At 42.2% G+C, this 68,092-nt stretch overlaps 3 protein-coding genes across 11 annotated transcripts in view; 2 read left to right on the plus strand and 1 right to left on the minus strand.

Annotated features, from left to right (window-relative positions):
* The window catches only part of KDM2B (lysine demethylase 2B), a 170,058-nt gene extending 150,809 nt beyond the window's left edge, over positions 1-19,249 (plus strand). For 2 of the 6 annotated variants that reach the window (XM_034790649.1, XM_034790650.1), the window contains exons 9-17: positions 1,592-1,735; positions 8,558-8,644; positions 9,283-9,552; positions 10,808-10,846; positions 12,794-13,467; positions 15,140-15,303; positions 15,863-16,024; positions 17,175-17,393; positions 17,984-19,234. In XM_034790649.1, the coding sequence (XP_034646540.1) occupies positions 1,592-1,735; positions 8,558-8,644; positions 9,283-9,552; positions 10,808-10,846; positions 12,794-13,467; positions 15,140-15,303; positions 15,863-16,024; positions 17,175-17,393; positions 17,984-18,165 (1,941 nt within the window). In that variant the 3' untranslated portion in view covers positions 18,166-19,234. Of the gene's footprint in view, positions 1-1,591; positions 1,736-8,557; positions 8,645-9,282; positions 9,553-10,807; positions 10,847-12,793; positions 13,468-15,139; positions 15,304-15,862; positions 16,025-17,174; positions 17,394-17,983 lie in introns of all 6 variants that reach the window. The other 4 variants (XM_034790646.1, XM_034790644.1, XM_034790648.1 and 1 more) reach the window with 4 other exon arrangements.
* A 5,156-nt stretch (positions 19,250-24,405) lies between these two features.
* RNF34 (ring finger protein 34) lies at positions 24,406-39,197 on the minus strand. 4 transcript variants are annotated; one of them, XM_034790653.1, is made up of 6 exons: positions 39,077-39,197; positions 32,302-32,511; positions 27,645-28,031; positions 27,305-27,370; positions 26,847-27,048; positions 24,406-25,568 (listed from the first exon to the last, which is right to left on the minus strand). In XM_034790653.1, the coding sequence occupies exons 1-6, from the start codon at positions 39,080-39,082 to the stop codon at positions 25,381-25,383; spliced, it is 1,059 nt and encodes a 352-aa protein (XP_034646544.1). In that variant the 5' UTR covers positions 39,083-39,197; the 3' UTR covers positions 24,406-25,380. The 4 variants fall into 4 exon arrangements, with proteins under 4 accessions (XP_034646544.1, XP_034646542.1, XP_034646545.1 ...); XM_034790651.1 differs by lacking the exon at positions 39,077-39,197 and adding an exon at positions 36,274-36,384; XM_034790654.1 differs by lacking the exon at positions 32,302-32,511 and having other exon boundaries at positions 39,077-39,174.
* Positions 39,198-63,396: 24,199 nt separating this feature from the next.
* ANAPC5 (anaphase promoting complex subunit 5) overlaps positions 63,397-68,092 on the plus strand; it is a gene marked incomplete in the record, with an annotated part of 20,630 nt that continues 15,934 nt past the window's right edge. The window contains 4 exon segments of the mRNA XM_034791380.1: positions 63,397-63,727; positions 64,482-64,561; positions 65,814-65,923; positions 66,382-66,577. Coding sequence (XP_034647271.1) covers positions 63,524-63,727; positions 64,482-64,561; positions 65,814-65,923; positions 66,382-66,577 — 590 coding nt within the window.

Here is a 68,092-nt window from a genome sequence, read left to right on the forward strand (position 1 = left end):
TAATCCTAACAATGTCTATGTGCTTTTGCAAGCACTTTTGTGCATAGACCTAGTGTGTTACAAGCATGGCAGCTGCTTGCAATACAAACAATTTCTAGGAGGCAGAACTTCTCTGGCTTTGAACTTAACTTCTGTCAGTTTTCCCCAACTGCAGAATGGAGATAATCTCTCCGTGTGTGTGTGTGAGGATTAATTAGTTAATATTTTTAAAGTTCTCTAAAGATGAAGTGCTAAGTATTTATTGACCATGGTAAGGTTTAGAAGTGTTGCCAAAGCTAATACATCAAGTGTCAATGTATAGGGCAGGCTAAACAGTAGTATCTTCAATGTCAATCATTTTTTATCCTGCCTGAGATTTCAATCAATGTAGTTATCCAATGATGGTTTGTTAGGATTTGTATATACTTCTAAAATGAAGCCTTTGCCATGAAAGGCAGTTCTCTGCTCTTGAGGGTTAATATAATCTAGCTGAATGCATTTCAAATTATAGCCAGCTTCTTTTGAGTGTCTTTGTTCCCCTCCTTGTCACAGTACTTGCAGCAAACCAAGTACTTGTGTAACCCCCCACCTGCTCGGTGTGGCACTCTGTTCTCCTCCTAGTGGTGGCTGGGCCAGCTGTAGAGATTGAGCCTGCTACAGTCTGGGCTAAGAGAGCGGTATCTTTTAGCTCATGCAGTAGAAGCTCATGCATTTAACTCAAGAGGTCCCAGGTTTGATGCTTATTTATGACGTCCGAGGTGGTCAGCTTACACTTGTTTGTGTCATTAGTGCAAAGACAGTTTCTTAATTAGACTGACGTTCCGGCACTTTGACACCAAGGTTACAGAAATAACTAAAGTAGGTGGAGAATTGTAGCATCTTAACTGAGATCTGGCCTGGAAGGAGGAATCTCTCCATTGCTAGAAATTCACCCCATTGCCTCCTAACTTCCTGTGTTCTTATACAGTGCCTACAAAATGGTATCCTAATCCTGATAGTGGCCTGTAGGTGATACTATGATATAGGTATTAATCTTGGTTAGGTCTAGGAGTTGAGAGATTTGGGTTCTGTTCCTGGTTTTGCTGTGGACTTACTTTGTGACTTTGGTTGATTCCCATAACCTTCCTCTGCTCTTTCTGTAAAATGGGGTTGCTGCCTATCTGCTAAGGGAGGTTATGCGGTATAATAGACGAATGTTTTTGATGATCTAATTTCTCTTCTTTCTTCTATGTCACTCTGTTACAGTAAACTAACTCACAAGCAGGGGTCTGTATCTGTCTACTGTAAATTTCTAAGACCAAAGTCAATGTGCTGATGTACTTAGTGGGCAGGATTCATCCCTCGGGTTGTCCATTAACTTTAGTGGTGTTACAGGGGGCCAGGATCATCCCTAATGTATATCATTCACTATTTGTTGCTCTAGAACTCTCATCTTGCTGTTGACGTTCTGTGCTTGTTACATTCATTAGAGTTGGTGGCTCTCAGCACTTTACAGAATCAAGGTCTCTGTACCACAAACTGTTTGAGATTAGCCAAATGTAAATTAAATATCTTGATCGTCTGCTCCATTATGTTACCTATGCCCTAATCTCTCTCTCATCTGTGCAAACAGCCAGTGCTGCCTCACACTGCTGTGTGTCTCGTGTGCGGAGAAGCTGGGAAGGAGGACACTGTGGAAGAGGAGGAGAGCAAGTTTAATCTCATGCTAATGGAATGTTCCATTTGTAATGAAATAATACACCCAGGATGCCTTAAGGTGAGTCCAGAGAAATGACACTGATGGTAGTAATAAACAGAGTCAGTCACTTCCTTCAGTTAAAAACAATGAACTAAAACTAACTGCTTGAAAGCTTTTTTTGTGAAAACTGTATGAGACTGTAGAGTTGGCGCAAGGTGCAGGTTGGCAGTCCGGGAGCCCAAAACCCTTTCTGAGTAGGGAGCATTACTCAAGAGGATTCTCTTTGACATTTAAAAAGCAACAGAGGGTCCTGTGGCACCTTTAAGACTAACAGAAGTATTGGGAGCATAAGCTTTCGTGGGTAAGAACCTCTCTTCTTCAGATGCTTGCATCTTACCCACGAAAGCTTATGCTCCCAATACTTCTGTTAGTCTTAAAGGTGCCACAGGACCCTCTGTTGCTTTTTACAGATTCAGACAAACATGGCTACCGCTCTGATCTTTGACATTTAGTAGCTAGTAACCCCAAAAAGCAGGGAAACCCCTGCTTTCCAAAAGAGCTTTCAGATTTCTTCAACCTCCTTAGTATTTGACATAAGTAAAGGTTCATCTCCTTAGATATTTCCAGGTAAATAATTCTGAGGTGAGGAGATGAACCTGTGAACTGCAGAGTTTCTTAGAGCTTTGGTGTTGTTTAAACAAAACAAGTTGGAAGTTAAGAGATTAGAACTTTGTGATTCAAATAAACCTAAATGTCATTCTGGAAAGACTCTGTGAAAATTCCAATGTTGACCCAACATCTAGCTCTTCCTCCCTTTACAAATGGTAGTAAATGTGTGCTTCCCACCCACCCATCCCAGCTGCTATAGGAAAGAAACTGAATTTGTCTGTTTAGATGGATTACAATAACATGGTCTGGTTGTAAAATAGTACAGCCTGCATGCTGTTCCTGCCTGGCCCTTATTGGGTGTAGGGTGGTCTTAGGCCCAACTTGTGAGGGTGAGTAGGGTGAAGGGTTAATTGTCTATCTGTATGTTGCGGGTAAATGTGGGCAATGTTGATCTCTGGCCTAGAGTTGAACATGGGGACTCTGGGCAAACTACGCATGTCTACACTGTGATTAAAAACATCTCATGGCACCAAGTCTCAGAGCCTGGGTCAGCTGACTCAGGCTCATGGGGCTCAGGCTGCAAGGCTAAAAATCGTAATGTAGATGTTTGGGCCTGGGCTGGAGCCTAGGCTCTGAGATCTCTCCCCTTGCGGGGTCTCAGAGCCCAGGCTCCAGGCTGAGCCCAAACATCTAAACTGCAATTTTATAGCTTAAGCCCCATTGTTCTGAGCCAACTGACCTGGGCCAGCCTTGATTGTGCCACAGGTCTTTTATTGCAGTGTAGACATACCCACTATGACTGCGGTAGAGGCAGGATCTTCCACTTGTATTAAATCAGGAGACTGTATGAGAGATGTTGTGGTCCTTTGCCTGTACAGAGAAGGTTTGTCTCCCACCTTTAACTAGAGAGTGGTCTTGCAGTATGTGAGAGTGTATGTGCGTGAGAAGGAGAGAGATGGCTTCTTTAGGACAGCGGAGGGTGTATGGCTGGAGTGCTCAGTGATTCAAGAGCAGAGTTAAAGCTGGTAATGAAATCTCAGCTAAGTATTTCTAGGCTCTGACATTTGTAAATTAAAAAGTCTGGTTTAGATGAGTTAAGACCACAATTCCCACACTGCTCAGAGAGGACAAATGGGTAGCTCAGTTCATGTGTTTGTCCAGACATAAACCTTGTGTTCAGCAGAGGCTGGCTTTGAGCTCATTGAGCTTTCCCAGCAGTGCCTGTGTGCCGGTAATCTCTAGGGAACACAGCAGGTATGTTTTAGACTTCAAAAGTACTCAGCATTAGCCTAACTCTGCTCCCATTGATGTCAATGGCCATACCCTTCAATGGGAGCAGAGTTAGGTCAATGCTGAGCACATCTGAAAATCCCACCCTCTCTGTGGGCTTTTGCAGCCACTTGACTGGGAGATTTCTGAGCCACTCCGTTCCAGAACTGATCCTGGGAGCGATTTGTCCAGCTTGAGTCACTCAACCATTCTCTCCTTCATCGTCATCCCAATTTATGGTTAAAATGGTTTTGCTATTTCCACAGTAAAATGTATTCCAACATCCCCTACTCCCAGAAGGCCACAGTTGGTGCCTGCGGAACCCACTGTGATGGAAAAATACTTTTGTTCCAAAATGCAGGAACCACATGCTCTGGATAATGCTGTCTGTACTAGCTCTCAGCTCCCTAATCTCTGGGTGAGGAATGGCGCAATTTTCAGAGGTGCTCAGCACCCACAGCTCCTGTTGGAGTCAGGAGGGTGGGGAAGGGCAGGCTGCAGTTGCTCAGCACTTCTGAAAATGTTAGCGAAAGAGTGACTGATAGCACTGGCTGGAGCTAGCAGTTAGCAGGGGAAGGAGCTGTGTAGTCTGTCCTGCAGGGCACGTCAGTCCTGACTTGCAGCACCGCTTTACAATTGCAGTGTACCAAACTCACATGCCCAAACTACTCCACATTTTCCTCTGTCCTTCCCTGCAGCATCACAGAGTAACATTATTCAGGATTTGGCCTGCGGGACAGAATCACTGTTTAGCAGCAGCTGAAACATTGACTTCTCCAAACCAAATTTGGGGCTTGCTGACATGCGAGCTAGCTATGCAGGATGTGGGTCAGACCTGTGAAATTCAAGCAAGTACTACTACTGTCCTGCATATTCATGACCAGAGACTAACCAGCCAAGTGCTGGTTTGGTAACATAGAAAAATCACTTCCAGTGTCTATGAAAATGGAAAAGTTCGAGATATTTGCAGTTCTGCTGTGGGCAAACAGGTGTAGGGGTTTTTTTTGTAGCAAGTAAAAACAGCTGGCAGATAACACCCCCTAGGATTCCTTTCCCTGTCCCTGGCCAGAAACACCATGTCAAACTGAGCCCTTGCACCTTGTCCTCCGAAAGTGTTGTGTGGGCTGGGAGCCTTGTGTATCTCCTCAGCTTCTCTGGAGCTCCCAGAATCCCTGGTGACCTGTAGCAGTGGGGTATCCTCCAATGCCTTTTCTGTAGGTAATCTGCTCAGGGTGGCTGCCGAAGTGACGTTTATTTACATGACGAAAAGGACACCATCCCACCAGGGATTTGGGAGCTTCTGGAAAGGCAAGGCAGTGTGAACATTGAAGGAGAATGGCAGAGGGAAGATGATGCAATGGGAGCCTCTCTCTGCATTCCTTCTTTGTTCCTGTTGGGCTCCACAATGTTTCATGAGGCTGAAGAAACTCCGTCTCTCTTATTGTTTGCACTCTATTCTAATCCTTAAAGTAGGCTTAAGTGCAGAATTTGGAACCAACTGGGTCTGTATGAGTCCCCTGCCTACTGGAGCAGCTGCTGCCCCCACAATATAAATACCTGATAGTGTGAAGCCCCCTTTATTATGGGGATGATCTCTCATGCCAGCACCTCCTGCTTTCACCATAAGAGAAGGTCCTTTCCGCCCATCCCCCAATCATGCTTGAAAATGTATCCGTAAATAGGCAGCAGTGTATGTTGGCTCTTGGGTGCCATCTTTGAATAAAATCCATAGACTGGAAAATGAACTCCCTGTGGGAGAATAAATGAACAGGAAGGGTTGGGATCAGTTAGAGAGTGAACATCCTTGGACTCTAAGTGCAGAGGTGACTCCACAGCTCCTGCAGTGCTCTTCTGGTGGGAACGGTTCAGCATGTGCTAGTGTAATTTCTGCTCCCTTTCAGGCTGTTCCAGGTTATAGAGCCCACACTTTTCAAAGTTCCTAGCTTGGTTGCATAAGGATGGGTTGGGTTTCTCCACTATCTAAAACCTACTTTCAGTGTGTGATCTTTTATAACCATCTCAGGCTTCTCCCATTGAGAGAAGGGAGGGAGTCCCCACAACTGATCGCATTGGCAAGCCAGTTGGACTGCCACATAGGGTGACCAGACAGCAAGTGTGAAAAATCGGGACGGGGGTGGGAGGTAATAGGTGCCTATATAAGAAAAAGCCCCAAAAATCGGGACTGTCCCTATAAAATCAGGACATCTGGTCACCCTACTGCCACAGTCAGATCTCAATTCCATATATGAAGGAGTATGTTATGGGCTCAGGGATTTATTGCCATGCTCTCATTTTTCTGCAAATTTGATCTCAGCAGCGAAGTATCCAAGCTGAGTCTGTCTGTGCGAATATCACCCAGTTGTGTCCTCTACAGAGACAGCCATTTCTGCATTGTTCCTCCCCACAATGAATGTATGGATTTTAAAAGGAATCTAAATAGCAGCCTTTCATCACATATCCTTTACTGTTTCTTAAAGAGAGTTTAATCCATGCTGGTTAATCCAGTTAATGATCGAGCGTGTTCCAAATCTCACTGTTAATGTAGGTGACTTACTGTGTTTTCAGATTTCTAAGGAACCAAATTTAGTTTTTTCTCAGTAAAAGAATGTTCCCTCTTTCCTTTTAGTCTCTTAGTCATAAAAATATATTCTTGGGGGGGGGGGGGGTTATTTTTTCCAAACCTTGTGAATGAATTTAGTGCTAATGAGTGCAAGAGGATGAATAGCATTAGGTGCACTGGTAGAGAAGCATGCGTGGAGTCTGACCTTCTCTACACAAACACTGCTGTGCCGGTACACTTCATTCCTCACTTGTGTCACCCCCTTCTTATTCCAGCACTGCCATGGCACATGGCTTTTGCCTAATGTTGTCAAATAAACACTGTGATTCCCACAACCTTTAATAGGACAACTGCATAGTTGTATAGTCCCACATTTAGATCCCTAGAATTGCTGTCCTCCTGCTGGATATTCAGTGCTGAAAGAGCTACAAGCTGTGGTTTAGACATCCACCTGCTGCTTGGTTTGTGACAGATTCAGTGGCAGGTTTTTGTGTGTCTCATTAGTTTGTCTACAATTACCCACATCTGTTCAGTGCTTTAAACTTCACACAAAGGGGCCTAATGGTCTTTGTCTCCCCTTTAGGTAGAATTTCATCTATTCAGCACAAGAAGTAACTTGTTTCTGACTTGGGACTGCCCCAGGGGCTATTACCTAAAGATGGAGGATCTACATAACTTATTGTGGCACAGTCCCACACCTGTGAAGGGGGAAGGGAGGTTTAAGTGATACAGTCAAGATAAACGTTTAAAATTCCTCCCCTGTTTGCTTACAATGCTTGAGATTATTAAAACTGAAAGGGCTCTTCAAAAACAAAACTGACTTATCACTCTCACTGGATAGTAAAACTAGAGCAGTCACTGTCTGGTTCAGAGGCTGCAGACTGTAGCCCTCTTATTACTTCAGGAGAATATTCAAATACAAATGAGCTGTTTCACGGAATTAAAACAAAAATTTTTTGAAGCTTTTCTTTAACAAAACCTGCATGAGTCCCCCAGGCCCTTCATAGTACTGCCCTGGCCTCTATTTCAGACTTAGTCCCTTCATGTCCTTTACCCTACTGGTAATTCTAGCCTTGATGTCTTATTGGCCTTACTTCCAACCTGCCCCTATGTATTCAATGTCCACTTTACAAGCTACTTTGCTTTCCATATAAATATAAATCTTCAAATGCATTTCTTCCACAATGCCAAGAAGTGAATCTAATTTTTAATAGGTTTTTTTTAAGTTTGTAATTGATTCAAGATATGAACATGCCATAAATGAGTAGCCATGTACTCTTACCACCATAACCCTTGTCGTTCCTCACCCCATCCCGACCCTACTGTTTAATTCCACTGTGCCATATCTAAAATAAGACAAAAGGTGCAATTTTCAAAAGCACCTAAGTCCCACTTTCAAAAATGAATTAAGGGCTTATGAAAATGTATCCTATTAGCTCTTTGGGGCACGACCATGTTGCTAATTATAACATATAGCCCTTAATGCAGTTTTGGAGACTGTCTTTTAAAAAACCAAACACAATACTAATAAACTGGACAGAATGAGCTTTTCTTCTCTGTATACTACCTATTGAATTGATGCTGAAGGAATGGATAACTTTGAAGGCAAGGGGGCTATAAAATAAAATTGCCGGGCACACTGTATCTTTGAATGAAAGTTTCAGCCTGTCCCCTGGAACTGACCTGGCAAGTTCCATTTTGTTGGCATTTGGGCTGCAGCCTGGCATGGGGTTATTTTCCTGCATGGGTCCTTGATTAACATTTTAAGGAGCACTTTTAAGTACATTACAAAAATCCTCACTTTTAAAAACACTTTTCCGTGTTAATGGGGATGAGAAGGAGACCTTTTTGTATCTGTAAAATGAGGATAATGATATTGACTTCCTTTGTGAAGTGCTTTGGGATCTACTAATGAAAAGCGCTGTATAAAAGCTGGGTGATATTTATTTATTTTATTATTAAAAGGCTGATCTTCTTGCCAGGCCACTGGAGGGAAATGAGTGAAAGAGTGTGTTGTAAACTGGAGATGAAGGAGGGGACAGTCTTAGATTAGGCGATTGAACGGCCCATTTCACTACAGGTACAGGATATGGTATCTTAATAGAGAATGTGTCAACTATTAAACAGGGACTACTCCTGATCTTAGCCAAAAAGCCAAGACTTAAAATCCATCTCAAATACCAAACTGGCCAGTCTGTTTTTGATTTTGTTGGTGGTGTTTGGTGAGTAAACTTACAGGGTTGGGAGTATGCGTGTCATAGTGCAAACAAGGTAGTGCTGTTCCTTTAGTGCATCTAGTCTAGAGCCATTGGAAGAGAAACAACTGATCTGAGAAACAGGGTAGCAGTGCAAAAAGTCTGTCCCCCTGCTATTGTAATGACCACTTTTAGATGACGATAATCTGTATGTGGACTTGCACTGCCACTTAACACTATTAATGGGTTATGCCTCTTTCCCTCTAGGTGAAGGAATCGGATGGTGTGGTTAACGATGAACTGCCGAATTGCTGGGAATGTCCAAAGTGCAACCATGCAGGGAAAACTGGGAAAGTGAGTTTCACTGGAATATATGACATAAGCATGAGACACTAAATCTGGTGTATTCTCTCTAACATCCAGATCTATTTTTGCTGTCTGCTTTTGGCTATGGAACAAAAGCACTATTAGTCTAAAAATCCATGTAGTAAACAGAGACACATTGTCAAATAACTTGAGACTATTTAAAAATCTTCTCTGCTTTTCTTTATTGTATGTCATTCAGCTGAGACAAAGAAAATAAATTAGTCAGCACCCCTCTTGTTTGCAGTCATTTTCACTTTTGGATTCTATGCACTGACAGACTGTAACCAAAACATTGTAGGAAATCCTGCAGAGGAGGGATGTTTAAATCCAAACTAAAAGCTGTTTGGTTTTTAGATTTTGTAAAGCTGTATTCAACAAAATCTGAAGTGTCCCTTACAACTAGTGAAATATTAGATTCTTTATTATCTGAGATGGAGGTAGAAGGTATGTTACAAATAGGAAAAACGCCTTGGAGGTTAAAATCCTTTACCACACTGACTGCTTGTGAATAGCCATTTAGTGGTTTAATCAACTGCTTGTAACCAGACAAGCTTCAGGTGAAATGCATTGTAAACAGCAAAAAAAGACATAAGATATAAAGTTTGTTTGTGTTTTCTCTCTCTTTGGCGTACAAGCAAAAGCGTGGACCAGGATTCAAATATGCGTCGAATCTCCCAGGCTCACTGCTTAAGGAACAGAAGATGAACAGAGATAATAAGGAAGTAACAGATGTAGCAAAACGGAAAGGGGAATGTGAAGAAACCCCCAGGCGGAAATCTGATGAACATTCCAAAAAAACCCCTGTTGATTCTATTTTGAGGAGAAAGTCAGATGATGCGCATATGCGAAGGAAAAGAAAATTTGAGAAACCCCAAGAACCTGCTATGAGAAAACGGGTATGAGAGGATAGAACCACATTTCCTTAATGCATGCGCGTACACAGGCACTTGTTGTAGGTCAGGGGCTGATGTCTCTTGCACTTCTGCTTTAAGCTTTCCTTTGAGTCTCTTGAATTCCAGCAAGTGATAGTTACAAATGAAATTGCATAGCACTTTACATTTCTCTTTGAAAAGTATCCATCAAGCAGAACAGTAAAGTTTATCCACCTGAACTTTACTTTACCTTTTTATTAAGGGACAGAAAATACTGGGCAAAGAACTGGCTATTTACTTAAAAAAAGCAACTCTGAACGAGGAGAACCCCACTGTAGGGTTTTCTTTTTTTTTTTTTTTAATGGGGAGGTGGGGTGGTCAAAAGTAGCTTCAATCAACCCTTTTCATCTCTAGCCGCTGGGTGGCACTTGATAGCTTTCTCTAGCCCTAACTACATACAGCAGTAGTAATACTTCACTAAGTAACTGATCCTTACAGCATCTCTGAGATAATATTCTCCCCAACTTACAGAGAGAAGGAGGAATCTATCCATTGCTTTCAGCTGCAATTTAGGCAACTTTTTAAAATCTGACTGGCACAGTTTATTTGGGCCAGAAAGCATTCAAATGCATTAGTTTTATTTAACATCTAGGGATTGCAGAGTAGCTTGTCTATGGAAGTGAAAAGGGGGACTTTGGTCATGAGTAAATGTGTGGTGATTTCAGTTGTGTTTAATGGGAGTTTTTGTGCTAGTTTTGACACATACATTCACGATGGTAAACAGCCCAAGATTTGAAATCGGTGATACAGGTAGGGATTGAAGTTGCAGAGGCAGAGTAGGGGGGCTGCATGCACAATGCCAGTCCACATGTGTTTGGTCTCTAGTCAGTGCTGTTATCTGCTTGCCTTCATGGCCACTAAAAACTATTTGACTTAAAGGATGCTGGTACGCATTTCCTACACGCCTCCAGAATGTGGGACACTTTGATGGTTCCATAGAGTGACACCACAGTGCACTGGGGAGGAGATTATGGGGGGATGTTAAATGTTCATTAATGGACTTCAGCTATTGAAAACAACAAACCATTAATATTCAGAAAGGAAAGAAACACAGTGTAGCTTGATTATTATATAGTGGGTTAACCTGTCCACTTCATTATGCTTTGCTGTAACCACTCACCAAACCAGCTATTAATTGAAGAAAATTGGTATAGTAGGAATTTTTACTAGATACCTACACAAAAATAAAACATTTGTTTTCTTTTCTTTCCTGAAACAGCTAAAACTTGGTAAAGAAGAGAAACTCTTCAGGAAAAAGGTACTTTGACACCTCTTTAATTTGTGTGCTTCTACTTTTTTCCCTCTTGTGTTCTCTGAGCTGTGTGGTGGTTCAGTTTCTTTAGCAATCCCATTGCTGTGTCTTTGCTGCCATTTTTACTGCATATTTGCATCTCAAAATCAGAAAACACCCTCTTTCTGAATGCACATAGAGGTTTCCACCTGAGTTTAGTTGATCTCAGTTTTTTTTTAAATATTTCCTATTCTACAATCCTCTACTAAAATGTTGTCAAAACATAGGCTATGTCATTTTCAAAGACCAGTGAGTAAAATTCTCTTCTCTGTACTGATGTTCTGCTCTCCCTACATGCACCAATCTTGCCAGACCCAATAACACCACCTGGCTATTTGTGTAATGGTGCAAGAGGTAAAATCTATCCCGACCTTGATAGTGATCCACTGATGGCTCGAAGGATGATCTGTTTACCTTTTATACACTAGCATATGATTAGAAATGTTAGTGTAGGTCATTAAATTATCCAGCTCCTAGTTTCTGATTCTGATATCCTAGGATGGAGAATGCCATAAGGTGACTGAAGACGTTTCCATTTAATTAATCTAAATTACCTGTCACTAACTTTCAGTAACTTCTCTTTCTCCTGTAATTGATGTAAAAAAGGAGGGATTGATCATCATTCGTGAATCCCTCTGTAATCTTAAATACCTTAGTTCAGTCCCCTGTAACTTTGGTTAAAGCTCCAAAAAAGAAAAGCTGTGAAGTCTGTGCATTAATGATACATCCCCATTTAAAAGCTAGGAGCATGTCCTTTATTAGAGCCATATAGTTTATTGCAGCAGCATAGAAATTCTGGCATAATAATCAGTGTGTTGATAATGTCACACCTCCTTTTGCCAACCTCATCCCTGTTTACTACAGTGTTGTTTCATTTTAGTTTTAACAACGGTCAACTTCTCTCTTGCTAGTAGTGATCAGATTAGACCTGAAATCTTCCCCTTTTTTGGCATGGTATTGCACATCTTTTGCAACTGTGTCCAACGTACGTCAGTGTGGGATTTGATTAAAGTAGACAAGTGATGTGTGATTCCTGCTTACGAAAAGTGACTGGAGCAGGGAGGAAGGCGCCAGCTAACCCCTCCACAGCCCCACTTTCAATCAGAATTTCTGTGAACTTCAGGTCTCATCAGACTAGCAGTGTATCAAGGCTGTCAGTTGGATCACCCATTTGTATATATACATACAATGCTGGAGAGAGACTGAGACAATGCAGTGCACACCTTGGGACATAAAGGGGTAGCTACCACTCAAGGATCCAGCAGTAAGTGGCAGAAGAGCAGTATGCCAAGAATGTGGTTTAGTAATTGCAATACAGAATGTTCCAAAACTTGCTAAATCAAATGAACCCAGTGCTCTTAGTCCGCATTGCTGCTTGGGTGAGTAAAACCACTGGTCTTGACTGTATATCAGGAAATACAGTGGCCATCTTTTAAAATGGGAAATTTACTTTCTGAATGACAGTGTCCTGAGCCAGTTTTCTCCTACCCAACAGAGATCTCCTTGGGAAGAGAGCATTTGTTTACAATGTGTCGTTACTTGGTGCATATATTAATTGTTTAGCTGGTGCTCACTTGCTGTGCTGCCAGCAGATCCTTAAAAATTAGATTGTCCTGATGTTTCAGGAATATCCATGTTAAATATAAAACAGTCCCCTGGAGTCCTCAGGGTTGCTCCTGAAGTTACGGTTTTTAATATACAATGCCACTTTAAAATACCATCTTGGGCATGGTGCCACCAGTTATTAACGTTGCACTGTAGTCAGGAGAATGTTTGGATGTGGTCCTTTATTCTATTGCCCTCTATGCAGGCTGCCGGGAAGCATGTCCTCTTGCACAAGGTGCTGTTTGCAGGCCCTGTGGCACTAACTTATTAATTATCAGCTCTACTAAGCCTCAAAGTCTTCCTTTTCAGAGGCGATCATGGAAAGCTACAGATGACCGACCTGCCATGGCCAAACCCCTGCGGCGTTTTAAACAGGAACCCGAGGAGGATCTGCCAGAAGCACCTCCAAAGTCCAAGGAGAGTGACCAGTCACGGTCGAGCTCTCCCACTGCGGGCCCCAGCACCGAAAGTGCTGAGCCCAGGGACAAGAAGAAGATAAAGATGAGGCGGAAAAGGCGGCTTCCAAATAAGGAACTGAGCAAAGAGCTCAGCAAGGAGCTCAATCAGGAGATCCAAAAAACCGAGAACAGCCTTGCCAATGAGAACCACCAGCCCATCAAATCTGAGCCAGAGAGCGAGAATGAGGAGCCCAAGCGTGCTCTGAGCAATAGCGAGAGACTCCACAGGTTCAGCAAAGGGTTAAATGGGACTCCTCGGGAGCTGAGGCACCAACTTGTGCCAAGCCTGCGAAGCACACCTAGGGTGATTACCCGGCCACCACCTTCGCTCTCTCCTCCCAAATGCATTCAGATGGAACGCCATGTAATCAGGCCACCCCCCATCAGCCCTCCTCCGGACTCACTCCCCCTAGATGACGGGGCAGCCCATGTGATGCAAAGGGAAGTCTGGATGGCTGTCTTTAGCTACCTCAGTCATAGCGACTTGTGCATCTGTATGAGAGTTTGTAAGACCTGGAACAGATGGTAAGGAGCTGAGGGGGACGATACTGGTTGTATCTTACTTCATGATGTGATTCCTGGAGGTATAGAATAATCAGCATTTACTAATTTCTCTTCTTCCTGAAGGGGATTTAAGCATGTGTGAAGTCTTAGGGGAAGACAATGCTCTCCTCAGTTCCCATGGAGTGTGGGTATGACCACAAATGCTGGCCTTTAACAAAACCACCGCAGATATCTCTCTCTCAATGCAGTTCAATCAAAAATAGTTTAAATATTTCTAGGTGAGGTATGTATGTGCAGGAGCTGGCCTGCTTTTTTGAGAACTCTAGATCACCTACAAGGCTGGTATGTTATGTGGTTATATGTCTCTCTCATGCCAATTGTATTCCAAAATCCTCTAGTTAGACAACAGCAGATAGAGCAGTGTACTAGTATAGGAAGTAGAAATTCCTGAATCTGGACATCATTAGATGCCTGCCTGCCATTAACTTGAGTCTTTCCTCCATCCAGTTATTAAACGTCTCCTGAGATTCAGACAAGATATCCCATTGCCCCCTGTTCACTGATTTCAGAGGTGCTTCAAGCTGTTCTAAGATTATTTTTGCATATATAGGGCACATGGTGGAAAGAACTTGTTTGTTGTATTCCCAACCCTCTGCTTTTTAACAGCAGTTTCATTGGTAGAGAATCTTGGAGTATATTTTCCACGCTAATTATTATATTGCCATTTATTGTGTCTCTCTCTGGGGCTCTTACATAAATTGACTCAATAGGTCAATGACCATAACCCAACAATAAGCTGTAATGTATATTATGAATCTCAAAGCCATGTTTATACACTTGGCTGAACTTCCAATAAAGCATCCTCTTGGCTGGCTGCTCAGATGTATCAAAACTCTAATATTTACCCAGACAGGCAGATAACAGACTCTTTCATGGCACTCCCCAGTAATGAATAGGATAATTGACAAGCTGATAACTCTGGGGAGAATAAGGTCCATGGAATTGCTTCCTCTGTGGATTCCTTGGTGATTTTACAAGATGCTTGTGAACAGATTTTCTCCAGCTAAGTACAATGTTTCCGAATGCTAGGTAAATCTTGCAAGTTCGTTAGGATTTTTGCATGGCTCTGTTGCCCATAGCAAACTGTAGCAACATGGAAGGGACAGAGACACAGAAGCTGTGTGTGTAGGATTGAAATAGAGATGCAGAGCAAGAGATGGAGATTTCAATCTTATGAGACTCACCAGTTTAACTAAAAGGAAAACTGGAGAAATCAGAACAGTCAGTAAGCACCTCCTTGGTCAAAACTGACCTTCAAATCCAAAGGCTAAGAAAAATAAGAAATTATTCTGGTTCATTGAGGCTATATGATGGGATTTTCAAAAGCTCATCAGTGACTTAAGAGCACAGGCCCCACTGAAAGTCAGTGGGACTGTACCTTTGAAAATCCCTCCCATAACAGGGTTTCATCTATTGGGAAGAAATCCTTACTTTTTGGCTTTGATGAAAACACTTGAAGCAGCTTTCAACTTGTGTAATAGTCTCTGCTTGAATGCATGCATGACTCTCCCTAGCCTCTTCAAACAGATCTCTCAGCTGCTGCCATTACATTGGTTTCTCAGCTATTTTTCACTCTTAAGGCATTACAAAATTCAAAGCAAATCCCAAATTAACAATTGTCTTGTTATTGTAGGTGCTGTGATAAAAGATTGTGGACCAAAATAGATCTAAACCATTGTAAATCCATCACTCCACTTATGCTCAGTGGCATTATCAGGAGACAACCTGTAACCCTTGATCTTAGCTGGACAAACATATCTAAAAAACAGCTGAGCTGGCTCATCAACAGACTCCCAGGTAAGTGACATTATGACTGGTGTATTGATCCCAAGTTAGATCTAAAGGAGGTCTCTAGGGAGACATCTCTGTGAAATGTGTAATGAAACAAAATTTAAAATGATACAAAAGGGATCTAAGTGTCTCAGAGAGAAGTATTAGGACACAGAATCTTACAGCAACAGTATGACTGGAAATTATGTGATGATTGCTGAGTCCTATATGAAATGAGTGGGATAGGTCCTAATGGAAAAATGTCCAAATCATTATTATAAGCACCCTTGTTAACCAGCCTCTTAAGAGAAGTTTAGGATCAAATGGGTGATGGAGAACTCTGTCTTCAGGGAGATAGTCACACATAGTGGTGGATATTCCAGATCAGGGGTGCAGTACAGTGACAGGGCATTGTGGGAACTCTTGCCCCGTCGCTGCCTGTGTTAGCTCTGTTCTGTGGTCAGAAGATTGCAGACTCTTGGGAGTGTTAGGATCTGTCATCAGTGCTACATTTATCCTTAAAATTAACCTAAATTGGACTCTACACTAGGATCAACTATGGCATTTCCTTTGTTTATCTCTCCAGGTCTACGAGACCTGCTGTTATCAGGATGTTCATGGATAGCCGTCTCAGCACTTTGTAGTTCCAGTTGTCCTTTACTCCGAACCCTGGATGTTCAGTGGGTGGAAGGATTAAAAGATGCACAAATGAGAGACCTCTTATCACCACCAACAGATAACAGGCCAGGTAGCTGATTGATTTATTAATTAATGTAGCTTGGCAAGTATCTTTCATGTGCCAATAGGTAGTAGCTGGTTTGTGGGACACTGCACTTCTTGGGGCCAGATCCTCAGCTGTAATAAATCAGCAAAGCTCCTTGAAGTCAGTGGTGCTACTACAATTTACATTAGCTGACCATCTGGGCCCTATTCTGTAGAATGCTGATATATATGAGATGTGTGGGCCAGTACTGCTACAGTCCTTCTGTGGTAAATTCCTAGGCAACAGGCTATGGCCTCTGGCCACTCACTTCATCTGCTGTGCCAGCTTTCCCAGCAAATGACTTTCCTCCATTCAGGCTGCAAACATGTATACTTGAAAAGTGTGGAGATCTTGTCTTTCAATTCAGAGGAGCACTAGCTTTTTTGGCCTTATCAAGGCCTCAGATCAGCTCAGAGCAATATTGTGTGATCTACCAAACATGCTGGATCTGAACCTGCAAATACATAGTGCTTGTTCCTATGAATAATTCCATTCAAGTCTTTGGACCCTTAATTATGTTACTGGGACCACACTTTTCCCCCATCAGGGTTTGGATTTGTCCATATGCCTGTGCAAACAGGAAATTATTCTGGACTCTTGCATGCTGATGGTTAAAAATAGCTCTATCAAAATCATTAACAAAGCTGTCATCAAAAATATTGAGCCAAAATGCATTTCGCATTTCACATCTCACAGACTGCACTACTGGAGCTGAAATAAGTCCCAGTCTTCCATTTTGACTCACTGTTGAGTTGGGCTTGGGTTTGTCAGACCTCAGTTTTTGTTCTTTTGTTCCCATTGCTGTGTGGAACCCATGCAAAAAGGGGAAAGTGATTGACTGCCAGGGGAAACAGTGAAAAGGACTTTAGGTAAAGTGCTGTCAAATGTACAAGCTAAAAGTGAAAAAACAGAGGAGGAAAATGTACTCTCACTGATGGTCACCTTGAGGGCTCCTTGAAACAGTAGGTAACTTAAATCACTTCTGTGTATGTTTAACTGTCCATTTAAATAAACTGGGGGCATTGGCACCATAAGTTACAGTGCATTTTGTATGGGGTTGGTTTTAATCTGCTGCTGATTGCAAAACTGGAGTGTAGTTTAAAAAAACAAACAAACAAAACCTTTTGTCTTACAGGTCAAATTGACAACCGAAGTAAACTACGGAACATAGTTGAGCTGCGTTTGGCTGGTCTGGATATTACAGATGCTTCTTTACGATTGATCATTAGGCACATGCCTCTGCTTTCCAAACTCAATCTTAGTTACTGTAACCATGTGTCAGATCAGTCTATTAACCTGCTGACTGCAGTAGGAACCACCACGCGTGATTCCTTAACTGAAATTAATTTATCAGGTAGGTGGTGGGAGGTCTGAATGAGGCTTTGCCTAATTGTACCAGAGCTTCTAGTGGCATGAGAAATGCTGGATTTGTATGAAATATAAGAGTACAAATTGCAGGGGGGAGAGAGAGTTTACTCAACTATCTCCCTCCTTCCCCCTGAAAGAGCTTCATACACTCTATTAGCCATAGACCCTCCCCCCCCCGCCACCAGTTCATGTGATCCTTCCTGGGGAAAAACACAACCAGCAGTTCTCCTGTTGTCCACTTTGAATTCTCCAGCATAAAAGAAAGCTCTCTCCCTTGTCTTCGGGCTAGAACCCCCCACACTTTACTTTATCCATCCTCCCCATGTGACGCTAAGCCCCCTCTGCCACCACTCATGAAACTGGCTTGTTTTGCATTTTTATCCAGTATGTTACACAACTGACTGCAAAGATCAGAGAATTGTCATCAAGCTGGTGGCTTTAACCCATTGATTTTATTGACCAGTGCAACGATACAAGAGCAAATGGGGGCATGTCACAGTCTGTATAAATTGTCCTGATATTGACAAATTAAGACAAACTGATTAATTTCTCTCCCCTTTTTTGTTTTCCTAACAGATTGCAATAAGGTTACTGACCAGTGCCTGTCCTACTTTAAACGTTGTGGAAACATCTGTCAGATTGACTTGAGGTACTGCAAGCAAGTGACAAAGGAAGGCTGTGAGCAGTTCATAGCAGAGATGTCCGTGAGTGTTCAGTTTGGTCAGATGGAAGAGAAACTTCTTCAAAAACTGAGTTAGTTAAAGGACAAGTGTGTAAATATTGGGGCAAGGGATGGGGAAGGGACTAAGAACATGTAGGGATTTTATTTTCAATTGGGAAACCAGAAAATATCAAAGATTGGATTTTACAGTCCTGTCAAGGAGAGAACATCATTAAAACTACCCATATTAAGAATTTCAACCTGTGCTACTTAATTCAGTCTACCTGGGATGTCCTGCACTGACTCTTATGCAAATTCATAAGGCGACTGTTATTGATGATAAATGTTCACACCTGGAAGAAGACTGATCTGTTGTTTAAAGTACCACCGCATGTGCTTGGGTAGTGTAAATTTAATTTCTGCTCTTCATTTCTTAAAACAAAAAAAAGTTGGTGTCATTAAAGTGGACCACACACTGCATTTCTGCCTTCTTAACACGTTTTGTTTTGTTACATCTTACATTATGCAGAAATATTTTTGTACAAAATTGTTTAAAAGTTATTTATGCAATGTTTTGAATGCATTACCAGTGTTTTGGTTTTGGATTGCCAATTTTTATCTTTACAGTAGGCGAGAACTTAACCTATACTTCGTAGACACAATATCCATCTGCAAACGTGCCCAGGTCAGGAAAAGTAGGTTAATACTTTCAATTTAAAGCATGTTTTAATGGAAGTTTATATCCTGCTTTGTATACTTCAGAAGTGACATAAGCATGTTGTGGAAATAAGGTGTAAATGATAGTTGAAGTAAGACACTATGCCAAGTTTTATCTGTATAGAAATCACCTTTTTCTCAAAATTTTAAAAATTCCAATTTCAGCTTTTGCACATAGGAGGGTTTCACTCTGTAGCATGAGCTCTTGTACTCAATATGAAATTAATTTATACAGTGAGTCAAACAGTAGAATAAATGGTCAAGCATAGTCTTTTTTTCCCCTTTCTTTGAAGTGTGAGTTGAGTTCTCATTTAAGGTTTATAACATGGTTATTTCCTGATTGTAAAATTCTGCATTGATAAGTGCCATTGTTGTAAGGTGTTGTTTTCGTAGAATTTCCTGATGCAGTTTTACCTTTGTTGAATTTGTATAAACAATTGTACAAAAACAGATAAAGCCTAAGAGGGTTTCTATTCAAATTTGAATTGATAAAAATTGTTCTGTTTGATGCAGAATCAAAAGTATTTACCGTGCAGTTCTCATCTGAAGAGTAACTTTATTAAAAACAAAACAAAACTGCTTACCACTTTCTTACTTAATAGCTCTGTTCCCTGTGTGTACTCAGTCATGACTTTCTGCCTTTAGGAACAAAACCAGGTGGTTTACTGTGTTTTGCTCTTAGCCCTGCAAAGCCACCATCTAAGACTGAGGTGAGCTGGATTTTATTTCTTTTTGTTTATGATCAGTCGTGAGGTTTCAGTTATGCTTAAGCAAAACCATTGAGCAGAAAATGGCACAGTGAACACGGAACACTCTAGGATTGCAAGTGTAAAGTGACCTACTCTGGCCTGAAGTATCTTTCACTAGTTATGATACATACATGACTTTATCTCTCAGATATCAGAATTCTTTAAGCATGCTGATAAAGGAGAGAGAGTTGATGATTTTATTTCCAAAAAGTCTGACAAGTTCTGGTCCAGAACCTTGGAGCTTTGTGGTGTTTAATACAGATATCACCTGAGAAAATAGTAAACAGTAAAATGGCATAAATTCCAGGTAACACTTATTTAGATGAGACAAGACGAAAGCTCATGAGCAATTTTGGAAGGACCCAACGTCTCACTAGATGAAATTCTTTGACAAGTGAAAGGTAATGAATGTTGGAAGGATGAGTACACAACTACCTGTATATGGATGTACTCCTGTGGGCAGTTCAATGAAACCGTGTGCACTGGCAGTCAAAAATGAAAATGGTAGGATGGATAAGACCTGGAAAATGTCAACAGATTGAAGCACCTTCACTGTTGGACTTGTGAGATGTGGTCCATCTAGGCTTGCATTCTCAACCCAGCATGACACTCTCTCTTGTTGTGTTTGCAGTGTTGGTAGTTAGAAAAAACATCTTTACCTATAAAGTGAATACATCTTGATGTGGAACCCCCTACTACCATTCTTAATTGCTTTTATTTGAAATGATTTGATTCTGAAGAATGATTAATTCTGCTACTTCAAAATTCATCTTTAATGGAATATCTTTCCTGTGATATGAACATTTTGAAAACCAACAGTGTGCTTGACCATTACAGAATGTACAAGGCATAATCTCAGCTCTAAGAACCTTCAGGTGAGTAAACAGTACAACTTGGTGTAATGCAACAAGTGACCAAATGATGGAGGTAGCCAAGCAGCATGGATTCTGTAACTGCTACATTAGTTGCTGGATTAATGATGAGCTTTAGAGAAGTGTTTTGTTTTCAAACAACTGGTAAGATGCCCTGCATAAAAAATTGACATCAGGCAAGCTCACTCAGCTTCACCATCTGTAAAGTCAGCATAATAGTATTTCTTTTGTAGAATGCTTTAAGAGCCACTGATAAGCACTATGAGATCTAGGTATTTATATGTAGGGGATAATCAATTTGAAAAAGAAGTTACTATGCTCCTGTCTGTTTTAGCTACTACACAGGCACTACAGACAGGAAAAATGTAAAAATGAAACGGAGGCAAGTGACTGACACTGGCAGGTGGCAGAAGAAGCAGTCACCTTGGGGGAAGAGGGGAGTTGTAGAATGGGGCACCAATTGGGGCCTGCCTCGCTAGAAAACTTTGGACTTGCCTGAGTTATGGGGAAAATCGTTTTGTGTAGCTGATAAAATGGTGCATTAGTAGTTGTTTTACTACAGTCTGTTGGGCGCTCTATTGTTTGGCCCCCCAGGGTACATGCTACTACAGCTAGCGTGTTTATAGTTCTTGCTTAAGTTTCACTTTCTATACTTAATTTATAGGAGAGGTAGAGCTAGATTTTTCATTCACGGGCTGCTGCTTGTCCACGTTGTGGGAACTTACTGGTTCTGGAGGACAGATACTTTGTCTTAAAATATAGCTTTATCAATTTTCTAATTCACATCTTTCCAGCTGTCAGGCAGACCATGCTGAGTGATTCTAAAAGAGGCTTATCAGCCTCCAGTTCCATGGGGATTAAGCCTGGAATTGGAATTGATAAAGGATTTTTCTGTTCAACTGCAACTACTGTAACCCAGGCTGTCATCCTTTAACCTTCTCTTTAAACTACTGCTCTGAGTTTCACCATAAAGGCATGTTTTCTAATAGTTCAATCATTTTTGTGGCTCTTCTCTGAACCATCTTCAATTTTCCAAATTCTTCTTGAATGGTGGATACCAGACCTGGACACAATATTCCAACAGCAGTTGCCCTAATGCCAACTAGAGATAAAATTACTTTTCTACTCTTGAGATTCCTCTGTTGTGCTGTGGGGTTGTCATACCAGAATCTCATGTTCAGCTGATTATTCCCCACAACCCCCAAATCTTTTTCAGAGTCACTGTTTCCCAGGCTGTAAGTATAGCATACATTCTTTGGAGATATATGTAGATTTAGCCATATTAAAACATGTAAGTGTACCCATCTTACTAAGTAATTGAGATTGCTCTGTGATCTGTACTTTCATTATTTACCACTTCCAACTTGTCATTTGCAGATTCAGTGATTTTTTTTTTTTTTGTTTAAGGTGATTAACATTTTTATCAAATAGCATAGGGCCAAAAACTGATCCCTGTGGAACCTCACTAGAACCAGAGCTGTTCAGTGATGATTCCCCATTGACAGTTACAGGGAGACCTGCCCCTTTTAATGTGTGCCATGTTAATGTTATATCATGATAGTTTAATCAAAATGTCTCATGGTACCAAGTCAAATGCCTTAGAGAAGTCTTAATATATTAGATCAGTTACCTTTAATTCCTCTAAAAGAGACAGATCCTCTCTATTTTCTGTAAACCCATGTTGATTGGCATTTTTATGTTACATTTAGTTATTAAGCCCTATATCAGTTGCTCCATTGTTGTCCCTGGGATTGATGATAGACTAAGAGGACTAATTACCTGGGTCATCCTGTTTTCTCTTTAAGTAATGGGAACAACCTTAGTGTTCCAGACTTCTGGAACATCCCCACTGACTGAAGACTTATTGAAAAAGTCAGGATTAGTGGTTCAGCAAGCTTCTCAATCAGCTCTTGGATGCAAGTTATCTGGACCAACTGATTTTGAAGTGTCTGACTTTAGCAGGTGCTGTTTAATATCCTCCTGAGAAACTTTCCACTCCATTAGTATCATATTATGTACTTGTTTTTTCCTAAATACAAAAATATTTACTGAATACTTCTACCACTTCCTTCTAGTAATGGACCAGTACCAATAAGATTTTTTTATTCTTAATATATTTAAGGATGTTGGCCCTAAGTTTCTTGCTGTAGCCCACTGGTTTCCTTATCAATTTTCTACTCTAATTTATATTCATTACTGTCAACTTCCCCTTTCTTTCATGTATTATATATTTTAAGTAGCTGCCTTCACTCTATACTACTTGTGAACAACAGTAGATGCAAGATAGGCTTGAGGCAACACCACTGTTTCAACAAAAGGCTTTAGATAATGTAGGGAAGTGATTTTAGAAGGGGGTTGGCTACATCAGGATAGCATTGAAGCTTATTACTGTCATGGGGTGGCTTCTTGTTCCTTGTGTATGTAAGCATACTCATTTTGTCATTCACAAGGTGGTACTCAAGTATATCATTACTGTGCTCAATCTTGTTACATCCCTAAAGTGTGCAGTGAGTGCTTGAGTAAAAGTGAGTGTTACAGGTGAGGGTTGTGCACACCTGGCTAAATCTAGGGGGTGCATGAAATTCCTTTATACAGCTGCTCAAAAGCATGCAGTCTGGCCATTCTAACCCCCACAGGGCATTAATTAAAAAAAAAGGAATTCTATGCTTTGATTAAGTCAGTATAAAGGGGATAGTGAATAGTTAATAAAAAAAAGACATAAGACTGACCCCAGACCACTTACAAACCTTTATTAAATTCTCAGCCATTGTTCAGAATGGAAGTAATGCATATGCTACATTCCCCTACATTAACTTACCAACTGAACAAGAACTCAGTAACTTTAGAAAGTTCTAAAAAAAAAAAAAAAGGCAGAGTTTTGCTCCCTTCTGAAATAAGCAGTAATGTTTGTTACTAAAGATTCTCTGTAAACTGCATATTTTATTTTGAATTGTACCAAACATCAGCAGCTGTTTTTATAGTTCCTGTTATTTAGAAGTATTGACAAATTTGCTAATTTAGCCAATATCCAGCTTGTGCATAAAGTTTTGGAGTAGTTTTCTTTAAGAATGATAGGGGGTTGTGCAATAAAGATTCCAGGGTTGTTTTTGGCTGGTTATTTTAAAGAATTAAGTAGAATATGGTAAGCTAGGCACATAGGTTGTCTTCCATTTCCAACTCTTACCACCTCTATTATGGAGTACTGTAATTGAATTGCAACACTTGAGTCTAATTTAACAGAAATGGAGCTTTTTTTTTTTTTTTTAAAGTAAAGAGTATCAGTGCTAAAGCTAGCTTCTCACACACCATCCATAAAAGATGTGAATCTAGCTTAAGAGTATCTTTCCTGCACTTATGCCCTCACTTCAGCATCTTGTACTTTTATCAAAATAATACAGAAATCCCCCTGTAAGTCCTGGCTCTAGACCACATTCTAGGCCCAAGTAGGTGTGGGAGGCAGTATACCTCCAACTATCTACTGTACAGAAAACCAAGAGTATTTTTAATGTACTAATTTCTCCAGTTGCCAAAAAAAAAAAAACCACACAATCTACCTTCTCAAACTAGGTGAGCACTGGGAATTGAATAGTGGGTTGTACAGAAAGTTGAGAGATACCCAGGTATATTAAAACCCACTATGCAATGTTAGTTTTTGTGCAACACCATTTGCCCAGTAAAATTCAACTCAGATTAAAGTTGTCACAGGATAATGTTAAAGGCATTTCAATAACTGCCATTAGATCTCCACTTTAAAAGAAAGTGGTTATACTGTTAAGTATCTAGCCCTAGAACAGATTACAGCAAAGGTCATGGGCAATACTGGCTTCCTACTACACTTCATTATTTCCCTCAAAACCTACTTTTACTGAGCTGGGGGACCCTTTAAGGGAAGTTTTTGAATTCTAAAGGAACAATTATTGCCCCTGATGGTGGTTTGATACTACCTAGGAACTGGCCTGAATAACCTACTTCACAGGGGTCACCAGAGAGGTAATTGGCAATTTTGTTCACTACCCTAGTCTTGATTCAAAACACTAAACTACAATTCTTCTTAATCCTGTTTTTCCTTCCTTACGCTCAACCCATTGCCACCCCAGAAAAGCTAATGGGTTGTAATACTATAACCCCCAAAGTTAGCATCTACTAGTTTCACTATAATTGATCTGTATTCACATTAAGTTCCTAGTACATGGAATACAATCTTTGCAAAATATAGATTATAGGTTTGAATGAATTTGGGACCACGGAAGTTAACACCTGTACCCTCTAACTACATTTTATTTTTAAACTCAACATTGAGTAATTAGCATTTGGCTGCCATTAAACAGAGCTATGTAGGAATACGCAATTCACTTTGATAAAGAATGTGAAAGGACAGTACACAATATATATGTAATGAGACCGACATTCTGAATGAAGCAATAAGCATGAAAATAGATTAGCTGTACCTGCATAGAAACACTTATGTAATGGCAGTGCTTTCTACAATCTTGTTTTATTGACTGTTTTGACACTCTTGGAGCAAGAGTGTCAGAACAGTTACATTCTATTAAGAGTAATATTTAATATATTAAAGTTTCATTGGTGCTTATGCATTGCTCCTAATGAACCAGACTATAATCATCCAATAAGGTGGTCATGGTAAAGCAGTTTTCCGCTGACTATACTGGACCCTTCACCAAATTTATGATTAAGGTGGTGGTGTTCAGAAGAGAGCAATAAGTGATACTAGATCTGCTGTAAACAGTTGGACTTAAACAGTTCGTGGCTTTATAAGGTAACTCAGGCAGCTCCTGCAGTACATGTTGCCAAATTGCAATTTTAATTAGGTCAGAGGAAAGTGTTTCAAATGCTGCTGTAGCCTGCTGTTCAAAATGTTTGATTCATATTGAAACTGTTTGACATAATAAGCTTCATCAGTCCTGCCCCCAGAAATACGGGAACTTGGGGTGGCTATAAAACATATTTTTGGTCTTAAGATTTAAATACATGCACTGCTCGTACAACATACTGTCTACAGATGGGACACTCACTCATTCTTTTGCCGCACTTTGTGCAAGTGACCATGTGCCCACATTCCAGAAGAACACAGTCAATTACTGCATCCATGCAGATCCTACACAGATTATCATCGTTCTCAGTCAGTTGCATCTTCTCTCCCTCTGCAAAGCAACAGACGGGGTTAAGATTTAGAGAGATTCAGGCCATGGCAAAAGCAGCTAAATTCTATCCCAGACATGTAGGAAACTAAGCCAACTCATTTCAGCACCACTTCATTTTCATCTGCATTTACAGTAAAGCTACTGGTAAAATAAAGCTTTAGTTTACAACCATTATAAATGGAGTAAGATTAAGCCAACTGATGCAGAGTATGGTTTTGTCCTATATTTAGGATCAAATAACTCTGATGTCACACAGTCCAGTGAAGAGAGTACTGGACTAGGATTCAAATACAGGTATCATCCCACCTCTGGGCCCTATTAGTTTCATCATTTGTCAAACATGGATAACAATACTTACCTCCCTCTTTGTAAAGGACTTTGATCACTACAGATATGTATGCAATATTATTAACAGGGCCAAATACAACCTTACAAAAATTGCTATTGGGACACAAGACTTATGCATCTTATAGCCAAATGACACATTTAGTAACTATGTAGAATTAAAGGGCAGCCATGTTGTATGATGGAAAGTAGATCTGGGTATTAATCTTTCACATTTTGTAAGATGTTAAACAGGAAAAAAAATCTTGAAGTTTACATTTAACCGTCCCAAAATGATGCTGTAACTGTTTGAGTGGCAGAATTGTGACAATTTAACTCAGTTGTGCTTTAGTTTAGGAACATAGTGCAGCCATATTTGTTAAAATGCTAATTTTAGGAAAGACACCAGAAACTTGATAAGAAAACCATCACTTGTCCCAGCAATGGCATCACAGCTACTCCATAGAGAGACAGGTCCCCTGGCAGAGGGATTTTTGCCAGTGTAGCTTTTAATCACTGAAAAGTAGTATCACTAAAAAGTAAGAGTTCTCTTCTGAAAGATTTTTTTCTGTGCCAAAAAACCCCCACTAACACTTAGTTTACACCCCCATGCCTTTCATGGGGGTTTCACAATTTCATTTTCTCTAATGGGTTGGTTTTCATTAGTTGTTACCAATTTAACTACTATGAGGAAAGCAGAAGTGAGAGTGATCAAGTTTATTTAGCTTCAGCAAAAGTCACCAGAACAGCACAATCTTAGGAACCAATACCACATACTGATCAACAGTGCAACTCACATGCCAGATCTAGTACAGCTTCAGCTATTCTGGACACAGCTAGTACAGCTAATAGCTTTCCATTGTTGCAGCTGACAAAAGCACTCAATACCCATTGTCAAAGCCAATCACTAGAGAACAAGAGTTGGTTTTAAGGAAAAAAGAACTAAACACTTACGTGTCCTGTGATTTTCCTCACTCTCTCTGTACAGCCTGCTCACTTTCTCCACAAGTTCCCATTTTTCGCAGCATCCTGAATAGTTGACAAAATTTCGAGCAAGTATTTCCTTCAGCTGTCGAACACTTAACCCTTCAATATCTTCCAGACTTGAAATATCAGACAATGATGCTCTTGCTCGCTTTCTGGACATGCTAGGGGTCTGAAACACACCAATTATTTCTTATGCTTTTAACTTTAAGTCACCAAAAAAATTACTGTTCTAATTTTAGCTAATCCCTTCTATAGTTTAAAGAATTTACCAATTTTTTTTTTACAATATTTTCAAATATTGATAACATGTAGCACCACAGCCTAGTTCACTCAAACTAAATTAACAGCGTGAAGGCCCTATATGTTTTTTTATGTCAGATGCCAAATAGGTCTAGTTTACGCTTTAGGTGGCTCATATGTCTCACCTGCTCTTCTGCGTCGTCTTCTTCTTCTTCTTCTTCATTATTTGAAGAAGGCATTCCACTTTGTCCCTGCATATACAATGAATCAGATCATAACAACCACCCCCTCTGGTACAGTAAGGAAAATGCTTTAAACAGGTCACAGATGACACACATTGGAAAGCTTATGCTAAAGTTAGCCATTACAGTTTTAAGTGATCATAGTCTTGTCCCAATTACCCATGTTCTTCCATTTTCAAGTGCAGGATGTAAAAGATCCTACACCCGCCCATTAAAAAAAAAAAAGTGTAGCAGACAGCATTTTTATAAGTTCATTGTAAGACCACAACTACTGGTACTGTACCTGTACAGGTGTTCCATTTTCTGTGCTTCCTCTTCTATTTGTAAGTTCTTGAGAGGACGACACTGATACAGACAGAGAAAATGGATGTGTAAAAAAACTAGAAGTCTGTGACCTTGAAGAATGCAAGCTACTAGTGTCTGTATCCTCAGAACCTAATCCATGATGGCAGAGTACAAGATCCACCAAGTCTTCTTTTTCTCGACAAGTATCTGTTGGTATGTTTCTAAGGATCAGATACTGACGCAGATCCTTGACTTTCAATCGCATTAACTGAGGCCGCTGAAATGCAGTCTCTTGTAACAAGTGACAAGTAGAACATCTTCTGAGATTTTCTTGTAAGACTGAACAAACTGAGCAAAAATCCTTCTTGCAGTCACAACACACATGCTAAACAGGAAGACAAAAAAGCCATTAAACTGTATGTCAGATATTCACAGGAGTAGAAAATAAATCTATTTGCTATTTCCTTCACACACACCCCTCCATCACCTACTGCTATTCTTTGCTTTCAGTTGACAATCTTAGTATGTGTTTTCTGACATGTCTATGAAACTGGTCTATCAAACAGTTTTGCAAGTATTCTCCAGAGCATTTGTAGGGCTAGTACATTCATCAAGACATTTAATCAATTTTAACAAGGCAACACTTAAAGTGTGTATTTAAGTTGTAGTTAACTCAAAAGGACACCCACTTGAAATCTAGTCAGTTTCAAAGTGAGTTGCAAGTAATTTCAAGCACTATACCTGCCACCAAGTCTGTTTCTATTTTCTGGGGAAATTTTTAGTGTTTTTCTCTCTCACACATAAGGGAAATCTGACTACAGAGGAGAAAGTATGGTTATACACAAGGTGCTGGCAAATGTGCCATGTTAAACAAAAAAACCCCACATATTTCAGGTTTAGTGATCTTATTACTGTAAGAATTAATGGCTAAGAGCAATTTCAACAAGTCTGATATAAAGTGAGTGTCCTTTTAAAATGTTTTCCTACTCTCAGCAAAAGAATCATCCTCCCCCAGTACTAACTGTGCAAAGCCATGCAGACCATCCATCCCCTCTACTTTATAGATTTCAACTGATGTATCTGAAGTTAGAGGAACCAGACAGCTGTTGACGGTAGCTTTTTACTTCCAGACTATAGACCCAAGGTATACGCCCACAACAACTGCATATACTAGAAAGTGGCAGGGTCGCAAAGCAAACAATTTGGAGAATAGTCGCTCTGTGGTTGGAAACCTTTGTCCTTCATGATACTGCTGCTGCAAATTCTGATTGTAAGACTGCATACAAGGCATCCTCTTTCTGTGATGACATGACAGTGTACACAATTCCACAGGTCTCATTTTGACTAGAAGAGATGTTTTTGAAAACATTAGCCAACATATTCTAAAACATTTTCCCTTTACTAGACAGTGGAGACTACAGGGGCAATGTCACAGAAGACAATGTATAATGACTGCAGTGTAACAGTCATCCAGCACCATTAGAAACACTACTGAAGCCTTGACATATTGTTCCCCTTCCATTCCCAAAGAACTACGTTAAGATATTTAGAATTAAGAGTGTAACCTCGTTAGCTGGGATAAAATTACTAAGACTCAGTTCTGATGATTCAAGATACTAACCAGGTTCTAAGCTGGAATCATGAAGATACCACTTTCTGCACTGTGCTACTAGGATATTAAGTCATGGGAGACAATTATGCCTTCCTCTGAAGTAGTGGCTAGAAGTTGCAGTTCCTAAATAAAATCTCCAGAGAGCTCCTCTGAAAAGATATTGGCTAGGACCCTGATGTTTTAGAAAGACAGTTCAATGGCTAAATAAAATGTAAGCTTTTATTTTGACCCTCAAACAAACAAAAAGCAACACTGTTAAAAGCAGTTACACATCAGAGTAATAAAAGAATGTCACTATGGGTATTTCACCTGGGGGGGAGGGGAAGAGAACCCCACAAGATTCCACAGCAACAAGTCTTCTATCCTTTGTGTAGACATTTTGGCTCAGGCTGGAATGTGGGCTCTGAAGCCTCCCATCCCATCACACCAGAGCCCAAGCAGCTACATGGCTATTTGTAGCATCATAACACAAGCTTAAGTCTGTGTAGACCTGGGCTCTTGAGACTCTCAGCTGTGGATTGGTTTGTTTTTGCCATGTAGACATACCCTGTATTTTTTTCCAGCCTGCAAAAACCTCTCAAGCAAGAATGTGACAAGACTATTTAAGGGACGATATGAACTGTAAAGGACAAGGTAATTTTCTAATTAGACTCCTACATCCCCTACACTCTAAGTAGAGCCAAACATTGTATACACTATAATTGAGCTACAAAGCACTACCAATGTATCCATTTCACCCAAAGCCATGTAGGATAACCTCTGTATACAAAAAACTAACTACAGACACCACAAACTTTTTTTAAAAAAGCTCTTGATTTAAGATTTACTATTTCTAATATGAAAACAGAAAAGTCAATGTCACACACTCAACCCTTCCTGGAGACATGCTAAGGTCTTAGGTTGGCATCTAAACTCATCTCTCCTACCACAAGAAACTACACACCATAGGAAAGAATATCTCCCTAGCAAAGAAAAAGTCTGTAGGGAAAAAAGACAAAAAATTCTCTTTCCAGATATCACAGGTCAACCCTACAGGAGAATAAATTGTAAGGGACACATCCACAGTGGCAAATAGAAGATGCAGAAGGAAAAGTGCACTTTTCCTGAGTCTTCAGGCTGACAAATCTGAATTACAATTCTTCCAACAGGGCGGGGGGGGGGGGGGGGAAATGGATGGTCTACAGCAGGGGTGGGCAAACTTTTTGGCCTGGGGGCCACATCGGGGATGCAAAACAGTTTGGAGGGCCAGGTAGGGAAGGCTGTGCCTCCCCAGACAGCCTGCCCCCTACCCCCCCCCCCCCCCCTCCCCCCCTCTGACGCCCCCCCCCCCCCCAGAACCTCCAACCCATCCAACCCCCCCTGCACCTTGTCCCCTGACCGCCCCCTCCTGGGACCCCCTGCCCCTAACCGCCCCCTCCCGGGACCCCCTGCCATCCCATCCCCTATCCACTCCCTCCCATAAGCCCCTTTCGGAATGTGGCCCTGAGAACATGGGCGGAGGACTCAGGAGGAGCAGGGGCAGCCGGAGAGAAGCAGCGATTTCCCCTTCAAAGCACCACTTCTCTCCGGCCAGCTGCGCGGCCGCCCAGAGCTCCTCCTGAGTCCTCCAGCCATGTTCCCTGCGCTCCCGCCACCCGCACTGCCTGCCTGCCCCACTACCCCTGCAGTGCAGCCCCTCCCCCCCCCGGGAGGTGTGCCGGTCCTGAGCTGCCCGAGTGCTCGGCCCCATGCCAGGGCACCGTGTGTTCACTGTTAAATCTGCCGCGCCGCCCGGCCGGAGCCAGCCGGGCAGGACGTAGTTTGCCCACCCTCCCTGCGGGGGAGAGGGGACAGCAGGGGAGGAGCCAAGGCCGGCCGGGAGCTCAGGGGCCGGGCAGGACGTAGTTTGCCCACCTCTGGTCTAAGGGCAACTCTGATGGTCACTTCAGACACGAGTGAAATGGTTCTGCATTTAACAACTTGGAGGACAGGGATGGTGGGAGCTCTAGCAATTAGCCTCAGATTTCTGAATCCAATTAAAGTTAATGGGAGGGCTTCCAGTGATTTCAGAGGACCCTGAATCAGGCTTAAGTTCTAGACCCTGTTTAGTTTAGAGAACCTGAGGTAAATAGTGGTCCTAATTCAAGAGGTCTATTTGCATACAGGCAGAGGGAATTGGTATAGCCAAGAGTCACACGAGTCCCTTAACACAACTATCTCAACCATGATTAGCCTAGATCGATCTCTCCCCATGTTCTTTGGAATTTTAATAAATTAGCCCTAGGAAAGCTTAGATTGAGACATTATGGACCCTTAGCTACTGCTCAGGCACATTGCCACCAAAGGAATGCAGGGTACAGTAGATTTCAAAAAATGGGGAAATCTCTGCCAAGAGATTGATCTGTTGGAAGAATCTCTGACTATTAGATTTTCTGTACATCAGAAACAGCTGGGCTTCAGTTTATTCTAAGTTAGCTGCAGAGAACTGGGCCAGTGAGTGGTCAAGATAATGCTGGCCTGCCAAATTGACTCTAATCTTACAGATTACATTATTTTTATATAAATACATAGAACAGTGTCATCTATGCGTTGGGTTTTGAAATACATCCATAGTTTAAACAAAATTCCAATCAATTTTATTTGGTAAGTTTTTCATCGACTCACCTGTTTGATTGTAAGTGAAGTGATAGGCTACTGCACTGGTTAGGTTTTCAACTTCCTAACCAACCTCATTCCTCTGACACAGGGCTAAGACTGCAATTAAGTTCCATTGGTTTCTAAGGAAAATGCTACAATACTAATTGTGAATTTGAGGCTTTTCTGTTGCTCAGCCTCTCCATCACTCAGTTGTTCAGCAATTTTGTTGGTTATTATTTTGAACAAGCAATATAGGAAAACTAATCCTGTCTGACATCAACTTCCTCTGTGACCTTGAACAAATAATTAAAACCCCTCCACCTGGTGCCTCAGTTTTACTATCTGTAAAAGGGGGGAATGCTTCTCTCCTGACAGGTCTACAGATTAGTTAGTGTTAGTAAAGCATTATTTAATAAATTATACTCACCTTTTTCCTAAAAACTGAAAATGAAAGCCCACAGGCTTTGCAGACTATATTGGCTCCTGAAGATGGATATGCTGAGAAGTCTGTATTTGGTGCAAATCTGAATGGGCCAGTACCTCCCCCAAATCCTGGCTGTTGGCCACGGACAGCTCCGGTACCCATGACTTCATTCAGCAACCCACAGCAGGAAGCCCACATGGATGTGGCTCCCGCCTGAAAACAGTAAAGGCAAAAAGGAAACTTAACTCCATTTTAAGATTCTTACCTGTGCATAACTTGTTATTGAAGAGATGCTTCATTCTGTTACACCATCATCCCACTAGTGCTGTGTATGAATTCCCAGAGTACTAGTAACTTAACACAGTAATAACTCTTAGAATAGTCTTAGTCCTGTGCTTCCCAACTGGGGTCTGAACAGTTAAAATAAGCAAAGGGCCTCTTTTGAGGCTTGGTCTACACTACCCCCCCCAATTCGAACTAAGGTACGCAACTTCAGCTACGTGAATAACGTAGCTGAAGTCGAAGTACCTTAGTTCGAACTTACCTTGCTCCACACGCGGCAGGCAGGCTCCCCCGTCGACTCCGCGGTACTCCTCTCGCCGAGCTGGAGTACCGCAGTCGACGGCAAGCACTTCCGGGTTCGACTTATCGCGTCCAGACTAGACGCGATAAGTCGAACCCAGAACTTCGATTTCCAGCCGTTGAACTAGCTGGTAAGTGTAGCCAAGGCCTGAGAGCAGTTTGGTGGGAGGCATTGCACAAGCAGGCAGGGTAGAGAACTTGAAAAGGTAATGTTTTAGGAGAGTGGATCAGTGAAAGAAACAGACCAAGGATCAGTCAGCAAAGACACAGGAACCCACAAGGAAGACTGGTAGTTAGTGAGCAGAAACACTCGAAGGATGAGAGAAAGAAACCAGCAAATCAGGCCATAGCCAACAGCACAGGCTCAGCAAAGAATCTGCCGCTGGAAATGGAGAAAGGTGATTTTGTGGAAGCAGATTACACCCAGACAAGAATACCCGACGCGTGGGGTTTCTGCATTTGAGAGCAGAGGCACTGGAGCTACCGGTAGCCTCTAGGCGACAAAACCACATTAGTTTCTATTTGGTTCAGGTCTGAAATATATTTAGAGCCAAAAGGGTTAGAATCTTATCTTAAAGGGACAACTGAAATTCTGTTGAAAGTGATAGCCTAACTTCTTGCAGCAGCAAGTATGCAAGTAAGTTTTTCCAAGCCCTTTCAGTAAGTGCAACATTGTTTTACTTGTATTAGGCATCTCTAAAATTGCTATTATAAACAGATCTGAATACACACTGACCATGTTTTAATTTTAAAAATCAAGCTGGAGCACCCAAAAAGCATTCACTTTTGAAATACGCACATTTCAAGTATGAATTACTCGTTATCCTTGGAAATATTTTATATTGGAGTCTCTTGCAAGGGGGAGGGCAATCCGCTGTAATACATATTCTACTTAAAATCTACACTTATAGGAGGCAGCTACATTTAAGATTCAGACAGACAGACTGTGCAAGTCCAATTACAGTTTTTAGTTAGACTCAAAAATGATTACACAAAGAAAAAAAGAAAGATGTGTTCCTCGATCAGGCCAGCACCACAGTTCCTTCCTTCTTGGAAGGAAAACAGAGTGATATGACTGAAGGATTTATGCACCTTTAAGGAAAACATCAAGCAATGAATTTTAAATTGGTATGTTTAAAGCTAGTTTGTCTTTCAAGCCTTTACCAAAACCACACTGGAATACGCTGAAAAGGGAGAAGATGTCTTACAGCTAAAGAGGAACAAAATGGAATACATGTATTTGTGATTTCAAGATTAAATGCTAGTGCAGGAAGGAGCCTTTATCAGTTAGGTATGCATGGAACTGCACGAGCATTTTATCTGGAGACTGAAGGGTTTCTAACTCACATTTTAGCCACTAGCTAGACTTATTTTAAAGTGAATTTATAAACTTACTCTAAAATTAACTGAAAACATTCTGATATTTGTGGTAATTCAATGCAGAATTAAATATATAACACAGGAATTTTGTACCCTTCAATATGGTAGGAAACATTCCTCTAATTTTGAGATTTCAGTTTATAAGAGCCCATGGGAAGCTATAAGAAACCCTGTCACAAACTAAAGATATTTTATCTAAATCTTTCCATGAGAAAGACTCAGATAAACTTGAAATTCAACGAGAAATGCCTCTCAGTGATTCTGTACATCTCCAGCCCACACAAACCTTGTGCCTTCACTCTTCCTATAGGAAGTTTTCAACATCTCTAGTTAAATGCGTCACTGAGGTTCTAAACATTGTCAGGGCTAGGACCTTGCGTTCCTTTACAGCTGTACTGCACCTAGCACATTCTAGGCATCACCAGAACCAAATATTCTTAGACAATAAATCTACTGAACCCAATCTTGCAAGCATGTGCAGAATTTACACTAGACAGAACAGGAGACCTGCATGTGGAGTGCTCCCAGGACACTACCATAATTTAAAGCTTCCCACACACTCTTCTGAAAAGGAGTTAAAAGATTTTCACCCTGCTACAGGAATTCCTGAGAACACTGGATTTTTCAACCCATCTTAAAATTCTTAGGTCACAGTGTTTCCTTTAGCAACAAGATCCATTAATCCAAGAACTCCATCTTTTTGTCCCTAAGCAGCCATCATATGTGTCTATTAAAACCTTATGTTCATGCCTGTGTGGGTTAAGTCAGTCACTGTCAGTATATTTTCAAGAATCTTATTTGCAGTGAAAATGGCAATAATCCCTTCTAAATTGAGCAAAGTGTTGGGCAGTAATGATTTAACTACTATATAAAAATCCCTTTAATGTACATTATTAACAAACAAATGTTCCCACTGAGGTACATAATCAGACATCCATGCTTGTTTACACATGCTAAGCCAGTCTTCAAAGAGCTACCAATATACAGTCAGCACCTCAGAAACGGACAGTTAAGGAACTTAACTTCTTGTTAACCCAAACCTCAATTTTCTACATTTAATACCAAAAGAATGTAGATTAACCAATACTCATTTTCCTGTGCAAATTTCAAGTTGTCCCTGACCATCCTAGTTTTACTAGACAAGAATGAGTTGTGCTGAGATTTTATTTTTTTTTAAAAGCAACCCACAAGATATACACTTTTTAATCTACAAGGACTAAAACACTTGTTACAAACACTTTTAATTATTTCTGTAATAGACATGCGAGACGCTGACAAAGATAACATTAAACAAATTGAAATTTAAAAGCCACAACTGCCAGCCCAGCTTAACTGGAAAAATGGACCTGAAAGGTAACTGATCAGATCAAAGGAAGAAGATGCCCCAATTATCAGAAGAAAGGATTGTGCATGTTGAACTCCAAGTGAGCTAAACATCAGGTTTGGGCCAAAGTTAGCAATTGGCAATGACCTCACTTGTTTGTTAAAGGATAAACTCTTGAGCTGATCACTGCTAATACTTGCTGCACCAAGTTAGAGCCAACCAACACTGGTCTAAGCACCCCCAGACTTAGCTCTTCTGTAAGTATTTTGATCAAATGATTATAAATGTTTTGTTACTATTTGAATGCAGTATATTGCTTACTATTTAGGGTTTTAGGCATGTTTAGCGCAATTGTGTAAGTACCATTTGGCCTGAGGAGCTAATGAAGGAATTTATAGTTAATGTCTAGTAGTATCTTCTATTAATGATAATAATTCCAACATGTATGAAAGCCATGGTTCAAAACACTGTTATACCAACATAATTAAAAGGACACTGTTAAGTAGTTACAGCCAAATAATTAGGGGGATGGAAGGAAGGGTGTGGGTTTTTTGTTTTTTTTAAATGTATGAAATTACTGGGGGAGGAAGGGAGGAATAAAACATCCTCCTGTAGAGAATTTGAACACTACAGTTTGTGTTAGCACATAGCAACAGGATAGTGAAACTGTCATTTAGTTCTGGTTGTACCTTCAGTGAAACTGGCCCAGAGCAGGCTCGCCTCTCCTTCACCCTCCAGCAGATAAGGCCAGAAGGGACGTTCTGATCATCCATTCCAGTCTGACCTCCTGCATAACACAGGCCACCAGATTTATTTCAATTATTTCCTGTTTGAACTAGATACAGCAGCTCCTAAACTTTAGTGGGTCAGGTGCCACCTTCTTAGAGAAATGAATGGATGGAACAATCAAGCTCAAATACTAACAGTGCATGAACAACAATTTGGGAACCCCTGAACTTAAAGCATCTCTTAGAAAAACCTTAAATCTTGATTTTAAGATTTCCAGTGATGGGGAATCCACCACAGGCCTTGGTAAGTTTTAATGTCCACGCTGTGTTACATGCAAGACCTAACCAAATAAGAGTAAACAAACAAACAAAAAAATCAAATTTAATTTGACCAGTATTTAAAACTTGGGTTAAAAAAAGCAGATAGAATTTTCTCTTGACTGCTTACCTTTAATAAGGAACTACTTGCATGTTTCTGTAAATATGGTATAAAACTGATCAAAGTTTTGGTTTTTTAATATTTAAGAATGAACTATACATAAGAGAAGATGAGGAAGAACAGAGAGGGCATTTGGTTGGTTGAACAAATGGGTGGTTCGTTGGGTGGCAACAGCCCAAGGAAAGATAAGGATGGCAATGATGAAGAGTAGCAACAATCAGGCTACCAACTAGTTAAACATCTGTTTTTCTAGGTTTATCTATCCAATAGGCTGTAGCAGCTCTCTACACATCATTATCAATACTGGGTATTTATTTAGGAAAAATATATTTTGTTTCTCTTATGTACCAATCATGGATTACTTTAAAATAAGCACTGATAAAAAAAATAAGTGTTGATTCGATTTTATTTTGTATGCTTGTTTGGCCACTTTTAATTGAAAATCCAAAATATATATTGCATGAAGTCTTTCCATAACCCATCTAATCAACAGCTGATTCTTTGTGCAGAATCAATGTTTTGATAAGGTAACTAAACCACACATACTGTAGAGAATGTCTGAAAGTTTTGGCCACCCTGTTTAAGAATGAGACCATGCCAAAAGTAAGTAAGATGTATACAAAAATAACTTACTAACTTTACTAGGTAGCATCTCCTTATCCTCCTTTCAACCAGAGCTCTTAACTATCTCCTTCGTGCCCCATTTTTTTCTTTACAGGACTTGTGCTCCATTTTATTACATTATATTATTATTATTATTTATATAGGAGGCCTAAAGACAGTTTTCAGGTTGTTTTTTCTATATGTAAGTTCTGTCCTAATTAGAAGTTTATAAAACATGACATCATAAGAGTCAAGAAGTGACAGTGAAGCAGGGTGAGAAGGGATTATTAGTCCTGATTTAAAACTTGTGTTTTTGTTATCAATATAACTTCAATAGCTAACTTTGTGAATAATAGAAGCCTTTGCTAATGATTCAGGACCTTTGTGCACTCAAGGCATTACACTTTCACAAAACAGATTCCCAAGACTTCCAGACATATTCAGTCTGATCATCCCTAGTTGGAGGATCTCTGGGATTTCTAAATGTTGTGTGTATGTAAAAATGGGGGGGGGGGGGGTTTGAAAGACTGTTTCAAGACTTCTTTATCCATTAAACACATACCAAAAAGGACAAGCCCAACTTTTTTTTCCAGTGTCCCCCCCCCCCCAGATTCCCCTACAGTTCAAATTTAATGAACTGCAGATTCTATACTGTGCCCTAATGCCCAACACCACATCTACCTTGCACAAATACATGTGAATGCTCTGACCCATAAAGAAGTTGTACTAAATCTTGGAGCATATGCCAGATCATGACACCAGGATCTGGTGCAACCCAAGATCTGTGAACATTCACCAAATTCAGGAGGCAAGCAGCTAGTACTAAAGAGCCCTACAGCAAGACAAGGTCTCAAGATCATCATTAAAAGCAGGTCCATTTACAATCTGTAAGCCCTGAACAGCTCCTGCTAGGGTTCTCAAACTTTTGTACTGGTGACCCCTTTCACAGAGCAAGCGTCTGAAGTGATGGAAGTTCCAGCTCACAACCCCCCATGTAATAACCTCGTGACCCCCTGAGGGGTCCCAACCCCCAGTTTGAGAACCCTTGAGCTAGTGGATGGTATCTGGCAGAGCGGCTTGCCTCTCCTCCAGGTCCTGTAGGGCAGGTGCAGAGGTCAGATCAAGCTAGCCCTTGAGGGTATGTCCATACTGCACTATCAACTCGTGTCTGGTCTTACGGGCCGTTTCCAAGCACATGCCTGAGCAGCCACACTGCACTGTCAACAACTGCTGGACCTGGGTCTCACAGCCCGACTAATGCGTCCATACAGCCCTACACACCCCTTCTGCCCCGGGTGTGCGGCTTCAGCCGCAGCCAAACTGCGCAATGACCCGGCTCCAGCCCGACTCACACCAAGACTCGGGCCCGGACCCTCCCCACTGGCAAGATGCCGGCGGCGGGATCCGGAGCGCTTGCAGCGCTGACCCGAGCCCGGCAGAGCGGCGCGGGCCCGAGTGGGAGCCTGGACGTGCTCGCAACAGAGATGCCAGGTCAGCCGGGCCCTGGGAGAGGCGGGGGGAGTCTCCCCACTACCAGCCCCCCCCGTGGGCTCGGCTCACGGGCTGCCAAGTCACGGGGCTTCTTAGCCTAGCGCCAGGCGGGCCGGCGGGGGGGGGGGCCGCGGGCTGGGCACTGGCACAGGAGCCCGCCACTCCCCGCCAGGGGGACCCAACCCTAGCGGCTCCCCCAGCGCTTCCCATGGCCCGGGGACCCCCACTCACCTTCATGGCCGCTCCCGCCTCGCCTCCTCCACGGGGGACGGCGAGCCCGGCGCCTTCACATCCCGCAGGGCCCCGCCCTGCGCGGCGTCCGGAGCGCCGCCTCACGGAGGGCGGGCCAGGCCGCCGCCTCCTCCCACCCCCATTGGTCGCCCCTCAGCCAATGAGAGTGAGAATGTCCAGCGGACTCTCCAATCGGAGAGGGCGCATCCATTCCATGGGGAGGGGGGACGAGTCCATTCAAGGGGGGGGGTTGTGAGAGTGAATGTTAGGGCCTCCACAGTCCCCTCCCGCAGGGAGGAGCTGGGCCGGGCGGGGCAGAGCGGGGCTCGGCTCAGGGGCGATCCCAGCTGAGGGGCCAAGCCTCGGGGGCGCCCCCATCGCTGCAGCACCTGACGGGACAGTGGGGGAGATCGTCCCTGGACAGGACCGGAACCGAACCGCCCCGGACACCCCACCTGGGCCCGTCTCTAGACCGGACCCGATCCGAACCGATCTCCCACCGGCCCGGACACCCCGTGTGGGTCCGTCTCTCTAACAGAGCGGAACCGACTTCCCAATGCCCCGGGCACCCCGCCGGAGCCCATCTCCACTATAGACCGGAATCAACCCCCCGATCCCCCACATTGCCCCATCTCTATAATGGACCGAAAACAACCTTCCCTGCCGCCCTGGACATCATGCCTGGCCCCATCTCGATACTGGACCAGAATCAACCATGCCCGCCACCCTAGATGCCATGCCTGGCCCCATCTCTGTAGGACCAGAACTGACCTCCCCTGCCAGCCCAGACACCACGCCATCCCCCCTTTCTATAACGGACCTCCCAATGCCCCAGACACCACACCTGGACCTGTCTCTATAAAAGACTGGAAACAACCTCTCAATGCCATGCCTGCCCCACCTCTGTAACAGATTGGAACCTCTTCCCCCACTCCCAATGCCCTAGACTTCAGGGCTGGATCCATCTTTGTAATTGACCAGAACCAACTTCACCCACTTCCAATGCCCCAGAAGTCATGTCTAGCCCGATCTCAGTAATGGACAAGTACCAACCTTATCCCTGATCCAGATGCCCCAGATGTCAAGCCTGGCTCCATCTCTGCAAAGGACCTTTATCAACCTCCTCTTGATCCCAATATCTTGAATTATGCCTGTCCTCATCTGTATAATGGACATGGACCAACCTGGCCCATTTCTAATCCTGACATACGATATTTTTCCCCCAGGATAGACTATAAAGAGTTATAAGTCTGTGAGCAGCCTTCAGAGAAGTGATATCCCTGCTCCATCCTGATGAGAACAACCTCCATGAAAACAGGAGATCACAACATGCCATGCACCACTTTTAACAAATGACCTATAGAGGCAATGGATCACAGCATATCATGCTCCATTTTGACCTAATCTGCCTTTCATCTATCTACCTATAGTATTTCTAAGGTGCACCTTGACACCTAAGCTTGACTCTACTGTAGCAAGGAAAATTCTATACAAGCCCCTCATCCCATGTTAATAAAACATATTGATTAAGAATGAATATGCTCAGAAATCTGGAAATCCACAACAAATGTTTTCACAGCAAATGCACATATACAGTAAAGCATAAAGTTAACAGCTGATACAGAAATACAGAATATTATATAAACTGAAGGGGACAGAGTATAATTGCTGTGCAACTACAATTTATTCTTGTGACCTTTGAACAACAAATTCTCCACTACAACATTGTTTTATTTGCAGCGAATGCATAAAATAATGCAGTGTTCTCTGAATTTTTGGCTCTGTTGAGACCTAATCAATTGATTTTTATTTTGGAACAGGTATGCAGCAAAATGCAAAGTGATTAAAGAGAGAGTAAAAAAACAATAAAAAAAACGAGGAAGTGAAAACAAGAGAATATCAACATCTGGAGTTAGTAAGAGAGGCAGGAGGACAGGTAAAACCATCCTCAGTATCCTAGCTATGCTGTAACAAAGTGTGACTTTTTCATCTTGAGTTAATATAAAGGGAATAGAGGGTCATAAGGAAAACAGTTAATAAAAAGCATGCATTCAAATTCTCTTTCATAAATGCAGGAATGCAAACAGCTCTCTGAAGCCAACTGGGATGTAATCAAGAATCCCTAGTTATTTAAATTTTCATAATACAATCAATCTAGTGTTTAAACACATTTTGGCAAGTAAAGAATGCTTCCACAAAAGGATATTGATGAAAGAATGGTAGGATATTACCTGTTCAGACAAGCTCAGAGGTCTCGTCTGTCACAAAGAGAAAGTGAAAGTGCAAGTGCGTCAACAGCAATGCATCATCTAAGGAGGAACATTTATAATCTTCTGGAGAATTAAGGTGCCCCCTATGCTGAAGTGGGATTTTTTAATATGTTTATGAATCCTACACATTCCTTGTTACTGTGCTTTGTATGGCTACTTAATGGGGGCAAAAAGGGTTGTGTGTGCTCTTGGGGCAGAACAGGAGACAGTGGAAATCCCAAGGACTGAACAATCAACACTTAACAGCTGGAATTTCCAGCAGGTGGTATGTGAACTCAGAGTAGTTCACCTTGAACTGACACAGGAGACAGAGCCTGAAATGGAGTTCATAGCAGCTTTGCTGGCTGATGGCACTGGCTTGGCTAAATGGCCTATGTTGTAACCTTTATTCTGTATGCTAACGTAAGGACCCGGGATGCTGTGTTCCAGTTGATTAATCTACCTATGTTTTGAAAAGGTTGCTGGGTGTCACTGCATATACTTGCTGAGGTGCTTGAGTCCCTGAACAGTATACAAATCTGACCAGAAGTCTATATCATTTGGACTTGCTGGGCAGAACTCATGGTGTGAAGGCTCAGAGGCTCATCTGAGAGACAATGAAGCTGTATGTCCTACCCTGAAGGCAGAGTGCAGGCAAGGCCTATCAGAATTTCCCCATATGGGTATGACAAGCACGCACCTCAGTTCTGATTTACAACCCCACTCACTGACAGTTCTAGTCCAGAGATAATGTTAAGGTAGTTTTATTACCAAAACAGAATTAGAAACCAAAACTCTTAAGGGCAAAAGGCCAAGGCATTCACTGTTCCACCAAGCTCACTGGTCATAATCTTTAAGTAGCAGAAAAGAAGGTTTACTATTTGGCATCCAGTTTCAACTAACTCCTAAATTCCTACTGCTAAATAATCTTTCCTACCTTGTGCTTTGAATACATAAAATCATCTGTTGAATCTGGACACATGGAGCCCAATCTTTCAGTTTTTAATGGGAATTTTGCCCTGGACCAAAAAGTGAGTGTTTTAAAGGAGAGCATGGCACACACGGTAAGGAAGGAAATTCCAGCCATAAAGGGATAACCAAGCACAACAGGAAGTGACATTTTGGCCAAGAACACCCAGGCAAACCCCTACTCTGCTACAAAGTGTTATGGGATCTTTCATATTTGTACAGAGCAGACTGGACATTGAACATTCAGATCTCACTCAAGAATTAGCCCAAAATCTCAATGTGAAACTCACATCAGAATTACAGTTTCACCTGCTTTGGCATCAAGACCACAGGTCTCATATGATATTGATGCAAACCCAGAAACCGATCAACATTTTCACTCCAAACTGGGCCCAGGCTCATTGGAAAGATTCATGCTCCTCAGCAAGCTTTCAATGAACATACCCAGGGCTTTTGTAAATAAAACAATCAAGTTTTGCATAATGTCAAATTTGCTGTAAATATCTTGCACAGCTGGTTAACACACTCCAAAAGCAGAATTTTGTTTAAAAAGCCTAATGGGTGTAATGCAGGAACAAATAATGGCATGTGCATTGCTGATTGATGGTGCTTTTACATACTCCCTTTATTCTGAGATGTTTAATTTATTCTGCTGGTGTGCTGAATTCTTGCCAGGTCTGACTATTTGCTTTTGCTATGAATTCATTTTTTTGCTCTCTGCTGTCCTCTCCCCATCTGCCTGTCTGAAAGGTTATTTGAAACTGTTTTTATTGACTCCAGTTATTCATGTTATCTGTTTAATCTGCACTGCTCCAGGAACCTTAGGGTCACTGCACACAGAAGGATATAGCATCAGAGTGAGCAAAGAGGCTGTGAGGTCAGCAGCTTCAGAGATCAGTGATAGTGTCTGGAAAGAAATAAAGAACTCTAATTGAATGTTCCTAGTAGTGACTTTTACTTTACTAACCATGACTACTTTTGATAAGTGCACAATAGGACTAAACCTTGAAGATCTATGGTGCAAGAATTTTTGAGAATCAGAATAGTAGTAACTGTTCCCTGAAAAAAGCAGTCCACACCCAAGAGAAAGGAATTAGGAGCCCCTTGTTCAATGGCTTTGGAATACCTTTTAATTGTTGTGTAACATTTTTAAAAGCCTATTAAAAATTTTTGCCCATCTCTACACACATAGACCAAATCAGCATGGACGGTATATGGATGTGGTGTGAAAAATTACTTTTCAGTATAGGACACTTATCTGGGACACATCCAATGCTTACATACTTTAGCCTGGGAGCTAAGTATATATATTATTTCAGTGAGTAAACCAAGGCAGAGAAATTAACTGACCCACCTACGGCTAAGTAGCAAGCCGGTGACAGAGCCAGGAGTAAAACCCAGCAGTCTTTTCTCCCATTTTTTCCATCTGACAACTAACAATCACCTTTTCACTTAAGAAACTGCTTAAGCCCATTTTAATTAATATTGGTGTCATTTTAATTTTTTTAAAAGCCTTTCCTTCCACCAAACTCAGGCAAAATCTAATCAGAGAAAACTGATCCCTAAAAGATGAGGTTATTCATTAATATTTCAAATTAATAAATAGTATTATGCTAAAATGCTAAACCTAATTCTGATCTCAGTTACACCACTGAAGTAATGAGAACTACTCTTGATTTGCACTGGCCTGAGATCAGAATCTGACCCATAGATTCTTACTAGCAAAAGACAGAGTTCCTGGAATTCTGCCCTTAGCAATGGAGCTTTAGATGTGGACTTAATACAAAATGTTGAGTGTTGTGTATTTGAGCCTAAAGTGACTCAGAAAACTCGAGTCCCTGGTGACAACTATTTCATTGCCATTCTAACCCTAATGTGAAGTGATTTTGATGAACAGATTAGAATTGTAATACATCATTTGGTATTACTTTTCATGTAGTAAGATATCTAAATTGCATTTGTATAGATTATTTTTATGCAGGAGACTTGAGCTCCACCTGGGAGCCATTATACAGTTGAAAAGTGATGTATGCCAAGGTTCTGTTAATAAGAGACTTGCCCTCACTGGGCCCTCTGGCTTTGCCAAAGCGGCATTAAAAGATTTAAATGTTTTATTTACCTCTGCCAGGATCTAGGAAGTAACAATGACATGTGACAACCTCTTAATCTTCAGAGGTTTTGCACAATTCCAGACAGCAATCCTGAGAACAGATTACTGATGGGAATCACTTAATTTTTGGTTTCCTTCTGCAAATTTACTGAACCTTGAATGGCGCATCTGAAGAAGTGGGTTTTTTACCCATGAAAGTTTATGCCCAAATAAATCTGTTAGTTTTTAAGGTGCCACCGGACTCCTCGTTGTTTTTGTGGATACAGACTAACACGGCTATCCCTCTGATACTTGAACCTTGAATGGAAATTCTTGTGGGTCTTTAGCTGGGAATTGCAGTTCATATACTACTTCCCATGCACAAGACCTGGCTGTTGGGATATGTTTACACTGCAAGGTAAGCCCAGGGTTAGTAGAACTTGAGTTACCAGACCCTGGGTTTGTTAACCAAGGGCGTGAGCATCTATGCTCATTTATAACCCCAGGTTAGGAATTGTTGAACTCTGGGTCCCAATCTGGGGCTCCTGCATTATGCAGGCCCAAGTCCAACCATCCATATCCCAGACCGCTCCCAAAATCTGGCTGCTCTAACCATTTGTTCCTGGTGCAGTCTGGGAACACTTGACTGTCCACCAAACTTGACTGTCCAGAGGACAAAGAAAGTCAGTCTATGGGATCCTTTTGGTGGGGCTGCAAAGCAATAGGGCTTGAACCTTGGGTCCTGGCTTGACTTAGGTTTGGACCCTCCACCCTCATGAGATCTTGAGACCCTGGATCCGAGCCCTCGGTTAGCACAATTTATGTGAAGATGGAAGGCTTGAGCCTGAGTTCAAACCCTGGGCTTATACTGCAGTGTAGACATACCCTTGGTGTTCAGAACTTTATGCTACAAACCAGGTATTCTTAAATTACCTTTTGAGCAGGTTTTTAAATCACTGATACATAATCCAGTGAATTAAGCATTGGATTAGGAGTCAGAAATTCCTGAATTGAAATGCCAGCTATGACATGTGCTTACTTTGTGACCTTGAGCAAGTTACTTAACCTCTCTGGCTCAGTCTTAACAGGGGTGTTTTTTAATTGTGTAATCTCAATTGAGTTGGCTTAACACAATTGAAAAGTCCTCTCTTAATGCTCACTAAGGCCTTGGCTACACTCAGGACTTCCCAGCGCTGCCGGGGCAGTGCTGTGAAGCGCGAGTGTAGTCGCGCCGCCAGCGCTGCAAGAGCTGTCTCGCAGTGCTGTAAGTACTTCACCTCTCCGAGGGGAATAGCTTGCAGCGCTGCGAGCAAGCGTGCAGCGCTGCAGGCTCTGATTACACTGGCGCTTTACAGCGCTGTACTCGCTGCACTCGGGGGGGGGGCGTTTTCACACCCCTGCGCGCAGCAAGTTGCAGCGCTGTACAGTGCCAGTGTAGCCAAGGCCTAAGGCTTTCTCTAAACTAGTAAGGCCTGGACTACACTTAAAAATCACATCATCCTAGCTACATTGCTCAGAGCTGTGAAAAATTTCATAGCCTGAGCACCACAGTTAAGTCAGCCTAGCCGCTGGTGGAGACACAGGTAGATCAACAGAAGAATTTTCCCGCCTCTTGGTGAAGTAGATTAAGTACGTCAATGGAAAAACCCTTTCCATCAATTTAGGAAGCGTCTACACCAGAGGTGGGCAAACTACAGCCCACGGGTCACATTCGGCCCACGGGACGCTCCTGCCCGGCCCCTGAACTCCTGGCCCGGGAGGCTAGCCCCCCACCTCCATAGCCTCAGCGTGCCGCGCCGCTGGCGCAATGCTCTGGGCAGCCGGACAGCAGAGTTGCAGAGACGCGGCCTGACGCAGTGCTCTGGGCGGCGCAGCTGTAACGCCGCCAGCCACCGGTGCTCTGTGCTGCGCGGTAAGGGGGCAGGGAGCGGGGGGGCTGCTTGGATAGAGGGCAGGGGAGTTCGGGGTGGTGGTTGGGGGTGCGAGTGTGGCTAGGGGTTCAGCGATCAGAAGCCGGGAACAGGGGGGTTGGATGGGGCAGGGATGCCGGGGGGGCAGTCAGGAATGGGGGGGTAGATGGGGCGGCAGGGGGCAGTCAGGGGTGGGGGCCCCGGGGGTGGACAGGGAGCAGGGGGTGGTGAATGGGGCAGGAGTCCTGGGGGGGCCAACAGAGAAGGAGGGGGAATTGATGGTGTAGGAGTCCCGGGCGGGCCATCAGGGAACAGGGGGTTGGATGGGGCAGGAGTCTCGGGGGAGCTGTCAGGGGGCGAGAAGTGGGGGGTCGGATAGGAGGCAGGGACCGTGCAACGCCTGGCTGTTTGGGGAGACATAGCCTCCCCTAACCGGCTCTCCATACAATTTTGGAAACCCGATGTGGCCCTCAGGCCAAAAAGTTTGCCCGCCCCTAGTCTATACTTTGGTGCTACAGCGGCACAGTTGCAGCATCATAGCTGTGCGCTATAGTGTAGATGTGGCCTGGGGCCGATCTACACCCAGCTTTTGTACCAATTTAACTATTTTGGTTAGGGGTGTGATCTTTTTTACTAAAATAGTTAAATTGGTACAATCCCTAGCATGGACACAGTTTTATCGCTATAAAGGTTGTTTATATAGGTATAGATTATTCCTCTTAGGGCCTTTATCAAAATAACTGCACTTACACTAGTAGGACTGTAAAAAAGTACATTTTTTGTGTATAGAAAAGCCCAAGGAGAGAAAGGTGGGAAAGCATGAAAAACTAGGAGAAAGAGTACTGGGAGAAGTATAGGAAGCAAGAACAACAGTAGGAAGGAAGTGAGAGTAAAGTAGCAAAGGGGACAAAATTATGTGGAGCCTAGAAGGTGAAGCCAATCACCCTGGACATAAAATTCATCCATGGTTTTAAAAAGTCACCCCGTTCCTAAAATCTTCTTAAATTATTAAAAATAACAAAAGAATTTTAAAACCCTAATTCAAATTAGTAAAACACGTAATGTATGTTTTCAAGGTAATTTGCGCTGGAAAATGAAGACCAGATTCACAACCTCATTGCAGTGTTTCGGTAATAAGCTGAAGTGTCTGGAATGGAGTCTGGAAAAAAAGAGGAGAATTTAAATTTTGAAATGGCTCCACTATTAAAAGAGGAAATGATAAATGACTGAATCCATTTTACTCATCCATTCTATGTCTGGCTTTGTTTCCTGTCCCTTAATATTTACATCCGTAAATTATGTGCAAAACTGAAGAAGCTGCAATTTGGAAGAACCTGCAGCATTTCAAGGAAAACTTTGTCTTTTTCGGTTTGGGTGGTGTCAGTGGCTCAAGTATTTGCTTATTTATAAAAAGTGTCTATACAAACTTAGACAAGGCTTATCCTGCTCAACCTACTCCCTCAAAACAAACTTGGGAAAATAGGTCTTGCAGAGTGCCCTGAAAGTCTGGTCAACACATCCATTAATGTTTGTGAAGTGCTCAGATTCTGTGGTGAAGGGGACATAAGTAGAGAGAGCAAACTTGGGCTCTGTCTGACTGAGAAACGGAGTTAGGCCCAGATCCTCAAAAGTATTTAGGCATCTAACACCCATTGATGTTAGGATTTGAGGATCTGGACCTTAGTTTCACAGTCAAGGGCCTTTTATTGAGAATATTCCATCCCCAGCACTGAGACAAATATATACAAGGACTGTAAGTTCGAGGGTCTAAATTGATTTCAATTGCCATGTAACAGATACCACCTAAATATCACATTAATGGACACATTAGATATAACTTAGGTCAGTTAGAGGGAGAGAAAGAAACACGAGAGAGGCATTCTCTTTGATACGATACTCTGATCATCTACAGAAGAGTGCATAATGCGTCAAGCCTTAGTACCCCATAGTTATTCATTGTAGAACAGAACGACTGCTTCAGGAAAGGTTGCCTGTCCTTGAATCTTGAAAAATCTACATGATGTCCAAGGTCTATTTGAAGGAATGATTTGTATGATGCTCTCTTTGCATTACAGGATCTCAACAGATGTCCCAGGACGGCATATGCTATAGCTGAGAAAATTAAGAGGCAGCTCTTCAAAACTGGGACTAGATCTTGCTGATATTTGGAGCTCTAATTGGAACAAAATAGTGAAATGAAGGTCTGTGCATGTTTGGTATGACGTACTTTTTGTGGAAGAAAAGATAATTAAAATTAATTAAGGTAACTCATGAATCAATCCCCTTTATAAACTGAAAAGCAAATGGATAATTATTCAAGTTAAGAGCCCTTTGCCCATTTAATTATTTTATCAACTGTACATCAAATGCAGAATTGCTCTTCAGACTCAGATCTTATTTTTAACTTTTATGTTCTTAGTGGAATTGCTCCCTCTAGAGAGCATTTCCGCTGAGGGTTTCCATTTCCTGCTCTCCTGCACTGTAAGAGCTAACAAGATTACTGTATCATGCTGCCTAGCCTGGAAGATGAGGCTCACTGCTACTATTTTTGTTCATTCAAAAGCCTTTTAAAATTATATTAAGGTGCTTAGGATGCCAACCATAGGAAACCAAATAAAAAAATGAAAAAAATGTATCAAGAAATACATTTTTTCTACCAACATTCAGCACTGAAGATACTCCCTGCAAAGATGACTTGAAAAGAAACAAACTTCAAAGAACAGAAAGAACAGGAGTACTTGTGGCACCTTAGAGACTAACAAATTTATTAGAGCATAAGCTTTCATGGGCTACAGCCCACTTCTTCGGATGCATAGAATGGAACATATATTGAGATATGTATATACACACATACAGAGAGCATGAACAGGTGGGAGTTGTCTTACCAACTCTGAGAGGCCAATTAAGTAAGTGAAAAAAAACTTCTGAAGTGATAATCAAGATAGCCCAGTACAGACAGTTTGATAAGAAGTGTGAGAATACTTACAAGGGGAGATAGATTCAATGTTTGTAATGGCTCAGCCATTCCCAGTCCTTATTCAATCCTAAGTTGATTGTATCTAGTTTGCATATCAATTCCAGTTCAGCAGTCTCTCGTTGGAGTCTGTTTTTGAAGTTTTTCTGTTGTAAGATAGCCACCCGCAGGTCTGTCATTGAATGGCCAGACAGGTTAAAGTATTCTCCCACTGGTTTTTGAGTATTATGATTCCTGACGTCAGATTTGTGTCCATTAATTCTTTTGCGTAGAGACTGTCCAGTTTGGCCAATGTACATGGTAGAGGGGCATTGCTGGCACATGATGGCATATATCACATTGGTAGATGTGCAGATGAAGGAGGCCCTGATGGTATGGCTGATGTGATTAGGTCATATGATGATGTCACTTGAATAGATATGTGGACAGAGTTGGCATCGGGCTTTGTTACAAGGATAGGTTCCTGGGTCAGTGTTTTTGTTCAGTGATGTTTGATTGCTGGTGAGTATTTGCTTTAGGTTGGGGGGTTGTCTGTAAGCGAGGACAGGTCTGTCTCCCAAGATCTGTGAGAGTGAGGGATCATCTTTCAGGATAGGTTGTAGATCTTTTATGATGTGCTGGAGAGGTTTTAGTTGGGGGCTGAAGGTGACAGCTAGTGGTGTTCTGTTATTTTCTGTGTTGGGCCTGTCTTGTAGGAGGTGACTTCTGGGTACTCATCTGGCTCTGTCAATCTGTTTTTTTTCACTTCAGCGGGTGGGTATTGTAGTATAAGAATGCTTGATAGAAATCTTGTAGGTGCTTGTCTCTGTCTGAGGGATTGGAGCAAATGCGGTTATATCTTAGAGCTTGGCTGTAGACAATGGATCGTGTGGTGTGTCCTGGATGGAAGCTGGAGGCATGTAGGTAAGTGTAGTGGTCAGTAGGTTTCCGGTATAGGGTGGTATTTATATGACCATCACTTATTAGCACAGTACTGTCCAGGAAATGGACCGCTTGTGTGGATTGATCTAGGCTGAGGTTGATGGTGGGATGGAAATTATTGAAATCATGGTGAAATTCCTCAAGGGCTTCTTTTCCATGGGTCCAGATGATGACGATGTCATCAATGTAGTGCAAGTAGAGTAAGGGCGTTAGGGGACGAGAGCTAAGGAAGCGTTGTTCTAAGTCAGCCATAAAAATGTTGGCATACTGTGGGGCCATGCGGGTACCCATAGCAGTGCCACTGACTTGAAGGTATATATTGTCCCCAAATGTGAAACAGTTGTGGGTGAGGACAAAGTCACAAAGTTCAGCCACCAGGTTAGCTGTGACATTATCGGGGATACTGTTCCTGATAGCTGGTAGTCCATCTTTGTGTGGAATATTGGTGTAGATGGCTTCTACATCCATAGTGGCCAGGATGGTGTTTTCTGGAAGATCACCGATGGGAGTGCTGGTAGTAAAGGGCCTGAGGAGAGAGTCCACATAACCAGACAAGCCTGATGTTAGGGTACCAATGCCTGAGACTTTGTGATAGTTCTTCAGTTTCCAAGGTTAAAGATTTGAAGGAAAATGTGAGTATGTTAAGTAAAGGACATTATATGAAACAGCTCAGACCTGTATTTCTTTGAATCATAAATAAATAATGATACCACACAACGATATGGCATTTTACAACATTAATTAAAACTCCCACCATCCTTGTGAAGTTTAAGGGCCCAATATTGCTCCCAGTGAAGCTGCTGGACGTTTTGCCAATGATTTCAATGGGAACAAGGTTGTGCCCTAATTTATTCCTATTTGTAAAACATTTCCATTTTCCAGAGGGGAAATTCAGCACCACTGTAAATGGATGTGGCTGCACCACCACTGAAGTCCATGAAACCCAGAACTACATTTGGCCCACAGGCTAAAAACCAAATTTTCAAAAGTGGCCAATGATTTTGTGTGCTTCAGTTTTTGAGTACCCAGCTTAAAACTCTTGTGCTATCCAATTTAACTGAACAAGGAATTATTATTATTAGCAAAATGTAATTAATGAAATTGGAATTTCGCCAGGACACTGGGGTTAACATCCACTCTTGAAAAAAGTGCCATGATCTATAAATGACAAGAAAAGGTTGGTTTAAAACCTATTCCAAGAGACTTGATAAAGAAATAGACACACTGGTGTTACTTTAATGTCCAAAGGTTAATTAAATTTGTACAGTGCACATCTTTCTAAAAATTACTAGATGTATGTTGAACAGACAAAATAATGAGGATCTGGAAAGACACATAGTTGGATAACAAGAACCATTTAGCATTAATGATAGTTCATAGGTCTTGGTGATTGCTTTATAAATCCTAAAGACTCCTAAGTATTCATAATATAGTATTTCCTTTTATTTCATTTAACAATTCATGCTGGCAAAGATGACTGCAAGATCTACATTTTTACTACCTTTTACTTCTTTTAAGGTATGCACCAGGAACCTTAGAAATTTCTTATTAACTGAAGCTTCATTAAATACCAGCTGACTAAATTCTTACCGTTTATTCTAGTAAACAAAAGGTGATTCCTTTAATGAGCATATAAATAATTCTTAGGCATTTCCCAGAGTGTCCTATAACTTTTTCCTATTTAAAGCTAGCAGTTGGATGCCAAGATCTACAAGTACAATCCTCATCCACAATTGCACTTAATGTTCCTCCATTTGATTTTTGTAGAACACAGAGTGGAAATTAATGCCTATCTGGTTTATCATTAGAGTTGATTTTCTGACTCCATATACGGGTGTAAGTTTGGAAATTCTCCAAAATTCTCTTCTTTCGGTTGATGACACTACCTCTGTTCCATTGATTCTCTGATTTCCTGAGCCAATGCCACCAAAAGCAGCATATCCAAACAACCACTGAGGGTATGTCTACACTACGAAATTAGGTCGAATTTATAGAAGCCGGTTTTATAGAAATCGATTTTATACAGTCGATTGTGTGTGTCCCCACATAAAATGCTCTAAGTGCATTAAGTCGGTGGACCGCGTCCACAGTTCCGAGGCTAGCGTCGACTTCCGGAGCGTTGCACTGTGGGTAGCTATCCCACAGTTCCCGCAGTCTCCGCCGCTCATTGGAATTCTGGGTTGAGATCGGAATGCCTGATGATGCAAAAACAGTGTCGCGGGGGGGTTCTGGGTACATGTCGTCAGGCCCTTTCCCCTCCGTCAGAGCAACGGCAGACAATCGATTCACGCCTTTTTACCTGGGTTACCTGTGCAGACAACATACCACGGCAAGCATGGAGCCCACTCAGCTCAGCGTCACCATGTCATCTGGGTGCCAGTAGACGTGGTACTGCATTGCTACACAGCAGCAGCTAATTGCCTTTTGGCAGTAGATGGTGCAGTATGACTGGTAGCCGTCATCGGCTATCTGGGTGTTGGCAGACATGGCGCTGCATTGCTATACAGCAGCAGCTCCTTGCCTTTTGGGAGCAGATGGTGTATTACGACTGGTATCCATCATCGTCGTATTCCTCAGTGAGTTTGGTCAGAGGCACCTGGGCAGACATGTTTTGTCTCCTGGAGACTCAGTCCTGCCAGCAGTCCTACTGAACCATCTTGACGATGATGGCTAGCAATCGTAATACAGCATCTTCTGCCAAGCACCCAGAAGATGCCGATGGCTATCAGTCACGCTGCACCGTCTGCTGCCAGCCTAAGATGTAAAAGATAGATGGACCAGATTTGTTCTGTATTCATTTGCTTCCCCCTCCCTCCGTGAAATCAATGGCCTGCTAAACCCAGGGTTTTGAGTTCAATCTTTGGGGGGGCCATTCTGTGTGACAGTTGTTTATGTTTCTCCCTGATGCAAAGCTACCTTTGTTGATTTTAATTCCCTGTAAGCCATGTCGTCACTCGCCCCTCTCTCCCTCCGTCAGACAATAGTTTCGCGCCTTTTTTCAGCCCAGACGCCATAGCACTGGGATCATGGAGCCCGCTCAGATCACCGCGGCAATTATGAGCACGATGAACACCACGCGCATTGTCCTGAAGTATATGCAGAGCCAGAACATGCCAAAGCAAAACCAGGCGAGGAGGCGATTGCAGTGTAGCGACGAGAGTGATGAGGAAATTGAAATGGACATAGACCTCTCACAAAGTACAGGCCCCAGCAATGTGCAAATCATGGTGTTACTGGGGGAGGTTCATGGCATGGAACGCCGATTCTGGGCCCAGAAAACAAGCACAGACTGGTGGGACCGCATCGTGTTGCAGGTATGGGATGATTCCCAGTGGCTGCAAAACTTTCACATGCGTAAGGGCACTTTCATGGAACTTTGTGACTTGCTTTCCCCTGCTCTGAAGCGCCAGAATACCAGGATGAGAGCAGCCCTCACAATTGAGAAGCGAGTGGCGATAGCCCTGTGGAAGCTTGCAACGCCAGACAGCTACCGGTCAGTCGGGAATCAATTTGGAGTGGGCAAATCTACTGTGGGGGCTGCTGTGATCCAAGTAGCCAACGCAATCAAAGACCTGCTGATATCAAGGGTAGTGACTCTGGGAAACATGCAGGTCATAGTGGATGGCTTTGCTGCAATGGGATTCCCAAACTGTGGTGGGGCGATAGACGGAACCCATATCCCTAACTTGTGACCGGAGCACCAAGCCACCGAGTACATAAACCGCAAGGGGTACTTTTCAATGCTTCTACAAGCCCTGGTGGATCACAAGGGACGTTTTACTAACATCAACGTGGGATGGCCGAGAAAGGTACGTGATGCTCGCGTCTTCAGGAACTCTGGTCTGTTTCAAAAGCTGGAGGAAGGGACTTTCTTCCCGGAACAGAAAATAACTGTTGGGGATGTTGAAATGCCTATCGTGATCCTGGGGACCCAGCCTACCCCTTAATGCCATGGCTCATGAAGCCGTACACAGGCAGCTTGGACAGTAGTCAGGACCTGTTCAACTATAGGCTGAGCAAGTGCTGAATGGTGGTAGAATGTGGATTTGGACGTTTAAAAGCGCGCTGGCACAGTTTACTGACTCGGCTAGACCTCAGCGAAACCAATATTCCAATCGTTATTGCTGCTTGCTGTGCGCACCACAATATCTGTGAGAGTAAGGGGGGGACATTTATGGTGGGGTGGGAGGTTGAGGCAAATCACCTGGCCGCTGATTACGCGCAGCCAGACACCAGGGCAGTTAGAAGAGTACAGCAGGGCGCGGTGCGCATCAGAGAAGCTTTGAAAACCAGTTTTGTGACTGGCCAGGCTACAGTGTGAAACTTCTGTTTGTTTCTCCTTGATGAACCCTCCCTCTCGCCCCCTCCCCCGTGTTCACTCTACTTCCCTGTAAACTAACCCCCCCCCTTGAGCACCGCTTGCAGAGGCAATAAAGTCATTGTTACTTCACATTCATGCATTCTTTATTAATTCATCACACAACTAGGGTGATAACTGCCAAGGTAGCCCGGGAGGGGTGAGGGAGGAGGGAAGGAAAAGGACACACTGCAGTTTAAAACTTATTGAAGGCCAGCCTTCTGATGCTCGGGCAATCATCTGGGGTGGAGTGGCTGGGTGGCCGGAGGCCCCCCCACCACGTTCTTGGGCGTCTGGGTGAGGAGGCTATGGAACTTGGGGAGGAGGGCTGTTGGTTACACAGGGGCTGCAGCGGCGGTCTCTGCTCCTGCTGCCTTTCCTGCAGCTCAATCATACGCTGGAGCATATCAGTTTGATGCTCCAGCAGCCGGAGCATCGACTCTTGCCTTCTGTCAGCAAGCTGACACCACCTATCCTCTTCAGCCTGCCACTTGCTCTCTTCAGCCCGCCACCTCTCCTCTCGTTCATATTGTGCTTTTTTGCACTCTGACATTGAGTGCCTCCACGCATTCTGCTGTGCTCTGTCAGCATGGGAGGACATCTGGAGCTCCGAAAACATATCATCCCAAGTCCACCGTTTTCTCCTTCTAATCTTCACTAGCCTCTGCGAAGGAAAAACATTTGCAGCTGGCGGAGGAGAAGGGAGAGGTGGTTAAAAAAAGACACATTTTAGAGAACAATGGGTACACTCTTCCACGTTAAATTTTGCTGTTCACATTACACAGCACATGTGCTTTTGTTACAAGGTCGCATTTTTCCTCTTATATTGAGGGCCTGTCGGTTTGGTGTGAGAGATCACTCACGCAGTGCCAGGCAACAGAATTCAGCTTGCAGGCAGCCATGGTAAGCCACAGTCTTTTGGCTTTTTTAACCTTCATAACATGTGGGAATGGTTTCAAATAACAGCGCTCTCATTCCCCATACCAAGCACCCGTTGGGTTGGCCATTTAAAATGGGTTTGCAATGTAAAAGGAGGGGCCGCGGTTTCCGGGTTAACATGCAGCACAAACCCAACTACCCCCCCCACCCACCCCCTTCTCTGGGATGATCACTTCACACACACACACCCCCCCCACCGCGTGGCTAACAGCGGGGAACATTTATGTTCAGCCGAGCAGGAAGGGGCACCTCTGAATGTCCCCTTAATAAAAATCACCCCATTTCAACCAGGTGACCGTAATTGATATCACTCTCCTGAGTGATAACAAAGAGAGATAAGGAATGGATGTGGTCTGCATGCCAGCAAACAGCGGGACCATACGCTGCCATGCTTTGTTATGCAATGATTCCAGACTACGTGCTACTGGCCTGGCGCGGTAAAGTGTCCTACCATGGCGGACGGGATAAGGCAGCCTCCCCAGAAACCTTTTGCAAATGCTTTGGGAGTACATGAAGGAGAGCTTTCTGGAGATGTCCCTGGAGGATTTCCGCTCCATCCCCATACACGTTAACAGACTTTTCCAGTAGCTGTACTGGCCGCGATTGCCAGGGCAAATTAATCATTAAACACGCTTGCTTTTAAATCATGTGTAATATTTACAAAGGTACACTCACCAGAGGTCCCTTGTGTGCCCTCAGGGTCTGGGAGCACACCTTGGGTGAGTTTGGGGGTTACTGGTTCCAGGTCCAGGGTAATAAACATATCCTAGCTGTTGGGGAAACCGGTTTCACCGCTTCCTTGCTGTGAGCTATCTTCATCATCTTCCTCGTACCCCGAACCCGCTTCTCTGTTGCGTGATTCTCCATTGAAGGAGTCAAAGCACACGGTTGGGGTAGTGGTGTCTACACCCCCTAGCATGGCATGCAGCTCCCTTAGAAGCGGCATGTTTGCGGCTCTGCCTCGGACCTTCCGTTTGCCTCTCTGGCTTTGTGGTAGGCTTGCCTTAGCTCCTTAATTTTCACACGGCACTGCTGTGTGTCCCTGTTATGGCCTCTGTCCTTCATGGCCTTTGAGACTTTTTCTAATATTTTGCCATTTCGTTTACTGCTACGGAGTTCAGCTAGCACTGATTCGTCTCCCCATATGGCGAGCAGATCCCGTACTTCCCATTCGGTCCATTCTGGAGCTCTTTTGCGATCCTGGGACTCCATCATGGTTACCTGTGCTGATGAGCTCTGCGTGGTCACCTGTGCTCTTCACGCTGGGCAAACAGGAAATGAAATTCAAAAGTTCGTGGGGCTTTTCTGTCTACCTGGTCAGTGCATCTGAGTTGAGAATGCTGTCCACAGCGGTCACAATGAAGCACTGTGGGATAGCTCCTGGAGGCCAATAGCGTCAAATTCCATCCACACTGCCCCAAATCCGACCTGCAAAGGCCGATTTCAGCGCTAATCCCCTCGTCAGAGGTGGAGTAAAGAAACCGGTTTAAAGGGCCCTTTAAGTTGAAAAAAAGGGCTTCATCGTGTGGACGTGTCCAGGCTTAATTCGATTTAATGCTGCTAAATTCGACCTAAACTCACAATGTAGACCAGGCCTCAGAGAAAGGGGCAGCTTCAGAAAGGGCTGACTCAGCAGACTAAGACACCAGCTGGTTGGTAAGAGTAAACACACACACACACAAAAAAAGATCATTTTAAATCTTTTAAGGATGGGATAGTAGGAAAGGAAGGAGAAGAGAAAATGAGGAAATTTGCCCTAGGTCTACATTTAACTAATAGTGAATTTTGAGAGCCCTCTGCAAAACATGCTGAAATGTCATCAATATAATTGAGAGATTTGATTTGGATAAGCATCCAAATGTTTGGCAGCCTATGCAAACTTTGACCAGATCTATGTAGTTTATTTTTCCCTCCATCTTGGTTTGTGCAACCCATCTTCTAGTTACATCCTGAATCCATTCTCTAATCCCTGACCCCTGCCTGTTCCCACACTTTCTAGCCAAGGCAATGTATTTTATTTTCAACCAACCCTCTCAACGTTTTAGCTTTTACATACACAGATCAACTGCCCATTATATTTAGATAAACCTCTAACTTCATCAGTGTTAGTCAACTCTCGTTAGTTTTGCTAATGACGACCAACTATGAAACACTAAGTTGCCTTATAAAAATTGTTTGAGTATTCTATGGTAATTCTCAAAAACTCTACCGGCTTAATTCTCCTCCTACCTGGATATAAATCAGGAATAACTCAACTGGAGTTTACGGAGGCATACTGATGCAAAACCGGTATAGTTCAGAAGAGAATGAGTCTTAATATTTTACAGTAGAAATGCTGCAGCATTTTAGACAATTAATATTTTTAAAATAAGGCTATAATCAGTTTTCCTTATGCGCCCTACATATACATGTGCAATTTCTTAACTATTTATTTTTCAGTTTATGGCCCACATTCTTACCATAGTTACACTGCCATAAATCTAAAGTGAGTCCATGGTAGCTAATGGAGATACTTTTATCTTGGTTTGCACCAGTGTAAATCCAAAATCTGACCCACTATGCACCCATCAGTAAAATCTCTGAGCTCCGTACAAAATATTAGACAATTTGCTGAACACAAGACACAAGAGAGACTAAATAAAATACTGGTTCTGCTCTCTTTTACAATTATGTAAATCAGGAGTAACTTAATTTACATCAACAGAATTACACTGATGTAAAACTGGTATTAGATTAGAATCCAGTCAACAGTGCTGAAGTGAATTCATGGTAAAAAGAAACATTAAATATATATAATGCCATCACTAAGGAAATATGCCACTCACTTGAATCTCATATTCCTCTTTGACTTGAGAAGTACCTTCCCCAAAGTACAATAGCTCTTCCAAAGCTGAATGGTCAGAACGAATAAAAGAATCTATAAAACCTTTTTTATATCCTTTCAAATGTTCATGCAGGGTATTTCAGGTGTCACAAAGGATAGGTCAAATCTGCTAGAACATCTGCTAAATTAAGTGCACTGTCATATTATTATGAGAACATAAAATAAGACAGGAGATTACAGACTTTCTCCAATCTAATTGCTTATTTGATACAAGGCCATTTATAGTTGCTACATTATTTCTAAAGTGATTTGTTGAGATGATCAGGTCTTTAATACTGAAAATTCAGTCACTTTCTTACATGGAATTTTACCCACATCAGTTCATCTAAGGCAGGGGTTCTCAAACTTCATTGCACTGCGACCTCTTCTGACAACAAAAATTACTACATGACCCCAGGTGGGGGGGCCAAAACCAAAGCCCACCGCGACAGGACACGTAAAACAACTAGGGAAGAGGGCGCTAAGTGTAAGAACATTACATTTAGCCCATAAACCCATTACTTAAGTCTTTTGAAATGTTTAATCCACAACTTTTCATCAATACACATTCCTGAAAGAAATGAAGCACAGTACAGATTTTTAAAGAGATCTGCCAATAGTGTCTTCTCTTTGGAAACATTACATAACATAAGAACGGCCGTACCGGGTCAGACCAAAGGTCCATCTAGCCCAGTATCCTGTCTGCCGACAGGTTTCAGAGTAGCAGCCGTGTTAGTCTGTATCCGCAAAAAGAACAGGAGTACTTGTGGCACCTTAGAGACTAACAAATTTATTCGAGCATAAGCTTTCGTGGACTACAGCCCACAGTGGCCAATGCCAGGTGTCCCAGAGGGAGTGAACCTAACACGTAATGATCAAGTGATCTCTCTCCTGCCATCCATCTCCACCCTCTGACAAACACAGGCTAGGGACACCCTTCCTTACCCATCCTGGTTAATAGCCATTAATGGACTTAACCACCATGAATTTATCCAGTTCTCTTTTAAACGCTGTTATAGTCCTAGCCTTCACAACCTCCTCAGGTAAGGAGTTCCACAAGTTGACTGTGCGCTGCATGAAGAAGAACTTCCTTTTATTTGTTTTAAACCTGCTGCCTATTAATTTCATTTGGTGACCCCTAGTTCTGGTATTATGGGAATAAGTAAATAACTTTTCCTTATCCACTTTCTCCACATCACTCATGATTTTATATACCTCTATCATATCCCCCCTTAGTCTCCTCTTTTCCAAGCTGAAGAGTCCTAGCCTCTTTAATCTCTCCTCATATGGGACCCGTTCCAAACCCCTAATAATTTTAGTTGCCCTTTTCTGAACCTTTTCTCGACGTACTGTATACAATCATATAGTAACTAGCACATTTTAAGAAATCTTTACATGCATTCCAAATAAATATATATCATCACTCCATTAGTTAACATACTAATTTCCTTGCAATGGAGGGGCTCGGTTCATTTTATGTGCCTTTGAAGACTGGAGTTCTAGTTTGTGTCTGGAATATTCAGAAATGCTGGTCAGAACACAGATCAAGCTCTTCAAGCAGCTCAATTAACTCTAATTTTCTTTATCAGTTAGGTAATGCGACTCCACTGATCTCTCAAAGTCAATACACATCTAGTGCCAAGAAAGACTGCTTTCTTTGTTTATGCATAGTTATTAATCCTAGTTCTCTTTGAAACAATAACCAATTTGTTTATCCATTTCTCAGATTTAGGTCACATATGAAATTTTCCTCATCTGTTTTCCCTAACATGTTACCTACAATGGCAAAACAAGTACAGTTATAGTTTGTAATTTTCCAAGAATTAGTACGATGCTGACAGAGACAGCAGGTAATGCATAAATTCTATAACACTGCTGCCTTCCCATCTGTTGAGGGAGCGGAAGAATCACTGTAAATATTTGGCTGTTGATGAACCATTGTATAATAATGTATTCTAGGCGTTAGTAATGATAAAACTCTATATTTAGTATGCACAGTGTGTGCAGTGGCATATACAATATCACTGATCTACTCTACTCACCCTATTCCTAATGTCATAATGATGTCATCATTCATTCATTCATGACATATTCAGAAATTATTAAACTATTTGAAAGAGAATGTACTATATATACCACATGGGGTCAAGTGCAGAATTACTGTAACATTTTAAATGCTCTTGGGGTTTATATTAGGGCTGTCAAACGATTAAAAAAATTAATCGCAATTAATCACACTGTTAATAATAGAATACCATTTATTTAAATATTTTTGGATGTTTTCTACATTTCCAAATATATTGATTTCAATTATAACACAGAATACAAAGTGTACAGTGCTCAGTTTACATTTATTTTTTATTCAAAATATTTTTTTTTGTTTTTTTACAGTGCAAATATTTGTAATTCACCTAATATAAGTACTGTAGTGCAATCTCTTTATCGTGAAAGTTGAACTTACAAATTTCAAATTGCATACAAAAAAATAAGTGCATTCAAAAATAAAACAATGTAAAACTTTAGAGCCTACAAGTCCACTCAGTCCTACTTCAGCCAGTCGCTCAAACAAGTTTGGTTACATTTGCAGGAGATAATGCTGCCCGCTTCTTGTTTACAGTGTCACCTGAAAGTGAGAACAGGCGTTCAGAAGGCATGCATCCATGCTGATGACGGGTTCTGCTTGATAACAATCCAAAGCAGAGCGGACCGATGCATGTTCATTTTCATCATCTGAGTCAGATTCCACGAGCAGAAGGTTGATTTTCTTTTTTGGCGGTTCAGGTTCTGTAGTTTCCGCATCGGAGTGTTGCTCTTTTAAAACTTCTGAAAGCAAGCCCCACACCTCGTCCCTCTCAGATTGGTACCTTCTTTGCATTTTGTCAAATCTGCAGTGACAGCGTTCGTAAATCAAACAACATGTGCTGAGTCATCATCTGAGACTGCTATAACATGAATTGTATGGCAGAATGCAGGTAAAACAGAGGAGGGGACATACAATTTTCCCCCAAGGAGTTCAGTCACAAATTTAATTAACACACTATTTTTTTTAACAAGTGTCATCAACATGGAAACATGTTCTCCGGAATGGTGGCTGAAGCATGAAGGAGCATACAAATGTTTAGCACGTAAATACCTTGCAAACCTGGCACGTAAATACCTTGCAACGCTGGCTACAAAAGTGCCATGTGAACACCTGTTCCCACTTTCAGGTGACATTGTAAATAAGAAGCAGGCAGCATTATCTCCTGTCAACGTAAACAAACTTGTTTGTCTTAGCGATTGGCTGAGCAAGAAGTAGGACTGAGTGGACTTCTAGACTCTAAAGTTTTACAGTGTTTGTTTTTGAATGCAGTTATGTAACAAAAAAAAAATCTACATTTGTAAATTACACGTTCACGATTGAGATTGCACTACAGTACTTGTATGAGGTGAACTGAAAAATACTATTTCTTTATCATTTTTATATTATTTTTATTACAAATATTTGCACTGTAAAGTGAGCACTGTACACCTTGGATTCTGTGTTGTAATAGAAATCAATATATTTGAAAATGTAGAAAAACATCCAAAAATAAATAAATTTCAATTGGTATTCTTTTGTTTAACAGTGTGATTAATTTTTTAATCGCAGTTAATTTTTTTGAGTTCATTGTGTGAGTTAACTGATGAATCGTCAGCCCTAGTTTATATTTTACCTTTTTTTCCCCTTCAGAAATACAGATCGTTCCATATTTAACAAGGTTAAAGCAAAATAATTCTCAAGTGGTACCAAACAAGCAAAACTTCAATACAGTAGAACCCCAATTTTATGAATTGATCGAGTTCATAAAATCAAAAAGTTCATAAAATTGAACATCTCAGAATTACAGTAGGCATGGTGTCTATGTTGCAGTATGGCGTACAGGTGAGTCTCATCTTACGCGCATTTAACATGCGTGAATTCAGCTTTGCGCGGTCAGAAAAAAAAAGAAAAGAAAAAAAAAAGAGAGAAAAATAACAATTTAAATACTGTACCTGTAGTGCAGGCGATTCCACCTGCCGTTACACTCAAGGTAATTTTGACTATACACGATTTTCGCTTTACGTGCTGACAAGGGCATGTAACCCCAGCGTAAGATGAGACTCGCCTGTACTGCATTCTTGTCCTTCAAACCACTGCAAAGCTATTTCCAGTGCACGGAAGGCAAGAGAATGTGAAGGAATGTTGACTTATTTGTCAATGACATCACCTTCGTTATGTGATTTTCTTTTTCCATTGGGAAAAATGGTTCATATAACTGGTTGTTCATAGAACTGATGTTCATAAAAATTGAGATTCTACTCTGAAGGCTAAAATACTCAATTGTCCACATACCGTTGAGACAGATCCTGTTGTGCAGTCTGATGGGTTGTTCTAACATACTTTGGATAGGCAGAGCCCCAAAGGGCCAAAACTACAACCAAGAAAAGGCAAGGCACAGAGGAAGCCTATCTTTTCCTCAGTCCCTTATCCTGGTACGCTAGCCATAATGAGGAAAAGTGGTACATTGGCTCTACACCATTGGAAGGCATCCTTGAAGTGGTATAATCCCCCCCTTCATTGGCTTTTTGTGTCAAACTGCACCAGTGGTGCAGCACAAAGCAGCTCCTTCTACCAGGCAGTCTGGCTCTTAGGAGATACAAAAAAAGAGAACTATGAATATGTGAAAAAGGTCTCCTATCCTTCCACCTACTCAGACCCCCTCACCCACCAGCAGACTTCCCCCCGCCCCAAGTGTCTCCCCTCCCAGAGTGCCCCCCTCTGCCCAACCCTCCCCTCCCCCCCCCCCCCCCCCGGGGCTTCCCTCCATCAGGTCCTCACTTCCCCTCCCCTTCCAGCCCCCCCCCCAGCTGTCTGTGTCTTCCCCTCAGCTCCCTCCATACTCCCGCCCCCTCATTCAGTCTCTGGCCGGGGCCGGGCTCAGGTTTCCCGCCGGAACGGCAGAGCTCTGCACCCCGCCACCACCGCTTCGCTCGCTGAGTCTGATTGGCTGTTTGCGAGCTCACGTGACTGAGACCGGCTCCTACGATTGGCTCTGTTGGGGGGATGCTGGTTGCCCGGGAGATGGGGATGGCTTCCTGGCGAGTTGGTGGAGGCTCCTGAAGCCTCGGGCTGTGGGAGCGGTGGCTGCCTGGGGCCCCCTCGCCCGGCTCGGCCATGGCCAGCGTGCACGAGAGTCTCTACTTCAACCCTATGATGACCAACGGGGTGGTGCACGCCAACGTGTTCGGCATCAAGGACTGCGTCACCCCCTACAAGATGGCGCTGCTGGTGCTGCTCAGCGAGCTGGGCCGGGCCGGGGCCCAGCTCAGCCTGCTGGAGAGGCGGCGCCTCAACCGGCTGCTGCTGCCGCTGCTGCAGGTCGGGGGGCAATGGGCCGCCTGAGGAGGGGAGCAGGCGCGTGTCATAGAAGGGGTGGGAGGGGTTGTGCTGCCCCTAGCTAATAGGGGCTGCCTGGAGAGGGTTGGGGGGGGGGGCGCAGGAGAAAAAGGCAGCAAGTGTTTCTAGAGCATGGATCTTGCTCAGGGATCTGAGGGGGAGTGGAGAGGGACTGTCACTAGATAAGGGTTGGGGTTGGGGAGTCTGCTGCAGAAGAGCCTTACACAATTCTCCCTGCTCGTCACCTGGGGCAAGTGCGCATTTGGTAATGGGCGAGGGACACGTTGCTATTGTAATAAGGGTGGCTAAGGATTTTTGTGCCTGCGCTGTTATGTTTTCGTGGCTATTATGGAATCATAGAAGTCATCAAGTCCAGCCCCCTGTGCTGAGGCAGGATCAAGTAAACCTAGACTGTTTCTGACAGGTGTCTGTCCAATCTATTCTTAATATTCTCCCATTACTAGTATTCCACAGCCTCCCTTGGAAGCCTATTCCAGAGCTTAACTACTTTCCAGATGTTCTCCTAGATAGATAGCTCTTCCTAATATCTAACCTTTATTTCTCTTGCTGTAGATTAAGCCATTACTACTTGTCCTGTCTCCAGTGGACATGGAGAAAATTGATCACAGTCCTCTTTATAACTGCCATTAACATGTAGAGTGATGTAAAGTTGCTGTTTTTTCTGGGTCCAAATTGACTGTTTGGATTTCTAAAATGGATTTATCATTTTGTATAGGGCCCTGATATGACGCTGTCACGATTGCATAAGGCTATTGAAGAATCCTGTCCTAACTTAGCAAATTCTGTGCAAATAAGGTAATTTATTTGATCTATCCTTTGGCTGGAGAGTGTATCCTGCTTTACCAGAGAGATGGGGCCATCACTTTTCCTTTTATTAGTGTTACCTCTGTTCCCCTAAAAAACAACCCAGGGTCACACTTGTATTAGTTTTATTACAATGCCACTGTTAGGTCAGATAGAAAAGAGATGGAGCTTATTCATACACGCACACATTCACTGCATTCATACCCTCATGCACCCATACACTTACACAGGCGGAGAGTTACCGGAGACGGCATGGAGGCTGAGAAGCCGAAGCGTGGTAGATCTGGTGTGTCCGCCTGCGGTCACAAATCCAGGCTGCTGAACAGGTCAAGAAGCAGGGGCTTGTGTGCATGCCTTCTTCCTCTTATTTTGGAACTGGGCAGCTCCTGTCACGTACACCGAGTTTCCTTTCTGTGTCCATCACCGAGAAGCATTCCCAGACCAGTTTCTTTCATGCATACCAGGTTCTTCTTTTCTTTACAGCACACCGTGATTGCCTTCTCAGAGCAGATTATATTAGACACACCTGGCTCCGGGCTCCTTTCTCCTTGCAGTTCCTCTCTGCCCCAGTGAACACTCCCTTGTTCACTCTCTCCCTGATTGTGTGATGGGATATTAAACAGCTTGGAAGTTCATACAAGTGGTAACTTGAAAAGGTTACAGAGCTTGCAAAGGTTACAAAACTCAAAAGGCTATGCTAACAATAACTGAAGTTACAAAGTCTGCAAAAAGGTTGCAGAACTTAATGATACAAGTTACAGATCTTACAATCGCATTTGAGCGGAGGCTTTACATAACAATTAGCTTCTGTGATTTATATGATTTTAATCACTTTCTTAACATAACATAACTAATATTTTAAACTTAGTTGATTTTTAGAGAAAGGAAAAAAGAGGGAAAGGAAGTGTAGCATACAGCATATTTTTTTCCTTACAGTAACTACAACTCAACCTATACTTTGATGTAACACGTTGTGATTTGGTTCATTGTACATTCTCCTTTTCCAGATGAAAAAAATAATCACATGCAATTTCTTTTTTTAAAGTGATCAGTGATCATTTTTCCAGATGTTCAAAAATTTAGAAACACTTTTGGTATAAGTGAACTAATAACCATTTGGTTTCATTTAGGTTTGTGTGTCATTCTTCCAGTACCTGAAATGAGGAAGAGTTTTTCATGTGAGATTTATTTTGGTGGTCAGGATTGGAAGGGAACATTTCTATAAACTTCTCTTTCTGTTTAGGATAAAACTGATGGCAGAAGGGGAGTTGAAAGACATGGAACAATTTTTTGATGACCTTTCAGATTCATTTACTGGGACAGAACCAGAAGTTCACAAAACAAGTGTAGTAGGTAAGTATTTTATATTCTTTCACTTTTGTCCTGGAAATCCATTCATAATACAGATTTTCTTTTTATATTTGAAAAACAATTACAAGCGCACTACTTAGGACAAATACTCAGTCTTTTAATAAAACTGTATACAAAGAATGCATCTTTTCAAAAATGTTTCACATTGCAACACCATTAGCAGTTCTCATTGGTCTTAATAGGAGTTCTATGATCAGATTACCTGTGGAATTGGGCCCTAAAGTAAACTAGACAATGCACCTGAGAGGCAGTGAGAATTATTGGGCACTTTTATAGATTGGTATACTGAGACACTGAGGTGAAGCGAAATGCAAGTTTACACTCCCAGTTAGTGCTGGAACCAGGAATACTGACTTTCAGTCTCTGATCTAAAACTACTAGGCACCACAACTAGCTATCTTTCTCTGTGTTCAAATGTAACAAATATTTTCCTTGTATAGGTTTATTTCTGCGCCACATGATCTTGGCATACAACAAGCTTTCTTTCAGTCAAGTCTATAAACTTTACACTGCACTTCAACAGTACTATCAGAACGATGAGAAAAAAACTGGAATTGATGAGACCGATATGGAGCTAACAAATACTGAAGAACTCGAAGGGAAAATGGAAAAAGAAGAACTTGATGTACCTCTAAGGTAATTTATTAATGATTTCTGTAAAGTCTTTCCACTTTCTAGAGAGACTTCCACACTAATCGTATTAAAAAATCCTCTTTACATGTCAAAACAGGGATCCTGAACAAAGGCCACACTCACATTAAAGAAGTATCCTATCTTTGTTAATATCATGATAAACCTTATGCATGTGTTATCACCGGTAACTAGGCAGGCACAGCCTTTGGGATTCTAACTCGGGTAGTAGAGCAGATTGCAACTGCTTTGATCTTCAGTATGGAGGTGTAACCTATATAAACTACAGGTTCCAGAAGGCAATTTCCAATTACCGTGTTTTTATTTATTTAGATTAAAATAATAAAAAGACACTTACACAAGGTTCTAGGTGCACTAACATATAATTAGTAGTACAACAAAACTCCCAGCAGCATTAAAATGATAGATCAAATAGGAACAGAGGGTCCTGTGGCACCTTTAAGACTAACAGAAGTATTGGAGCATAAGCTTTCGTGGGTGAATGCCCACGAAAAGGTCTTGCATCTGACGTGGGCATTCACCCACGAAAGCTTATGCTCCAATACTTCTGTTAGTCTTAAAGGTGCCACAGGACCCTCTGTTCCTATTTGATCTATCATTTTAATGCTGCTGGGAGTTTTGTTGTACTACTAATTATATGTTAGTGCACCTAGAACCTTGTGTAAGTGTCTTTTTATTATTTTAATCTAAATAAATAAAAACACGGTAATTGGAAATTGCCTTCTGGAACCTGTAGTTTATATAGGTTACACCTCCATACTGAAGATCAAAGCAGTTGCAATCTGCTCTACTACCCGAGTTAGAATCCCAAAGGCTGTGCCTGCCTAGTTACCGGTGATAACACATGCATAAGGTTTATCATGATATTAACAAAGATAGGATACTTCTTTAATGTGAGTGTGGCCTTTGTTCAGGATCCCTGTTTTGACATGTAAAGAGGATTTTTTAATACGATTAGTGTGGAAGTCTCTCTAGAAAGTGGAAAGACTTTACAGAAATCATTAATAAATTACCTTAGAGGTACATCAAGTTCTTCTTTTTCCATTTTCCCTTCGAGTTCTTCAGTATTTGTTAGCTCCATATCGGTCTCATCAATTCCAGTTTTTTTCTCATCGTTCTGATAGTACTGTTGAAGTGCAGTGTAAAGTTTATAGACTTGACTGAAAGAAAGCTTGTTGTATGCCAAGATCATGTGGCGCAGAAATAAACCTATACAAGGAAAATATTTGTTACATTTGAACACAGAGAAAGATAGCTAGTTGTGGTGCCTAGTAGTTTTAGATCAGAGACTGAAAGTCAGTATTCCTGGTTCCAGCACTAACTGGGAGTGTAAACTTGCATTTCGCTTCACCTCAGTGTCTCAGTATACCAATCTATAAAAGTGCCCAATAATTCTCACTGCCTCTCAGGTGCATTGTCTAGTTTACTTTAGGGCCCAATTCCACAGGTAATCTGATCATAGAACTCCTATTAAGACCAATGAGAACTGCTAATGGTGTT

This window comes from Trachemys scripta, chromosome 15, assembly GCF_013100865.1.
Source record: "Trachemys scripta elegans isolate TJP31775 chromosome 15, CAS_Tse_1.0, whole genome shotgun sequence".
NCBI lineage: Eukaryota > Metazoa > Chordata > Testudines > Emydidae > Trachemys > Trachemys scripta.

Bases quoted from the DNA above. Each gene is read 5' to 3' on its own strand.
- RNF34 (XM_034790651.1), bottom strand. From the start codon at position 36,357: ATGGATGATCAGAACGTCCCTTCTGGCCTTATCTGCTGGAGGGTGAAG. The intron at 28,032-32,301 runs GTGAGTATAATT...CTTCCTGTTTAG, and splicing joins TTTCAGTTTTTAGGAAAAAG to CATGTGTGTTGTGACTGCAA. The intron at 27,371-27,644 runs GTACAGTACCAG...TTGTATATGCAG, and splicing joins AAAATGGAACACCTGTACAG to GGACAAAGTGGAATGCCTTC.